Here is a 61114-nt window from a genome sequence, read left to right on the forward strand (position 1 = left end):
CCGTGAAGGTCCTGCTTCGTGTCTGCGGCTCATTGTTTTCTCAAAATATTAATGCCAAAAGTGAACGACGCTAACTAGCAACAATTACACCCGGCCTTTTTTTTGGTTACATTCCCCATGAACAAATCGAATAATTATTTGAAGTTCTCGGGTCCAAAGCCGAGAGACAATGGTGGCGCAAACAGAAAGAGATAATTGCGCAAATCGCCTGCTCTCGGGATCACGAGCTGAGCTCCAGCCAAGACATAAAACATAAAAAAGTGGCATTAATAATCGTTCCCGTGTATGCAGCTTCGTACTGCAATTCCGAATTACGTACGTGGGCAGCCGAAACTAACAGTCACACATACACACCCACACACACACAGGGCAACGCAGCGCCGAGCGACGATTAATTGCGGAAAAAGAAAGGCCCAAGAACGTGAACGGCGCAAAACGGCGTCTCGAGGGCCCACCAGTGCCAATATATGCTGTGCCAAGCCCTGGCCCAAGTGTTTGCTTTCAAAACATGACGCAGGGCCCAAGCAGAGCGAGCGACCCGCTGGAAGACAAAAGGTGAACAACGCCGAGAAGGAGCGAAGGAAAGAGAGTCTTCAAGAAAACAAAAAAACGGTCCTCACAAACGGCGATCGAGACGCGATCGCGGATGCGGTGCGTTGGGCCCCGCATCTGGACAAGAGACAAACAACAAAGCCACCAAGGAGCGCGCAGCATAGAAACCATGGTCGGTGGACAGGCAGGGCAGGGGTTCGAAAGGTAGGCACCCGGTGGCACCAACACCGGCGCAGAATGGACCCAGGCACGGCACACACACACCGCACCAGGTAAGCGCGATCTTGTGCTGTGCCCACCTTTTGCGGGGCCCAACAACAAGGTGCTCAAGATGGCGACCGGCCGGCGGGATTGGGTTCTTGGGCGCGCTCCGCTCGGACTTGGGACCCCCGGAGTCCCCCCCACCCCCGGGTTTATGGCCCCGGTGTTGTGGGGCTTTTAAATTTTTACATAAATGAATATTTATCATGCTCGCTCGCCCGCGTGCGCCACGTTGCCAAGTGGTTGCCTGTTGACCGTTGTCCAGCATCTCCAGAAGGCGGGAGGGAGATTGTTGCTGGAGAGGCCTCAAGCGCCGCAAATGACGCGCCAAGGTGTTCTTGGCCCACGCCGGGGGCGCTCGATCGTTAAAAGAAAGTCTGGACGGAGCGACTCATTGTAGAACCTTCTGCGCTGGACGTAATCCGCATCCGCGAAATGGATATGATGATGTGCCAAAACAAGACGTGGGATGCCGTAAGATGACGGAAACGATCGCTCGCTCGTCGGTGCTTTTCACCTACCGCGCCCGCTACTCGCAGCGGCGTCCGGTAGGGCGAAGCTCATTATCGCCTATTCCGGAGTGTGCTTTTCCGCTTTTCCTCGCCCGCTGCCGGCGGGAAGAACTTAAGCCGCGTGTGCGCGCTAAAAAAACACACACACCCAGAGATCGGGAGATGATCGCTTTCCGACAAATTGCTACCGCCAACAGCAACAACAAACAATTGTTTCGTTTCGGCTTCGTCGGCGGCTTCTGTAGTTTCCGCAATTGACAGAGGACCGCTCGGCGGGGTGACCGACGGATAGCGAGCGATGGGAGGCACTAATTGAGACGACGATTACTTCCGGTGGTTAATTTGATTTACATTTACGCAACCGGTCCGTGCCGGCGGAAGGATCGGATCGGACGGTGCTGATGCACCTGCAGCCATCCATCGACAGGTCTGCGGTCAAAGTCATATTTAATTACCCTACAAACGAGCTCGAGAACCTTAAGTGATCGGGTGCTACAAAGAGGCTCGTGTCACGAAGGTCGACTTTATGGTTTATATCCGGTTCCGGACTTTTGGGTCCAGTCAAGGACCGAAGACTTAGATAGTTTCTCAATTTCATATGAAGTAATTGACCTATTTGAAGAAGCTCTTGGTCAGAAATCATAGTCTTCATCAACAGCTGATGAATCCCTTACACGGGTCCGATGGTCTACCCCTTGTATGGTCCTGTGGAAAAATGGCTCCTGTTTTGGCTCGCTCCACCGATTAAGGACTGCGACAAGATTTTATGCCGACAGTTTGGACACTACACCAAATGCGTACACTCGCCTTCGCCTAATTCGACCGCTCCGGCAGCAAGATGAATGTTGTGGTGTGCGAAAAAAAATCCCCAGCAAGTTGCGAAAGACGCTAAAAGTCTGCAGTGGCATTCAGTGGCTTGGGGAATTGGCTTGGTACGCGAAAATCAATTACAGCGCCGTGATTTCGCGTTCGGGGCACGTGGAACCCTTTTAGCCCCGCGCAAACTGAGCGATGGGCACCGCCGTTTTCTTGCGTCCATCAAAATTCTTGCTTCTTTTGACAAATTGCCACATGCACCGCAAATGCATCTTCCCCTGGGAGACTTCTCAGGGACCCCGGGACGGTTCGTTCGCTGCGTCGTTTCGCTCGGCGTCTCGTCTTGGGCTTTCTTCGGGGCAAAAATTGAAAGTCAAATTATGTTTCCAATGCGAGGAGACCACCGCCACCGCCTTTCCCAGCTGCGTTCCCCGTGCTGGCGCTGATTGCCGCATGCGATATGCAGCACACCGGGGCGAAGGGGGCTTCGGAGTTGCATGCGGCATGCAATGGAGCCCGACTCGAGGCTGCTGATGATGACGGCGCGAGGCGAGGCTCCGTGGTGAGTTGCAGACTTTTGGACTGTGCAAAACTTTCGGAGCAGATAACGGGGCTTTATCTGTGTTTTGCTTCTGCTTTATGAAGTTTGCGCACGAAACTTCACCGGTCCGCCACCGGCCCCACCGGCCACCGTTCGTTTGGCGCGCCGTCCTGCCGTATGTAGGTGCTCGGGCTCAGGCTTTGGCCGGTGGGGCCAAATTGGCAACCCGTTCCGCCGAAGAGCAAAGCACAATTGTTGATGATTATTTTAGTGGTTCCTTAATTAAGATGTAATTACGTTGATAAGGCAGGAAGAAAACAAGTTTCCGATGTCCTTTGCCGATGGTTGCGCCAAATATTTGCGCGCCCAAAACCTGCCAAATGTTGACGTTCCCAAAAACGGGGGGCCGGGCTTGTCCGGAAAGTTTCGGGGCCTCGGCCCAAGCAGGCTTGCGGCAAGTATCGTTTGTTTACCATTACTTCGGGCCCTCGTTTCAGATACAGGTTTAAGCCCCGGCGAATCAAAGTTTGATTTTAAACCGAACCGAAAAACTGTGAATTGGGTCTCGGTTCGGAGCGAACTTTACAATAACTACTCTCCGTCCGTCTTTCTCTTAATTTCTTTTGGCATCGATCGGCGTGTGCGGGTTATTCTTAAGTTTCGGATGTTCGTGGTCCGCCCGCAAAAAGTTCACCGTGCGACTTTCGATATTTGTTCTGGGAATGCGAGGAAGTCCACAACTTTTCACCACTTCGCAGTGGGCGAAATCGGACGAAAACGATCACCACGTGCCAATTATTGATAAGGATCGTTTTTTGCTGCTTTTTCTACGAGCTCCACACGTATCTCTTTCCCGGGCGGTGGCCGAAGTTTTGGGGCCGCCTTTTCGGAGCAACAGTTTCCGGCGGACCGATTCTCGCCAAAAGTTGCACTACGGCGGCGCGCCATGTTACGTGTTACAAGCGTATCTCGGCCGAGAGTCACCAAGGTGAAGTTTTGACCGGGTTCTGCATGTTGGGGTCGGCAAAGCAAATCGAACGTATCAAATGCAATGGTCAGGAGAACTTTCCAAGTCACAGTTCTACACCACTTCGCACACTTGTGCTCCTGGGCTAAGCGCCGCCAGGAAGTGGACCAGGAGTTCCGTCCAGCAGTATGCCTCCGGATGCCGGTTGATCTGTATTCAAGAGTCGTATCGTTTAGAAGTAAAGTGTGCATATAATGGGTATCACTTGCTTGCTAGTAACTACTCCGGAAAGTGCCGTTTTTAAGCGATAAACTAGCAAGAAAACGATTTTGAAACTGCACAAAATTAGCCGATTTCGATTTTGACGTTGGTTTTCGTTCCACATTCATTCTTTTTTGGTAATAAAAAAGGAGCTATGTACGATGCCTATTGCATTGTGTCTCTAAGTGGCCAGTAAGTATGTGGTTAGATAAATTAAATAGAAATAAAAGAAAAGAACGATTGTAGTTGATAACGGCGATAGAATGGACACGTTTTGTTGAGGAAACTATTTAGGAAAATTCTATTATAGAGTAATGAAAACTTGAGCCACCGCATATGATCACCGTGAATAAGAAAACAGAAACGAGAACGGGTGCCCAAAATATGGTTGACACACATTTGGCCCGCCTTTCCATCGGTCCGCCACTGGAACGCCCTAACCGGGTACAGGAGAACAAAAAAGAAAAATGAAAAACAATCATTCACAAAACACCACAAAACATTACGTCCACACGGCGGCGACAATTTTCCGGCCGAGAAGTGAGCCAAGTAACTGTACCGCCTAAGTCCCAAGTCACTCGCCCGTCGTTGTCGCGCAAGATACTTTTCATTTCACGACACCCAACAATGGTGGGCACCATTTTTCTTTTCGCCCGGCCCCCCATCAACCCACCGAGCTAGGAGCGCCAAAATCACACCCCGAGACACCCGTGACACGCCGACAATGGCCATTATTAAATGCATTTTAATTCTCATAACCTAACACGGAACGGCGGCCGCAGTACATAAGAGTTGCGCTAAATGGATAAATAATTAAGCTCCGCCACACGCTGACATTGGTTTGTTTCGTCTGTTTTCTCCCCTTTTGGGCGTTTCAATTGTTTTAAATTGAGCCGCACTTCTATTGCTCGCCTAGCGATCCCCGGAAGCGGCGGCGAGTTCCGGAACAAGCCTCCGTGGCTTTCGCTCGCTGCCCGTCACGCAAATCGCGGCGGGCGGCACAAGATTTAGGTAATCAAACCACAAATTATGTTCTAATCTTTCTTTAATAACTCTATCCGCCTGGTCCGGCGTGGCGTACGCGCGCTTTAATGGTCAGCATAAATCCGGCGGCAGTGAAAACGAGGTTTACGACGAGGCCTCACGACTGGCAGCTAGAACGGAAGTTATGCTTTGGAGGAACGCGACACCGGTTTCTGTGCGAGGTTTTGTTATTAAGAAATCATACTACTGTGGCCACAAAAAGGGGCTCGTTATCGTCGATTATCATGGTTTGGTGTACCCAAGAATTCTTTCAAAAAGGCCAAACTTTCAACAGAGAATACTTTTTGGGTGTTTCGTGATCATTTGGTGATCATTTCACCACAAACTCGATCCAGATCGTTTATTCTAATTACTGAACTAGAACTACGCAACTACCAACAGTGATTATAACAGTTCTACTCAGTGTTGATGATATACCTTGTCCAAAAACCAAATGTAAAAACGTACAAAATATTTAATAACACGAAATAAAATTGAAAAAAATCAGGCTTACAGTGAAGGACAGGGGAACCCATCTTTCCGGTCCTTGTCCGTTGAAACCCCACGAAGGGCTCGACACCCCACCACAGCAGCAGCAATAAACGTAACCAATTATTACGAACGAATGTAGATCGCCTATCACTTGCTGCGCCGTTCATTTACAATTGTCTCACAACGCCCGGCCGTTCCCCCCGAAGAACCAGCGCGGAAGGGCTTGTAACGATCCGTTCCGGAAGATGATTCTGAGGACGAGCGCGCTTGACGCACCCTCTCGCACGCCGTGCTCGAGTTCTGGGGTTCGACCAAGCCCATGTGCGCTTTGCGTGACTTCCGGTGGACGCCATCACGGACGGTTGATGACTCAACCCGACCATGCACGTGCACCGACTCGATCCACATTCCGTCGCAGGCGCTTCCTTCAGGTTTCGACGGACGACCCCCTGGGCCGGGGCCACTCGATCGTTAAGTCGTCCGTTAAAGGGCCGTGGGGACTTGCTGGGCTTGCTGCTGTCGTTCAAATGAAATGATTTCGGTTACACTTTACGCACCAGCGCCGGCCGTTGGTGCACTTGTCCGGCAGGGCCCATCGGACCCCTATTTGACCCGACAGGCCATTTTTTGGCGTGGGGGTTCTGCCGCGATGTGGGCCGCCCCAGCATAGCGCGGGCATATCATAATTTAAAGGCCCCGCACGAAACCCGCACGGTAAGATGATTTCGTGGTCCAAGCGCGCTTGTGGCGCGTCCGTTGCTCAATTCGGTTAACGATTCCGATTTCGTCTTCTTTTGCCCGGCATTGTTTTTCGTTCGTCTTCTGTGACGAAAATGGTTTGATTTGAGTGGCGACTTTCTTTTTCCGCCCGGACTGGACCTCGGGGGGGAATCATCTTCGTTAAATGCCATTTTTGTCGCGCAACGGGTGCCTGTGGGGTTCTGTGCTGGGTTGGGTATAATTAATTCACCTCGAAAAACGCTCGTACGGTTTATATGGTCAGTATCAACGAACGGAACCGCCGTTCAGCGCCGTCCGTTAGCCATCTCGGAGAGCGGCCACCAAACGCCTACGCTCGCGGCCACGAAACGAGAGCAGCGTTGGAGGCCATCTGGAGGAGGTGGGCCCAGAAAACCCACGTACCCGGAGTTCATTATTTTATTCAAAATCACTTCACGAAAATCCCTCGAATGACATGTTTTGCTGCAATTTAGTACAATCAAATGATGCAGAGCGACCAGGAATCGATGCTTATTAGTGGAGTTAGGCCGTTTAGGTTGATTACCGTGCGTTTGTATTTTTTATAACCACGATTGGCTCGATGATGATTGAGGTGGCATAAGCCGGGGGCCCTTGAGGGCTGCCCAAGGGTCCAATAGGATTACGCCAGGGAACTTTATTTACCACTCCTGGGCTTGGGCAGACCCTGACGGTAACCTGGGTGCAGTTGTAACCGATTGGAGGCAATAACTAAGCGTGACCGTGAGCGGTGATGAAAGCAAAAAGCCTTTATGGACCCCCCTTCACTTCCAACATCGCACCACCGTCGTCGCCGTGGGATTGCTGGATGGACGCATTAGAACTCCGGCGACCAATGACATATCAGGAGCAGGCCCCAGCAGTTGAATGAAATAAAGCGTCCACAAATTGCTGGCTTGTCGCTAATCGTGCCAAAAATCGATCGCTTTCGGTTTACAGTCGAGCACACAAATCCGGCCGACAGCCGTCACCGCAAATGGTGCCGTTTGTTCCGCCGAGTACATTGTTTTGACTGCTGCTGCTGCTGCTGCTGCCGCTGGTCCTTGCCTAATCCTGGCGCAAAAGTAAACAACCATACGGGCAATAACCGAAACCGGTCAACTTCCGTTCCGTCCGGTTCCGCCCCAAACTCACCACCCCGAAAACAGCTTGTCGCCGGATCGGCTAAGCCCGGCCCGGCTCGCCGCCGCCCGCCGAACATTTCAACGCATTCGAGAGTGACACTTTTCGGTCTCGGATCCCGTGCATTGCACGTGCACCCCCTGGACGGATCGATTATGGGGCGGCGGAGGCCATTATGCACCGCTCGCTCTGATTGGCGCCGATTATTGGCCGGCTCCCGCCCGCCATTGGCCCGGTATGTCGATCGGAGCGAATTTTCCGAAACACGGTAATTAAATTAGCCCCGAGATGATATCATGTCAACCGCTCTCTTTACACGCGTCGATGGGCCTGATGCGGGGTGGCAAGGGGGGCTCCTCAACCTCCCGATCGTTCCGTCGGGCTGTGGGTGTAATTTTAACAGCCTGCCTACCCCCCGTGTTAGTTCTGCCCGGGGATGCTCTTGAAGTGCAATCATGGAGTTTGCCAATCACGGTCGCAATCGGTGACACACAGCCGTGGCCATCAACGGCGTCGCTTTTTGTCGGTAATTCTTTTTTGGAACGGTTTGGAACAATTTATGGCATTATTATTGTCACACCAGAGGCTGGTTTTGGTAGTGTCAATGATAGAAGTTTTTTTTTATTTTACATCAAAAGGGCTAATACATTCATCCGGTATTGGATGACTAATACTGGATCAGGTTTATATTAAAAAGGATACATTTGGTTGATTTATTACTCTTTTCAGCTTTTTTCAATATCCAACAATTCAACAAAGTCCTGTTAGTGTTAAGATTATTTTTCAACAAAATATAACTCCTTTTTTCCGTTCTCTGATCAAACTGTAATGATTTTAATATACACCTCGCATGTTGGTTCTTCTGTACTTTAAGAATTGTGCAGCAGTTGTTTCTGGTACTCCATAAACTCTTCGCCATATCGGCTACCAAAAACATGCCACTAGGTGTTGGGGATCCGTTCCGAGTTGACGTGGTGACAACCAGCGTACCGACTTCGAGGGCTCAGCGTGATCGTCATTGGAACCTTCGTGCAATCAAAAACGATTGGACATTTATCATCGTTCAAGCGGGAGCCCCAGTTTCCGGGTGTAATCGCCCGTTAACGCTAATCGATTGTTAATTTAATATAATTTTGAACCTTCAATCACCACCCTCGCGAAGGCACTTGTTTCGGCGCAATGTTTCACGTGTCAGTCTCGGCGATCACGGCCTCATCTTCGCTGTCCATCTCCTTTTGGCGGGCCAAGGTCCGGGAGCCATTTCACAGAGACACCCATGAAATGAGCAGATCACCCAATCCGTCGAGCTTGGGCGTTCTACAGATCGGCTCCCCCAAGAAAGGGTCCCCTTGCCACAGTTAAGTGGTCTGTAAAATGGTGCCTAGCGATCGAAGTCCCGGTTAAACGTAACGCGCTGCTCTTTTCCAGAAGTGTCGTCACGCGTTAAGTCAGCCTACCCCCCGAACCGTTTGGGTGGCGTCGCTCATCGGCCATCGACCTAGTCGCGATTCTAGAATGCGCGCCTTTGGCGCATTCAGGGCCCGGGTCTTCGCCTTTTGGTGGTCGCCCACCGGACCGTTACGGACGGGAAATTTAGGAATTAGAACCATCGCACAGTTTGCCTAGGCTTCGGTCACGGCTGACCAACCGAACTGGTGGCTGGCGGCTCCCCGCCGGCGGAAAAAAGAACAACAACAGAATCCAGATCGATTCGTGCCACGAACTCGGCCGCGGCGGAGGCGAAGGAGCCGGTGGACGATAAACGGGCGAATCGAAATTTCAATTGGAGAATCGTGATTCTAATTTGAATTTTGGGTAAATTTATTCTGGCAACCGCGGACCGTCATCCGGTTCGTGGGGGCCGCGGGGACCGAGGACTGGCGGTGACGAGAGGGTGACGTGACAAGGGACGCACGAACGGGCGACGTGGACGGTGGACAACGTAAAATACGGTAGCATATACGTGCGTTAAATTAATACGTAATTACACCGGCCAGCTAGTCGGGACACACGGGAGTCGCTCCAAGTGCTCTGTGCATAGGCCGTCCAACGTTCGAAAGCTCTGCGCCAAGCGATCGATCGATCGGTCGGGCCGGACTAATCTGGCATCGAGTGTCGGTGGTCCCCGCCGACTGGAGCTTTTAACCCACGGACTAATTGCCACCGGGTCCGCTGAAGCAGGCTTCAAAGCAAATTATGAACTCAAAAAGCCTCCCCAATGGTAATGAGCCCGTCATTACGTCATGTTATGAATTTAAAATTTGCATTATTAGCTGTGTTTTTTTTAAATGTAACGCTAATTTCAAACCTCATGACAATTTGCGAAAAGGTTGCACATTTCTGATACTTCTTTCTGCGAGGTCTGGCGGCTGGACCAGATAATGCGACATGCAGTTTTACGTCCAAATTAGTCCTCGGTTTTTTGGCCCCTATCCAAGGCGCCACCATGCATACAGAATGGACTCCTAGCAGAATACTGACCGATCTACAAAACTCTTTCAAGTAGGTCTAAGAATTTCAAATGTTTAATGAATAATAATTTTTGGTCACTACACTTAAGCCTCTGCCATTCAGATAGCGCTATGCTTAAGACGCTTCCTAAACGGGATTAGGACCACTTAAGTAACCCCATACAATATCAGACTATTAACAATAATAATAATAGCAGTGGAAGTCACTCCAATATTTGCAGCACTTACCTTAAAGACCACATTGAAAACTCGAATGTATTTAGTGATCAAAAAAAAATCGATGTACTGTGAGTCTTGAAACCATAAACCTCACGTAACATTGTATAACCTGAAATAGCATTGAATAATAAATGTTAAAAAACACATGCACTAGACAGCCAAATGAGCGCCAGAAAGTACATCAAATAGATGTTCCCTTTGGCAACCGTAACTACTCACGCTGCAGCAATTTAGTTGGGCCTTGAATACACTCCAAAAACCCCCAAAACTTTGCGATTGTTTCTTGCGATGGTAACACATTGCCACAATGCTTCCAGAGGCGAAACAACAAACGAAACAAGAAAACAAATCAAAACCATATGTGTGTGAGCAAAACAAAAATCGAACGAGAGAGGTAGACAAAAAAAAATCGTCTTAGAGAAAAGGCCACGCTAAACGTCCATTAGCCACTTGCCTCTGTACAGCATCCTCTACTAGATCGATATGGCCTCTTACGTGCTGCGCGACCTAGCAGCCATCGACAGACAGGCCTTCGGGCGGATTGGAGCCGAAGCAGCAAATCAAACCTCAATTACGATGTTTATGAAGTGCAACTTTGTGCTGACGGGCCGAATTAGTATTGAACCTTGCGCTTTACGACGGCTCAACTGGCGGATGTTTATATTGTGGCAGCAGCCCACTAGCGCTGCATGCCGTAATGGTGTTTTTATGGAGGCTTTACTCACAAGTTATGTGATCTTTGTGGTGTGGAATGTAATATACTGGCCCGGGAAAGTGCACCATAAACACACAACGGAGCTACCATTCCCAGCGGATATAGCCTGAGATCGGTCAAATGCTACAGTTCCGTTACTGCTAATAATAATTAAATCAAATGAAAAGAAACATTACATGTACGCACACGGAACACCTAATTTCGAAGCCGAACAGTGTAGTTACCGCCGTTGCGTACCGTGATTAAAACCGATGACTCCTGGCCCGATGGAGGCGAGTGGTTGCCCCCTCGTTCGAAAGGGTTCTAATGCTGTTACTGTTTGGCCGACGAAGTGGAAAACGGTTAGCTGGAAAGTGAAAAGCCATAAAAACAGCCACAACCACAACGCACGAGCTCCCCGAAGACAATCATCGTCCGTTGGACTGATGAAATCTCAACCTCGTCCACAATCGGAGCGCTCTCTATGACTTGCGGGCCCCTCACGGGTTTGGGGAAGTTTCATTAGTGGTAGAACAGAAAGCGCCAGCCAGGGTCGCCAGGACGGTCAGAACGCAGGGGTCTGCTAAGCAAATAAGGTAGGCCACATCAGGAAGAGTCGAGGCAATTCTTCGGACACATCAATCAACCAGTTGCTCCGCAAGTCGACGCCGAAAAACTCCGTACTAATGAGGATGCGAGCACCGTCGGAGCTGCACCCGGCCTGGACTGGAATCGCCCATAATTGGAGATAATTTGTGCGTAATCCAGTTCAGTTGGTGTTGGCTGAGGGTTGGTTTTGGGGCTCCTAGAAGCCCCAACAACGCGGCCCCCTCGGGGTGTCTTTGCAGGACCAGCGGAGGAGTACAGCAATTATACAGCCTCAACCGGCCCCAGAGGTCATGCCGGCCGGCTCCAACTCCGGCCAGACCGGCCGGTCTTCCCGACCAGTCGTTCGTTCGTCTTCGACGTGATTATTTTGGATTGAAAGATCTCCAGCCTCAGGCACTGGCAAGCTCCCGGGTCCCCCCCCACTCGTCGTCACGTCGGTCAAAGGTGCAATTGAAGTTTTCAATCCGATGACTTCCGGTGCCCGTAGCCGTAGCTCGGCCGGGGTCTGCGCCACCGCATAGTTAGTGAAAGGTTCTTTTCATCGACAACTTTTCCACCTTTCGTCGGGCTGTTGTCGATGCCGGCCAGCCTGGCCGGGGCTAATCCACCCGCAGCCCGGACGCCACCCGAGTCCTCGCGCCCGCCCAACAGCAACGTGAAACGTGCGCAGCCCAAATGGCTGCAAACAAATTCATTTCGTACGTGATTTTTTTCCGTGCACAACTTTGCATACAGAGCAGTCTCCGGGTCCCGGTCGGCGACGTCGTCCGGTTTTCGGGTCCCCTTGAATCGCTTCAACTTGAACCCCCGGCGGGTGGTGGCCGTGACTTCTGCTGCTGCAGCCGACGTTATCCTGGACATTCTGCGAATCAACACCCGCGGAGTGGCCTCCGGGAGCCTGGTCAGCACTGGTCGACTTGAGCAGGCTAGCGGGGGCCAATCGGGAATGCGGCGGCTACGGGAATGCTTCATTAGCATTCAACAGCACTTCAAATCCGCAGCCAAACAGCCATAAAATAACAACGAAAGTTGACTGCGGACGATAGAACGACCCGTGCGCGACGCGACGCGCCCCAGGATGCCCGCGGCGCGGGAAGACTGTGCTGTTTGCTATCGGGTGGGGTGGGGGCGGTGAGCAGGCCAACCAGCAGAAGATGGCGGTGGACACGAACAACACTCCGGAAAATTACTTATGTTGTCGCTGGTGGAAAAGTTTTGCCACCGAGCGCGCGCGCATCCCTCGCTCTTTTTAATTCCGATTCCACCCGAAGCGACCGTTTCACGGTGCCGGACGTTTGATGGCACTGTAATGGAATTAAGCTAGAACGTTAAACACGTAAAACGGCAGCGGAAGGGAGCGGGAAAGTGTGCGGGGCACCCGTGGGCTCAAATGACCAGAAACCCGGGCCGTACATCATAACTTCGCATAAAAGCCGCTCGCGGCTCGCGACGATTTATTTCTGCAACGCTGTGCCGGACGCGCCGTCCTCCGGGCCACGCGTCCAGCCAGATGACGAAAGGTGTCCATCTCGAGAGCCCAGCGCTGGGGACGAATTATGCTCGGACGGGGGTTTAATCGGTGGAGGCGACGGGAGGACCCACGGGATGGGTGACCGCAGCACAAAGCCAGCGGTTTCGTAAAATAATTAAATCGACCCCGCGAAGGAGGTGCCTTAATTTCCCGCGTCCATTGTTAGTATTTTGCGCCGGGCGCCGAAAATGTGGCCCCCAGTGTAGATGTGTGTGTGGACACGAGATGCAGAGTGGTGTGGTTATTGTTTTGCATTCTCCATTGCGCCATGAGCCTGCGCGTCGGGTGTTTGCCAATTATCGGGAAGCTGCCTTTCTTTTGATAAGTTTTGTGTTGTTGGATTCTCTTCGTTAATTAATTTTTTTATATAACAGTACCGTAAAAGTAACTGTACAAAATTCATAATCAATCGAATTTACACATCTAAGATTTGATTCATGATGAAAATATCCATTTTAAAAATGAAAAATAAACCATCATTTAAAATGTATGTCGAACAAAATTTGTAATTTTTAATAATTTTTTAAAACATAATCACATTACTGAACTCTTTACGACAAAGCTAAAAAATGGAAAAAAATGATTTTGGATGGATTTTTGATCGATCGGTGTTCATGCTTTAGAATTGCATACCTCTAGGCGCCCCTGTCGTGTGGTGAGTATGTGGTGAAAACCAATTTTGAAATCCATAACCGTTTAAAACACGCTTTTTCGGTTGCTCTCAGCAGCGAAACAGTGATCACGAATAGTTGGTTCATTTGTTCGAAGACAGTTTATAAAAAAATCTCGTTGTAAAGATGTTAAATACATCTACATCTGGAATTTGTAAACACCATGGCACGGTATCAAGAAGACGCTCTGCTCGCTAATGAAATAGCCAGCAACAGCGATGACGCACCGATGACGACGGCAAGCATTAGCAAGCATTGGCCATCCTAACTTTTAAAAGCACTTCTAATAAATCTTATTACTACTGCGAGATCACCAGCGTGATAAAAGGTGCTTTAGGTGCAGCTCCGCCACGCTTAGCAAAGAAACTTACGCTCCATAATACATAATAATAACTTTTGCTTCATAACTTTTATTTAAGACGAATGACCAGGAGCCGTCGTGCCACGAAATGGTTGCGCCACCGGATGCTTTTTACGACGTCAATCTTTGACATTCGCTAATGACACTTTACATACAGCAGTCGGGGCGCACCTGATGCAGTTTTGTTGCGCAAGACGAACCGCACACACACATACACAGAGGACAAGATGGCACCCATTACGGGCGTGGGAGATGCAACTCCTGAAGCTCCGTGTTACGATCAAAATTTCCACGTACCACGATTTAAGTGAAACGACTCGCCCCGTATCGTCCTTGCGGGCGGACGACGCTCGGGGCCTACGCTTTATGATCGTGTGGCACTTTGCAGCAAGATGGCCCAGCACGACCCGTTAAGATGGGCGCCGGGCTGGGCTGTGGACTGATGTCGAAAGGTTTGCTTCAAATTTTGTCGTCAAGGCAAGGATGTTAGCACCATCCTCATGGGGAGCCTGGCTCGCTGGCCGGCCACTTATGTTGTTGGAGGCCTTTGTGTATGTTGCGCTTCGCGCCCATCAAGAAGCGCCAGCCGCCCGTCGGGCAGGAGAGTGTGTCTCACTTTCCGGTGGACCTTCGCGTGCCCGTGCCATTATCGCGTTCATTGGTCCTGACGCTTGACGGGTTTTTCTTTTATGTTGCAGCTTAATTTTCATCGCACGGACCGGGGCCGCGAAATATGTTTTATTTATGATGCCGAGGATAAGCGTTAAGGCATTAAAAAGTCGTAAATCTTTCAAGCAGTGCTGCTCCTTTCGAGAAATTTAAATTTTAAATCGCAAACAGTGCCAACGCCCCAGTGGCCACGCTTCGTGGGTGCAGCATCAACCGCGGGCGACCAAAGACAATCGGGTGACCCACGGGCCATTCGACCGTAGCATTGTTATGCTGGCAAGCGCGAAAAGGGTTTATCTTTGTGTCGATGGCTGACGCGTACTTGGCGCGTTTTAATGTCCGGTCGAAGCAGAACCACCACCGCGACGGGACGATGATGTCACATCAAAGAACTTTCCGGCGCATCAGTAATCGAATGGTAATTTAATCAGGGGATGTGGGGGAAAAACTTCAAAAAATAGTTAATGAATGTGTCGTACTTTGTGCCAGCATGAGGAAAATGCTTGGATAATAAATAACCCAACTGGTTGAATGTTTTATGAAGTCGGTCAACTTTGCCTAGGATGATCACTGGTCACTGTCACTTTCCACACAACCCAAAGCTGTTTCTGTGTTTTAATTACGTTCCATTTCTCTTGGGTAAACTAAGGATGAACAGAAAAACTGATAGATCTGTCAAAGCAAGAGCAAAACGTACGAACCTTTCGTGACCTTTACCGAAAGACACGGCCAATCTCGTCGGATATGCGGATAACCATCGTCCCGCAGACCGCAGCAATGATTCCCGCATTGATGCTGGGGCAGCTTTTAATGTGGCACAATTACGCATTAGAAGTTTGTGCTTCGGACATGACCGACCACCCCTACCACCATTCCACCCCAGGATGTTGAGTTGACGTTTTTCCGCTGCGGCGGCGATTTGGACTTTTTTAATGGTCAAACGGTGTCACGAACCTTGGCGTGCGTGTGCTGCTGTGTGTGTGCTGATCCATCGCATGCCGATTGCGGTGCATCGTCAAAAATGCCATGCCATGTCCAACAGTAATAAAACAATCGTTACCCGGATCGGAATCGAAACACCGAATGAGAGCAGGCCACAAAAACCGAATCCCAAATCCAACGTGAAGATGATGTGGGTCCCAACTTTGCCAAATCGCCATCGCGTTTATACGAGCGAATCGTGACTTTGGCCACCGATTCCAGCTAATCGTCACTCGGTGTCCCGAAATTCTCGTGTCCTGCTCCAGTGTGTGTGTGTGTGTGAAAATATGAGCAGAAAATTGTCACCATCACCACCATCAACAGTGAGCGCCGAATTTATCGTTCCAAGCGAGAGATGGAGACAAGACGGAAAAACTTGCACGATTTTCTCGGAGCCCTGGCCCAGGGATCGATAGACAATGAACCAACCAGCGCCTCCGAAAAAGTCATTATTATTCGCCTAGCACACGCTCGGAAATGGCTCGTAAAACATACGTTACGGAGCTGTTTATTTCTCGCAAGTAATATGCATCTTCCGTAGATCCTCCTCCAGCCGAACGCCTTTTGGAGGACCGTCCGTTCGTGGCACGTTCGGGCGGCAGGTGAACCGTTTTACGAGCCATCCGCGCGTCGCCGACCCGACTGGCCAGCCAACAGCGACCTCCCAAAGCCCGGGACAAATCGTCGTAAAGTATGTTTTTCAATGGCACTATCAAAATTTCATAACCGAAATGGCCATCGTGCATCGGAAAGCGACAATAGAGCGGTCGGGCGATGGATTCCCGGCTGGCCTTGGTCCGTGTTGTCGCCTCCGAACCACTTCGAGGACACTTTCGAGAGGATCGTATCGAGTTCATTTGACCCGGCTCGGGCCCCTATTCGTCACCGTGACCGGTGGCGTAATGGCTTCGGATCAACGAAAATCAAGCCATGGATCGGTCCTGACGGGTGGAACCATGCTGCGTGGACTGACAAAGGGTGTTTCAGTGTTGATTCCAATTTTAGGATGGGACTGCGCTGCTAACACTAAAACCCCCAATCGACAGTTGATGTTTTCTGTTCAACAGGAAAGTCTCAAATTACCTGTGTAATTTTGTGTTATTGTTGGCCCTATTACGAGAAATTGTGAGAGCATCCTAGAAACTTGCCTTCAAACGATGAAGCTCTTCACCCACCAGACCATGTAGCATTCGACGATCCCGTTTCGTGAATCGCTTCATTTTCCGTCGCCTTCGCACGGATCTCCCGTGCGTCATAAACCATTCATACCTCGGGATTCAACCCCGAGCAGGCGGGGGCCCGGACGATAAATGGAGAAATTTGCTCGACCTTTGCCTTGCAACACACCCGCCATCCGACCCACACCCACACCACCCGCCGGAGCCGGAGCGAACTGGGTCACATGATATGCACATAAAAGTTGGTCCTGAATCGGGATTCAGTCGCCCGGCCCGGCGCAGGATGCAATTCGTGGCCAACGATGCTCCGACGCCGGTCTGTATGTTTATAGAAATCCGCCTGATTATGTGGCCCGGTGTCTGGTGTGCGGTTGGGCGTTTGCTGTCTCCCGTCGACACAGAACCGCATTAAAAGTGCGATTTAATGCGCGTTTCTGGTTTCTGCAACCAATGCGCCCATTCGGTGCGTCATAATCCGAAATGTCCGTTGCGAAACCGTTGTTTAGCGAATGGTGAAACTCAAGGGTTAAAAGTCTCCACTGCCCCGAGCGATGGCGTACGGGGCAGCATAAACTGGGCGCAGCGTTGCTAGGCGCGCTTGTAACGGACAAAACGTGCCCGTCCCGAACCGTCCCCGAAAACATCTTTTGCAATTTTCCCAAAAACCCTTTTTTCTCAGGCCATCGGAAATCCGGTCGGTCGGTCTCCTCGGGACACGACAAGACAAGACATTTACGAAAATCACAATCGCAAACAGGAATGGAACAGAAATAGCACACTTTTTGGGTCTGCCTGTTTGGCCCTTTTGGACAGCGTCTTTTTCATAGCCTCAAGGACGAACGAGGGATGGTCGTCTTTGGGCCACAGACTTTCGCCTCCAAATGGCGAAAACGGAAAAAAGCTGCCAATCGATTTCGATTTGAAAATTCTTCGCCAGGATGCGGTCCCTGGGCTACCGGAGACCACCGGTCAGAGTCGTAGGGTTAGTTTTATTCGCTTGTCGTTCCTTCAGCTGCTCACATTAAACCAGTCTTGGGATGCCTTTACCTGAACGGATTAGCAAGGAGCAGGTCCAGATTAGTTGTTTGCTGGTATTTAAAATAGAGCACGAGAATGAGATTGAAAGTGTGATGTGTGCTGAAACCAGACGATCTAGTGAACACTGGACATCTTCTTATGATCGGCCAATTCACTCCTGCCGAGGAATCCACTAGTGATCTAATCTGTTCCAAACTCCGTGCTCGGCTCCACGGCTTTAGCTCTTTGCGTGATCCACTTGCCGGTTTGCCGAGTAAGGGCCCGCTCATAAAATATTAACATCATACATCAAGCATAACGACCCCAGGTTGCAATCCCAATTGCCCGTACAGCGCCCGTCTCAACAAAGCCTGCCCCAAATGATTGAGCCACCGTTTAGTTCATCTTCATAATTGTTCCATGTTGCAGTTTCGCCCAAGGACGGAGAAAACATAAATGCAAACCCATCTTACCAGCGCCAGTCGCCAGCCTCCGGCCAGTGGCAGTGGTCCTTTCGGTGCCGGTAATTGGCCCTCGTTCTCCCTACCCGGTCCCGGCTTTTTTGGGGTTGAAAGGCGTGGACTCGGAAAACGGACGCTGCACTCTGTAATATTATTAGTATCATTTCAGCGATCAACCGAGGCGGAGCTCGGTGGCGGAGTGCCGCTGGAAAAAGTTAATTACTTAAAAAGCTTTCACGTTTGTTTTATGTGTCTCGGGTTTCGGAGCGTTTCTGCTGCACCGTGGCGCGTTTTTGCAATGCTGCTGCTGCTGCTACTGCTACTAACGGCATTCCGACTGCCCCTGTCCAATGCCCAAATGACCAATTCCGGGCTTTCCGAGAGTCCGCACCATACACCACGTTGTGTTGGAAAAAGTTGTCTGTCTCACTCGCCTGCTTGCCAGTGGCCTGTTCGAAAGGATTCGTAAGCATCGCCAGGAAAGTAGCATTGGCGATGAAATATGTTCAAGGGGACAACCAGATGATGCAAAAAAAGGAAACCAAGAAAATGGCCACGACGGATAGGATCGCAGCGCGCGCGATAATTGCATCCGCGCGTTGCTGCTGCTGCTGCTGTTGGCCTGCACTTTTGCACTAATTTGGTAAACATTTTAACTTAATTTACGCCTGTCCTGCATTTGCCTGCTGCTGCTGCGGCGGCTGTCTGCTACTCTGTTACGCAAGCCGTTGATTGCTCGGGTCCTCCGAACACTCGGATAGGCGGTCGGGTTTTTGTTTTCGCTGTAATCATTAACGCGCGACGAGATGCACAGGGCACGATGTTTTAGGTGCCAGTGCTCAGTTCGCCAATGAAACATTGTGTCTAACGTTTTTTGAACCGAAACCGGGTGTCCGCATGTTAACAGGGGCATCGTTAGGATCGCTTACAATAAATCCTCCAACCAAGTCTTTGATTAAAATCGGTTGAAACTGTTGTTTTCTAAGTAGTAGTGGCATTGAGGGAACTGCTATGGAAAAAGCTTTCCAATACGTCCTTCGTATCCTTAATCGAAGTCTTGAACAATAATTGAAACAGTAAGGAAGCTCTTAATAGATCTTTTCATGATCGTTCCGTGAAGGAATAATGCTTATTGCTTGGAATGATGATGATATTAATCTCAATACCTCATCGGCAAAAGCCTCGGAAGTTATTAAACTTTAATTATTTATAACCAGTTCCAACTTCCATCTGAAATACCAAAGCCTGGGCGTTGTGTGATAATTTGGTTTAATCAAGTTTCTCAAGAAGATCCCCGTCGTTGGCATGCTCTTATATCTCCTTATGATGCTCAATCACTTAAGGATTATGTATTGCCCCTTTTCTACTATTGCGAACTTTGCACTGGAGATTCTCCAAAGTTTGTCCAAAGAACGAAGATTTCACCAATAGCAATAGTTCTACTCAATATGTATTTTTTGAGTCATAAAACAGAACGGTGATAGATCATCTAAATGGTAATGGCGACTAGTGCTCTACAGAAACGGCCCCGAACAGGATTCCTCTTCTCTCAAAATCAAATCGAACACTTTACTATGACCACTTAATCCACCGGCGCCAGGTTGACATAGTGGCCACAGTGAAGAGCATATTATTTCGAAAACCACTTACCACGCTTAGAGTGCCGATTTATTATGCTAACCTCGCCATTATGCGCACTGGAAAAAGGAGAGGTTCAAATTAAAAGCCAAAAGTGAATCCTCGCACGTCCCGGTGAAGATGCTCCACACTCCACGGCGCCGCGAGGGGCATTGTCCGGCCGAAAATGTATTCAAATGCATCCAGCCCGCCATCGAAACGACAACGAAATAGCATTTAATCACCGCACCGAACCGAACCGGCAGTTATGAAATGTTTAATTTCGGTATTAAGATTAGTTTAATTACAATCTCTTCACGCTTGGGCCGCTCGGGGCGGGAACCGGGACACTGTATTGTTTCCGGTCGGCTGGCGGCCAAAAGGATGCGACCGAGTGCCGGTGGACGTAAACACGGCGAGTTCGGCGAGGCCCCCGGGAGTGCGCGCGAGCTGAAGGACCGTTTAAATTTATGATTTTAATTAAACCCTCCCGAAGCGACCCAGAGCCCGCCTAATGCCTCACTGCCAATGGGTTGCGCGGACAGCAACCGAGCCGAGCCGAGTGGTCAGTCCAGGCACTGACTGTCCTGGTACAACTTTTTCCACTTCGCCCCGTCGCCTTCCCCCCCGACACCTTTCACTGGCCCGGGGCGGCTTTTATTTGTGTTTGCGAAAGCGGAAAACAAACTGGCGGGCGGCGTGCGAATAAATCCATCGAATGCAATCGAACGGGATCCGGGATCGTCCAGCACCAGCGCTGATCCTTACCGAGCCAGAAGCGGACCTAGCCCCCCACTCGATGGGGTTGGTGAAATTATATATTATAATTTTCGCACCCAGCTCCACACTGTCGGAGGTGCATTGTCCGCAGTGTGGCGTTTGGCGTGTCCATATTGATATTGGCCCGGCGCCCGGCACGGCGACGACTAGAGCGCGCCATCTTTCACATCTGATTAACCTTGCGCAAACAATGCGCACAGCAGGTGGGAGGCGGGTGGCCTCATTGGACCGCTCTTCGGCCACCCTACCCCCCGTGGATATCTTCCCCGTCGTCGAAGGGGCCCCAGCTCCCGAAAATTCGCATTCGCATTATGAACACGCCATAAAACCTTCAATAAAGCTGACAATACCCCCCCGACACCTTTCACTGGCCCGGGGCGGCTTTTATTTGTGTTTGCGAAAGCGGAAAACAAACTGGCGGGCGGCGTGCGAATAAATCCATCGAATGCAATCGAACGGGATCCGGGATCGTCCGGTGCCGGCGGCGTATCCTTCCCGGGCCAGAGGCGGACCTAGCCCCCCACCCGGTGGGGTTGGTGAAATTATATATTATAATTTTCGCACCCAGCTCCACACTGTCGGAGTTGCATTGTCCGCAGTGTGGCGTTTGGCGTGTCCATATTGATATTGGCCCGGCGCCCGGCCCGGCGACGACTAGAACGCGCCATCTTTCACATCTGATTAACCTTGCGCAAACAATGCGCACAGCAGGTGAGAGGGGTGGTCTCATTGGGCCGCTCTTCGTCGAAGGGGCCCCCACGCCCGAAAATTCGCATTCGCATTATGAACACGCCATAAAACCTTCAATAAAGCTGACAATATTTGATAGTCTTCTTTCGCTCGGTTTCGGCTCGGGAGGGAGCTGCAGCATCCTATTGTTCCACCACGGTTGCGGTGTGGTTGCGGTTCCGAGGTGCCGGAAGTTCCGGTTCTGGTGACAGTTAGATGTGGCGGCGGCAGCGGCGGCGATGGCGTTGTTGATTTGGCGTTGACTATGCGGAAAAGGAACCCGGTTTCCCCGGGTCCCCGGTGCGGGCTTTCGGTGAGGTGCGAGATCATCAGCATAATGTCGTCGGGAGTTTGGCATATCGAATTCAGCACACCCGCGACCAAGCTGAGCGTCAAATAGTTAGCAACGGTGCCAAATAGCAACGGTGTACTAGTCCCGAACGAAGTAAGGCTCAATAAAAAAGAATTAATCTGCTCCTATTTTAAGGATAACTGTCGAAGATCCTGTTGGTCTCATCTTGGTCGTTTCTTCTTAAACATGTATTGTTAGGTCATTTGATAGATTTTCGAAAATAAAACAAATTAAAAATTGAAAATTAGTGTCTTCAAGATTAAACTCTTGAATATCAAATTCCGTTTCCAACGCAACATAAAATTTTTCACAAAAATATATTTGAGAAAACTATTGCACTGAACTCGAGAAGCAGCCAGCGTGTTCAGGGGTGTTCCGGGAGACGACCGAAAGCTAGAGCCGTTTACTTGACCTCTTGCCGCACCGAAAAGGTGTCAAACGGGTGGCCCGGGTCCTGGGTGTGTGTGTGTGAGCTGCACGTAATAATTTTGCTATTGAATGCAATTTCCTATGATTGCGGTATACAGATTTCTCGGCCATCCATCCCACCGAAACGCTGCAGGAACGAGCAGCAGCAGCCCCGACGATGATCACGATGACGGTGATGACGGTTGGCGATGATTTTTCGGCTCCGCAATGGCCCCATGTCACTTTGTGGCGTTTAATGGCAGCGTAGTCCTAGCGATGACACTTTGGCGGCCGGGAATCAGATAGTGCATAAAAGCGAATGGTGCGCCGCCAGAGTGCATCAAGTGCATTCATGTGGTGGTAGCGGAGGTGGCGGATGTGACCCACAAAACGGACCCGGGCTTGGCGGGATGTGCCAGCTGCAGAAAGTGAATGAAAAACAAAATGCTCCCAGGAAGTGTTGCCGAACGAGCAGAAAAAACGCGGATATGAGAACCCGGCAGCCCGAGTATCAGCACCAACCGGTTGGGTATAATGAAAAATTATTGTTATGCAACTCGGAGTTTTCGCACCCTTTTATAGTGCCGAACTAGACCCGAAATTCGGTGCGTTATGTTGCAGCAGCAGCAGCAGTAGACAAACGCTAGGTCGTTAGATGATGCTGCTCCTGCTTCACTTGGGAAAAAATCGGATCACACACAGGGAGTCCCTATGACAAGCATGTCATCAAATAATGTGGCCTAACTTTCGCGCAGTCCCACTCGGCGGCGGTGCAGGAGAAAGCGCAGCATAAAAACACACTTTCAACGACACCGAACTCTCCGAAAGCATGTCCCAGTGCAGCGTGGCATTCCGACCGACCGCCCGACCGACCGACCGGCGGCTGCCAGCGTCCGGGCGCAATATAACGGAATCAAAAATAAACTTTTGATTTGACATTATTCGCAGCCATGCTCGGTTGTGCTTTGATGCGATGGGCAAAACTTTGCTACGACATCGCGCCACGTGGACGGTATTGCAATTTAAGGGAAAAGTTTCGTTTCTCCATCACGCATCGCCACAAACGGGAGAGTGTGTTTATGTTTAGCATTTCAACCTCGCTAAAACCTCGAATCGCGTCTAATATGAATGTCTCTTATTGTTCTATCCATGATTTGCATGTTTTAAATGGCGTGCGCGTAAGATAAAACAATTCACAAAACTATAAGTTAAATACCTTTTTGCGGAACACAATTTGTAGACCGGTTAGTTCTGTTTAACATTTATTTTTAAAGAGTAGCACAAATGTTTATATTGATGTTCTTTTTATTTGATTTGTCCCGAGAGTTGTGTCCCAAACTAAATCTTTTGGCCCCAATTTAGTGACTCAAGAATATTAATTGCCGCAACAAGGAGAATGTTTACGGATATCGTGCTTGCAACTACCGAGTTCTACTGTCAACTAATGCGAGTATTAGAAAGATTTAACCATATTTTCTTTTCTTTCACTGGCAAACAGCTTGATTTGGGGGTTAGCTATTAAAATATCGTGCGTAAACATAACTCAATCAAATGTATTCGCTTAATTTTTCTGTCTTTAATCAACTCGTCACGCTTAATCAACCCATCACCCAGTTGGGACTTGTTAGGCCGAAGCTGTGCCACGTGGCTATGTATCTTATTGGACTCCTAGCCCCAGCTCTCTCTTTCTCTCGCACACACATACACTTTCAGCAATCAAGGAAAAGCAAACAAATACCACAATCGCAATCGGGCTCTATTTACGGGCTCTGATTAGGATGTCAATACACTGGACACGCGCTCACGCCGAAGGATCGATGCGCAGGGAAATGCATTAATTTCCATTTCCAAACCTCCTCCAGCGGAAGTGCACTTCCGCCGGAGTGGACACACCGGCCTGCGAGCAGTAAATGGTAGAATGAGACCCTCAGAGCGAGAGAGAGAGTGGAAAATGGGAAAATGTGTAGGTAGGAAAAAAAGCCCATCCCATCCACGGGTTAAAATATGGTACCTCTTTCGGCTAAAGTGTATTTACACACACGCCCAGGGCACGCCCGCCCGTTGCCATCACTAACGTACATCGGCCGCGTGGAGGCAAATGATAGAAAAACATTGCAACATAACACGGCCCGGTCCGGCGCCATCATCATCGGCGTGCACCAAATCACCCGTTTAATTGGTACAAATTTAATCCGCACAAATTGAAAAATCTATCGGCTGTGATTGAAAATCGGTGAAAGGCACCGACAAAAAATGCGCCTCCATTTTTATCCCCCGCCGCACGCACCTTGACCCACCCGTGCATTTAGCGTACGTGTGGCTCCAACCTTTCGCACGCACGCACAGCATAATGCTGTCCGAGGCTCGGAACGGGTGCACAATTTATTCCGTCCGTTTTGATTCAATTTTATCACCTCGCGCGGACCACCTTTCGCTACGCATAATTTGAACAATTAAAACATCGAATTAAGAATCCGTTCCGTTTAATGATCGACCAACCTTCGTCGAGCGGGCGGAAGAAACGACTTCGATTCGGATGTTTCCGTTTCTTTTTCGCTCTCGCTCGGCTGGGACGCTGGGTTTTAATTAAATCAGCAACACTGAAGCATATTGTACATGGATGGGCGGCAGCCGCGTATTATCAGTAACTTGGCATCCACCGCCGACCGGATGCATGTAAGCGCGCCATTAATAATGTGCTTTAATGTGACACTTTTAACACCGCCCAGAAACAACATACATCGCGCGCCATTAGCTAGTGGCCCGCGAGTGCTGGTCACCGGATACAGGACGATGTTTGCATTGGTTGGCCGGCGAAGGTGATTTGCTGATCTCGTTAAGTGACACCGACAGTGACACCGACCTTTGCAGCTCGCTGACGTCACGGCAATCGTATTTAGCCCTTCACCACAGGAAATCGTACCGTTTGATTGTGGGCCATCCTTCGGTTAAACGATCCGAAGACAAGCCACAGCCACTAGCCCCCGGGGCACTTGTGCAACGTTTTCGGACACACAATCGGTCCCGAAATCATATTATATTTTCAATTATTTCCCGCGGCTTTTGTGCTGTCTAATGAAGTTAATTGTTTCGAGATTAGCCGGCCCTGGGCTGGAGTTTGATTGTCGGCCAAACGTCTAATTGAATTCCGTGTCTAAGGAGGTCTGGGCGTATTCTTCGCCCGCGGGGACGCAGCGCAGCGTGTGTGCGCCATCCGCCAAGCCGAGAGCCGAACGGAGAACGGTCCCGACCCGACCGGAACTCCGGCGGGCCGGATGATGCTCCATGCTGGGTGCGCCGTCCTTAAAATCCGGGCCCCCCGGGCTTCGGTGGTTCGGGCGGGCTGCGAATTGTTTGATTAGAGCCGAGCTTTCGCCAGTTGATAATGTTTGCGGTGTTCGCAGCGGTGTGTGTGTGTGTGTGTGCGTGGCATCGCTGCAAAACCGCAACAATAATGATGCGGTTTCGAGAGGTGGTCCCGATTCCGTACCGGTGGCCGTGTTTCCTTCGAGAACCCGGAAAAGTTGTCCGCCCCCGCGGTTTGGCTGCGGGTTCGGGTTCTATTGAATCTTCACGGTGGTTGGCCGGAGATGAAAACTAAACGGCGCATTATTGGTAATCTTTAATTAAACCCGCCGCCGCCGGGCCTTGGTCTAGGGTGCCGATTGTGTGGACACAGGACACGAGGACCTCGATTCCTGGCCGCTATCAATGGGACTAGATCGATAAGATAGCATTGCGCGATTGGTGGTTTTGTTGTCGCAAGACTTCATAGATTCTGTGGATATGCTTTTCTCTATGTTGAAATGATTGTTTCATTCCCATAAATGGTCCGGAAATTATCAGCATAGTCTTCGTTTTGTTAAATACAATTTATCCACACTTTTATTGGCTCTTTGTAAAGTATATTTCAATTTTTGTTTTTCATTTACGTACATTTCGCTTTATTTTTCACCATCTTTTTAACGGTTCCCTTTAACCATAGATTTTACTATTATTGCCATGTCTAGAGTCTCTTCTTTGGAGCCTTTTGAAAGGTTAACGACATTTGATACCTCACTACTTTACTCCATACGTTTAAGTCAAGTAGCAATCGAAGAATACCTCCATGTATATAAGGTTGTTCTTCGCCATCGTCTTTGTTTTAACACCTTTTATTCAATCTTCGGAGCTCCATTACATTCACTGAAAGAGACTGAACATCACGACTATTGATGCGCTCTACTTATGCGCAGGACTCTGCCTCGTTGGCTCGCCAGCCGAAGAGCAGGAGCGAAATTTGCTACCTTTTAGCTTCATTATTATTTTATGTGACTGTCACCGTAATGGTCCGCATTACGGGAGCGCGCACGGTGTATATGTTACATTCCATTCTCCTCCGTAGCGCCGGTTGCCGTGGCACATCGCTTCGGGCACATCGCACCGGGCTCCGCGGAAGGTCCTTTTAAACCTGACACTCTCGTCCCCCCGACGGTAGCGACGACGCTGGGCGGCGCCAGATCTTCAATTTCACTTCGAGCACAGTTTTGTCAGGCGTTATCCGCTAACAGCATAATAAACATATAAACAATATAATATCACTTATGCTACCCCGTGGGGGCACGTGACGTTACGTTCCGCGATTCGCTAACTTTTCACGCGCCGGCCCGCGACCACGACCGTACGGCGGTTGGCTCGGAAGACCGCGCTCTATTTCGGTGTGTTTCGGTATGTTCTTGTCACTTTAGCTATTTCGTGTCCCGTGGCGCTTCGGGGGGAGGGTGGAGGTTCCGCACACGTGGCGAAGGATGGGAAAAGTTTTTCGGGGCCCAGTCGCCCAGCCAGCAGCACCGGGTGGACATATGAGTAAGTTCGGGTTCTAGTTTTGTTTTCTAGTGGAATACTTGTGCTCCGGTGCACGGCACAGAAACACCTTTACCGACTGACGGTGCCATTGTTCCGCATTTGGTTTGCACTTCCGCCAAAGGTGTGAACATAGGACACTCTAGAGAGATCGTAAATCAATTGCCAAATTTAGTATCAATTGTTTTGTGGAACTCTAGCACCTCTTCTACATCTAAATAAATGAATTACAAAACAAATTTATCATAATACTCATAGGAATAAGCATACAACTGAAGAAAACGGCCTTGCTGAATAGAAACTAAGCCCACCAAAACAGTGACGGTGTGCAAAACATGAAATTAGCATCCTGCCTCACGGCGCATGGCTTATAAATACACACTCCAAAACATTGTCACTTCTGCTGATGGCTGCTCGGAATGTTGCCACGCAAGATCTAGTTCCTTTCCCCGAGGCGCGAGTGTGTTTCTAGCTGTTCCAGTTCACGTCAACGTTGGCCACTGCCACCGACGAGCGCGCGTGTGAAAGTGCATCCTGCTCCGAAGGAGCATGCTGGGGAGCGAATTGTTGTACTGTTTGGTGTTCTTTTGCCACCGCTTTCCACCGCTGGTGCCGTGGCCGTGTAGCCGGGTGCCAGGACCACGTGTCCTGTGCACCGAAAATGTGTAATTTTGTTTTCGTTCTTGCTGAGCTCAAATCAGCCGCCGGGCTTACGTACCGCGTACCGACGCCCGAAGTCTGTAAGTGAATCCCTCGCCGGAAGGCGGACCACCACCAAGTGTGTAGTCTATCTGCATCTTGGTTGTTTTCACAGTGCTGCATCTGATACCAACCAACCAACCAACCCGCTTCGGGCCACCTTCCCTAGTGCTCTCTGGCGAGGCCAACGACGACGACGACGACTACGACTTCCTTCGTGTGCAGTGTGGAAATACCGGACGAGCCCGGAACGCGCCGGGGCGAAATCCTTAAAATGAAAATCTTTCTGTACGAACCGAAACCCACGGGATGACGCTGGAGCAATGCAGCACAGCGCCGTCGGTCGGGCGCTGTTAATGAAGAAATGCTTATTAGTGTACACCGCGGCTTTCGCCAGTTAACCGGATCTGCCGGTGGGCCGGATAGAAGCAAATTAACACGCCACGCCAGCCCGAGAGACATAGAGTGTGTCAGCGAGAGAGAGAGAGAGGGAGGGAGAGAGGGATAGAGCGCGGGAGCCGCAGGGTTTCCGGCGAAATGTTAAACACGCCAAAGACGCGCCAGTAATGCGAGCTAAACTTTTCAGACATCCAACTATTCGCATCCAGCACCGGCGAATCCTGTGCACCGGGGTTTTAAGGGAATAATTTTCTAACTAACAAGAGGTCGTAACTTTGTTGCGTCTTGCGGTTGTTACATGGCTGAGGTTTTAAAGGGGCTTACTTTTGGCACTGTTTTTGCCACTCGCTAGTGCGCTGATTATTCAACAGTTGAGATAATCATCTATTGCTGTGTTATAATTTGTTTCGTTTAGTGTTATTATCCTTAAGAATATCGCTCATCTTCATTTGTTTATGAATTCATTTGATTATGAATTATTTTTTACGGATTTTTATTTCTAATAACTTTATTTCTTTCAATTTTTTATCTCATATAAATGTGTGTGTGTTTTGGTACGATCTGTTGAAGATTTAAACCTATAGGCTGTACATAATTCAATAATTCAAACAAGTTTACTAACATTAGTTTCTTTCGAAAGCCCCAAGTCTAACTTTAATAAAGAAAGAATAAAGATATAAATTAAGAAAAACAGTGACTAGATTTACGTTAACATTAGATAAGTATTCATACAGGGGAAAGGTCCAGAGAAAGCAGCTAGCGAAGCATCCATTTCCTATTTCTTTGCCAAATTTGTGATCCACCGAACCCGATTCACCATTCAATGCGCTGCTCGCAGCGCAAATGTCCTCTCCTAAATCATTTAGCGAAACGGTACAATCTTAATTTCTTTATGAATGGCACAGTCCACCGAAATAAACATGACACTACATGGCCGGCCGGACTGATATAAGAGGTACAGAAAAAGTGAAAATATTAATGCGTTTCCGCGTTCCGCGGCGCGACCGAATCCGCGCAAACAAACAGTAACAATGGCCATAAATAACTATGTTGTCGCTGTCGCGGCGGATAAGTGCATACCCTCGGTGCAGCTGCATCGGCATCGGTTGCGGTGCGTTGCACGCACGAAACTGCACAGTCTGCCGCCTGCCTCGCCTAACTCACTGATTATTAATGTGAGCAATTTTATGCCTCGCCGGCCGGCCCATTCTAAGCCCCTAGGCATTCCGCCATCGCCACCGGAGCCGGAATGACTTATTCATGGTGCGCGTTGTTATTGTTCACGGCAACGAATCAATTTTTCGTCCAAAACTATAAATATTATTTTGTCCCCGAAGCGCCAGAGTGAGAGCATTATTTGAATCGCGTTTTATTCGGGTGTACTTTTGGGTGGCGCGTGTCCCGGTTTTGGGTGGAATGAATGAAAGGACGACCCGGGATTAATGTCCTGGCACATGCCCGGCGGTAATCCTATCATCCCGCGTCCGGACGGACGAGAATCGCAACAAAAAGGCAACACACACTCACACGAAATCGAATTCGAATAAGCAGGTAAGTCAAATGGTTTCAATAAGGATCGATTTATTTTTTTTTCTTCTTTACGCCCGGCCCGGCTTCGGTTCAGCGCGCATTTCGCGCAGTTTCGCGATCCGATTCAAAGTGGGTGACACGGAAACGCGGTCCTTAATGAAAGAAAATAAATACACACGTGCAAAATATTAAACTAACGAACGCGCTCGGACGCTAGAAAGGGGTCGGGCAGAGCGGTGTCATTAAATGGAAACCAATAGAACGCACGGCTCAACAATCCGCTATCCACAATCCGTGGGGATCGAGCGCAGCACATATTGGGTAAGTACGAAAGTAATTACGGGTTTAATTTCGTCGATTTGCACGGTTAAACTCTTTTTTGTCGCATTGCAATGGTGTAAATGAAATAAATCCAAACGAGTAGAATGTTAATGTTATAAAAACATGTCATAATAAAATAAAGATAAAATACGTTGTGTGTACTATAAATATTAGTAATACCTTCGGGTCAACCCAATGTGGGGCATGCCGACATCATCAGCTCATTCGCTCGCTCACGCCTCCTGACTCGCAATGCAAAAAAACTATGCAAAGGGGGTTCGCTTCCACGAGAATGTGCGGTAAAAGGACACGAAATGAAATTAATTTATTTCAACTCTCTATTACCACTCGGACGCTTCCGGGAAATCAATGCTGGGTGGTGAAAGCCCGCACTGATGCCACAGTATGGCGTGTGTGAATTTTGCGTGCCTGGGGCTGGAAGTTAATGTTCCGGGTGCGTTGCAATTAAAGCACTCCGAGTATCCACGGGATACGAGGGAACATGTGAACGCTTCTAGGCCTTCCCAGCGAGAACTGGAACGCCAACCCACTGAAATAGATCTCAACTGTCGCACTCAATGGACGCTGTCTTATTAATATAGTTTGTAGCACTTTCCGGTCGATGTCCTACTGGAGATGGTTGCACGTGGCCACTGGTGGATAAACTTTCAATTGCGCCGGATTAGGTTAATCATCGCCCCCTGGACCGAGAGCCATTCACCGGGAATCGGTCATTGCGCGCTACGGTCTGTTTTATTTACAGCACAATCTCGCCGCTTCGAGGAACGCGAGGATTTGAATTGGAAAATGCTATAATTAGTTCATCGAAACACCGCGGGTTAATGATACTCTGAAGAGGCTTCAAATCGGACGGGGCGAAACGTGGAGAGCAGACAATCAAAAATCATTAGACGCAAAGAAAATCGATAATTAAAATGGCAGGAACGAAGCGAACAGCCCTTGCAAGATCGATGGCGTATTTTGGATCCTTTCGAGCGTCTGACTTAGGGTACTTGATGTCAAGTGGTGGAGTCTGCAGACGAACGCTCGCATAATTGGTCATTTTGAGAAGGAACATGAATTTGGAATTTAATAATGTGATAATAATAATTTTCAGAGACGGCCAACAATCGTATTGATCTAGTTCGCCTTCAAACCGAAGCTGGAAAGATCCGCGATGATGAAGCCACTTTCAAACCGTTAGCAAATTGGAATAGCAAATTGACACAGGTTTAAGGGTTAAATTAAAAACACTTTTGCTAGTGGTTTCATTCACTCTAACTCCAATGACTGGCTGGACGATGCTACATTTGCAAGCTCGTCGTGACAGGAATCGCAAAACTGCGGCCCCGATTGTCCGGTTATCAGCCAAACGACACAACTCGCTCTAATCTCGTTCCTACGACCTCGTTCGTTTACAAAACCCGCGCAGGACACAACGCAACGCGTGGGATAAAAATTTGATCGTCCTTTCAATTGGACCAATCAGTGACAAAACGGAATCGGAATCGTTGCCAGAGCTGCCCGGCGAGCTAGGAAAAAACACGAGCAATCGGACCATTTTCCCACGACCACTAAACCCACAGGAGCGCGTGTTATTTATTCAGGACTCGCCGGGAAAAATAAGACTTTTCACGAGCGAAACAAATGAATGGTCGAACATGTCAATGATAGCACATTTCAGCCATGAAAAAAGTCAACCGAAACCGAAAACCACAGAAACAAGTCAACCCGCAAACTTCCGGAAGCGTACGGTTTTTACGGTGCATAGTGTCCGTCACTAAATTGCTACGGAAACTGCATCGGTTCATGGTTGTTCTCTGGAGAGCGAGAACCGTTTGACCACAGGGTTGTGAATATTTAGTTTTGCCCTATCAATTTCAATAATATTTGTTCAGTGTGTAAAATTAAATCCTTTTTATTCGTTTTATTAAATGATGAATGAGAAGGGATGAGCAGGAAATAATCCTACAGCCGAAATAATTCCGGTTGGTGTTGCCAAAATCTGTTTAGTGCATGCTGATTCCTTTTCTAAAACTCATTCGGCACAAAAGGGTAGCTGGGGCTTGCGATAAATCGAATGAAAATTGAACCCACAAATATTTGACCATCTCATGGAGGAGCGACACGCACCAGTATCACGTTGCCCGATCGGACACATGTCCCTTTAAGGTCCTGGGTCGTCCTCGCTGAACAGCTCCATTAGTAGCGAAACGGCAAAGAAAGCGAAATAAAAGGGTCGCTCCCCACAGACCCGCTACTGTAACAGAGTCACACTGCAAACATCTAGCTGCAGTAAAGAGGATTTTTTGCCCGGATGTGGGTGGTATGACAGGTTGCCATCCATTGTGTCCCACCGAACATGCCATCCTTTTTTGTCGAGAAGGGATGCACTTTTGTGTGCCGTGCGGTGCTGCAGCCTGGGTGGACGCGACGATAAGACCGGCGCTTGCCAACGAAAAATAAATACTCTCTCGATAAAGTGACCCAAAACCGGCAGCCGGAGGGCGAATTCCAGCACGACGGAGACGGACGGACCGCGTGGTGTTAGATAGGGTGTTCGAAAATTTGACAAAAATCCGCTGAACATCCGCGGGGGATAAAGGATAGAATAAAATGCTCTTTTTTGTGTGGTCAATTGTTTACTTATATCCTTTTTTCCCTCTTCCCAACAGACCGGCGAAATCCAACGAAACGCAAACCCAAAATACAAACCAACCTAACGCACGAAAAGTGAAAAACTGGGACACACTGTCCCGCATTTGTAACCGACCGAGGCTGATCTGTCCGTAAGCCAAATATTGAATTCGGCCTTTTCGGTGATGCTCTTTTTAAAAATACAGACATTCCGCCAATTTAGTCTGGCCACCAATCCAATCCATCACTTCGGACACCTTCAACCAGTTGAAGTTCGTGGCACGGGAAAAGGCCCACACATAAAAAAGCTGCAAAACGCACCAACATTATTTGGATGCGTACTTCCGAAATCTGGCGTTCGCGTCGGTCTGGGAATAATAAAGTGAAATCAATTGTAAACCTTCCACGCGCGCCACGGGGCTCTGTCTGCGGTTTCCCGTCCGCCATTCGGTGCTCCAGACCGTGCAAACCAACAGCATCGGAAGGCTGCGGCGGCATGGCGTGGTCAGCGTATCACACGTGACAGTGATTTAATAGTGTAAAATTGTAAATTGCTTTAAATCCGATTACAGCTTTGTGTGCGCACGGGCGATTGTGTGGCGAAACCGTCATTCGGCGATCCTTCGGAGTGCAAAGTGCGAGATCCGAGAGGCGAATAAAGTGGATTGCCGTACGAGCATACGATTTATTTATATCGACGATTCAACAGCCAGCGAAATCAAACAGAACCAACACAAATTTCGTGATATGCAATTCGAATTGAAATAAATTATCAAGGTGAGCAATTCAATATTTATAAATACTAAGTGCATCAGGCCAATAGCAAAACTGGGCCATTTTTCAGCATCTCAAAAGAGCTTATTATTTATTATTATTAGAATGGTCTGAGCCGTATTAAGCACTGGCATAGAGCTTTGCAGTCTAATTGATTTGCGCTGTCCGGGGTCGAACTGGCGGCTTTAGCATGGAAACCGATTAATCGGAGCACCGCAAACGGATTATTTAATCTATCGTTTGATACGGAGTGGCTTGAACAACTGTCTAGACACACAATAATGTTTTACCTGGACGCATTCAAAGCACAAAGATTGTCTCTCCTTTAAATTTTCTATTTTTCACTTTTAATTCTTTGTGAGTAACATGAGTTTCCGATTGATTAACCATGAGTAACCCGATTTAATGCTGTCCATCGCTGGGAAAATGGAAAAACTTTCAGAACACATTTTAATTCCTTGTTCGCGCGAAAACAATGTCGAATTTTTAAAAATTCGACCACCGATTTCTCTCGAAAACGATATTCGGTGGATCTGTCGAGCAGTTGTCGATGAAACGGGCGTTCTATATTCTCGCGCGTTCCAGAAAGCTCCGCACCGTATTTCCCAAACGATGTTGCAGCATCCATGCCCCAAGTTAAAAAGATCCTTGAAGAGCGTCCTCAAATAATTCTTTACGTATCCTTTCTTCATTCGAAAAACGATCCCGTTGCACAATTTCCCGTGGTTTGGTCGACGAACGGCTGTCAGTTTGCCGCAAAATCGAGCACAGCGCGCGCTCGTGACCTGACGTTTCTATGGGTTCTGGTGCTATCTCGCTCGCGCGCAACCTCGAAACATTCGCAGCGGCTTCAGCAGTCCGGCATCAGCGCATGTTTTCGTTCTCGATTGTTCCACACTATTCCACACACTTCACAAAGGCAATACGGTTCCCCGAGCCTCGCAACTCTTTATTTTCCCAGCAGTGAACAAGCAAACAACAGGAGGCGTGACACGGTGAAGAAAAGCGTGACCAGCAGAAATTCCGTGCTCGATCGAAGTTGTTTCTGGCAACGCGAAAATTCTAACCTCGGGCAGCGAAGTAGCGGAAAGAGGCGTGAACGTGCAGAACGGTGTTGCGTATTTCACGGAAGTGTATCGGTGTCCCGACGGTAGCAGCGGAGTCAAGTTTTTTCGGTAGTCAAGGCGCCACCGCCAGTGCAGCAAAATGGCCTCCAAAGATCAGGCTCCAAACAAGCAGCAGGCGCTGAAAGAAAAGGACCTCGGCAATGCGGCGTACAAACGGAAAGACTTTGAGGCCGCCCTGCGGCACTACCGCACCGCTCTGACGCACGACCCGACGGACATTACATTCCACAACAACATCGCGGCCGTATACTTCGAGCAGAAGGAGTTCCGCAAATGCATCGAAGAGTGCGAGAAGGCAGTTGACGTAGGTCGCGAGAACCGGGCCGACTACAAGCTGATCGCGAAGGCGTTCACGCGCACGGGCAACGCGTACCGCCGGCTGGAGGACCACAAATCGGCGAAGACGTTCTTCGAGAAGTCGCTGTCCGAGCACCGGACGCCGGAGGTGAAATCGCTGCTCAGCGACACGGAGAAGAAGATCAAGGAAATGGAGCGCCTGGAGTACATCGATCCGGCCAAGGCGGAGGAGGAGAAGGAGCAGGGCAACGAGTTCTTCAAGAAGGGTGACTACAGTGCGGCCGTGAAGCACTACTCCGAGGCCATCAAACGCAATCCGGACGATGCGAAACTGTACAGCAACCGGGCCGCCTGCTACACCAAGCTGGCCGCCTTCGATCTCGGGCTGAAGGACTGCGAAACGTGCTGCCGGCTGGACGAGGCCTTCATCAAGGGCTGGATCCGCAAGGGCAAGATCCTGCAGGTGATGCAGAAGTCGTCGGAAGCCCTCACCGCCTACCAGAAAGCGCTCGAGATCGACCCGAACAACGCAGAAGCGCTCGAGGGCTACCGGGCGTGCACGATGGCGGTGCACGCCGACCCGAAGGAGGTGTGGAAGAAGGCCATGAACGACCCGGAAGTGCAGCAGATTCTGAAGGACCCGGCGATGCGCGTCATCCTCGAGCAGATGCAGAGCGATCCGAAGGCGGTGCAAGAGTAAGTAACCGCGGTTCTCCGACCAACAGCCTCCGACTGACTTCGCTTTTCGCGTTTCTTCCACAGACATTTAAAGAATCCGCAAGTAGCTTCCAAAATACAGAAACTCCTGGAATCGGGTATCATTCAGATCTACTGAACACACCGCGACGCTTAGCGTACACCGCATCCGGCATCCGGGGCGAGAGCCGCGGAACAACAATAAACGAGAAGGGCCAGCACACCGCGCCTCTCGCCCGGCCGGAGCACTAGCTTTACGAATCGAGTGGAAAAGGTGGCAATGGCGCTGCTAATACTAGGATCGGTGAATTGAATGATCGCAGTTTAAGTTTTTGCTTTGAGTTTCATTTTCCTTCAATTTTATCCGCGAGCCGCGTGTGTGTTTTATATAGTCTCTCCTCGTTACGCCGGTCCAGTGGGGGTTCCAACCAACCAAATGACTTGGGAGCGCGCGCGCTGGCGCTGCCGCTGCCGCTGAGCCATCCAAACACCGACCATCACGTCGTGGACAAAAATCTCCGTTAGCGCCAGTGGCCCCGACCGACACGCGCACCGTGTGACCACCGTTGCACAGCTCACACCGCCTAAGAACAATTTCTGTTAGAAATCCGACTAAGCTAGAGAAACGTAAGAAAAGTAGACACTAGTTCTGAAACAATGCAAATAATTAATAATCGAAAGGCCAGGGCAGAGCAGCATCAACTAAAAATGGGCAGAAACGCGAAAAATAAACCATTTCTACCACATTAAATAACGCAACTTCCGCTCTTGTGCTTATTCTCGTGAGTTTCGGGCTCCCTAGGAAGGGGGGTGGGTCACGGACGTTCGAGCCGGCCACTGAAAGTGCATTTCGTTGCACTTTTCTTAAATTAGATCACACGGAGGCAAAAAATAAAACCAAATGACAACCTCCTCTTCGTCACGCAAGCATCGTAGCATATTGCGCGGCAGTCCCTTTGGGAATGTGATCCACCGGGAGAACGTTTTCTGAACTCGGGGAACCATAAGAAGCCCCCGGGGAGCACCGTAGCCCTTAGCAAACCGATTGGCCTACACTTTCCACCCAATCGATAGCGCTGATCAATAGCGCTAATCATGGCGGCCCCGTTCAACCACATCCTGGCGTACGATCCTGGCGCGTTAAATAAAAGAGCAATTAAGTAGCAATAAAATTAAACGAAAATCAGTAAACCAAGTCTGTAATTCACGTGTGTTTCCGAAAGAAGAATGTGTTGTTTCGAGTGTTTCCCAAGAGAATCCGAAAATTGTAAGTATTTGAAAACACTTACAATTTAATGATAATTTCTCTCACAACCATCGCTTCTACTGTACGTTCTTTTCTTATCATGTCCACACCACATCATGTCAACTCTTTTCCACCGCAGCGATCGCAGGAGTCGATCGGTTGGGCAGGAGAGTTTTCTCTTCTCTCAGCCGACCGCAGCGAACGCGTAAAAAGAACACCCAACTAAACTCTTTCCGCGATGATGGGGATACCAGCTTCAGCTACCTTCGCTGTGCTTCTGCGGCCCTATTACAATCTGTCGGTGACGTGACCGCTGCCGCGGAATGCAATTTTTGTGCCACAAAACATGAAATGCGCCGCACAGGCGAAGGATTGCATCTTTTTGACGGATTTCGTTACACAATTCAACAGTTCCCAACTGAATAGGATTTTCCAATGTTTCTACTTACTTAAGGCAATTAAACTTACCGTCCAATACAAAGCCAAACGAAAATAAATCCAATACACGACCGTGTCTCCCCTAATAAATATTAAATATTACTTTTCTTTATTCACGACCTTTGCAACATAATTAGTTCATAAACTTGTTATTTTATCTTCATATAGTATGTTTGTATAAGGTATGTATATATAGACGTATCTTATCGGTTTTTATTTAAAACATCTCTACATTTTTCTCTACGGTAGTGTGTAGGTGCCCATTTTGCTTGAACATGTTGACTCTTTCACGTCGAATTTATTTTATTTTACTTGTTTTAATTTGTTACTGAATTAAAAATCTTTTAACCATTAGCCAGGCTTGTTAGTAAATATTTCACAACAGTTTGTATATCTGCGTCTCGCGTAGGTTCAGTGCTTTTCCTTTTCACAACTTTGTGTCCCAATCCATCAACCATCCACCATCATTCCGACCTGCAGTTTCTGCACGAATTCGTCGACTCTCTACCGGATGATAGCACATAGTAGTGTCGAGCAGCCGGAACCACTAGTACTTAGTGATCTAACGCGAACGAGAGACTGGGAGTATGACAAAAAGCTGTATCTAAACGTTTCTCCTTAAGCGAAAAAATGGTGCCATTACAAATTTCAAAGCACAGTTCGCGTCTTGGCGTAATACGTTTCTTATTATAGGACGGAGCTAAACGAACCTTTTTGCCGCCGCGACAAAACATGCTAGCGCGCGAAGGATAGAAAGCCTTTTTCCTCTGAACAGTGTTTAAGGGGCCAAAACAGGTGTGAATCGAACAGCCGCAATGGGATGGGATAAAACGGATTGGATCGTGTTTGTAACGCGAGTCGGCTTTCTTGAAATACAACAACCATCACATTCGGATTAAGCGGGAAATTAAGGCACAAAAGAGATGTTAGCCACGCCTTGCCACTAGGATCTTGTGGTTTCCAACAGCAATAATCACATTCTTGTCACATCACTCGCTCCGTAAGGCGTTGAATTTATGCTGATCTTGCTCGAAGAAAATCAGCCGCGCGATCGGGGTGCGAGCTGTGCCATTTTTAAAGCAAATTATCTATCTATTGTAAGCTGATAAGGCGCAATGCCGTGGTGTAGCTAGGCTAATCTCACAATCACTCGTGTTCTACGTTTACCTTTCCATTTGTTTGATGTTCTGTTTGTTGGGTATCACTTAGTTTAGCATTCACTTTGCTTGGTTTGTCCGTGCATCCTACGCTTGCGTTCCGTGCGCAATACTTTGCCATTTCCTAAGCACAATTAGCAACTCCTCTCCCAGAAAGCGACAGAAAGGAAATGCGTTGTACTGTAAGCTATATTTTCAACGTTGATGCATTCGGATAAAACTTGCCTACGCAATAACGAGTAAGAATCGCGTCGTTGTCTCTTCTGCCAGATTCGGCAGTTAAAGTATTGGTAAAACACTGGCCCTGGCACGCAAATACTTGAAAACGTTGCGCTTTTCGTCTCCGGTATTCTCAGTTCTCCCGCTGCGTCTTTGCACGGATTGCCGTTTCTACCGTGTCTGTCGGAAGTTCTATCACTACACGCGCTGCACACGACGAGTCAAAGGTACTCTGCAGTTGGTGTTCTTGGTGTTAGCTTTCCATGCAGTGTTTATTAGATCTCCGTTTCAATCTACAAATCTAGCGCATTAGTTTACTTCACGTTTTGTTCTTTTAGATATAAGGCCACATAAGCGTCTTCTTTATATAAGCCCACATTTTTCCATCATCGTGCCACGAAGCTACCTCGTTGGTTGGTGTTTTCACTTCCGGCAAAGAGAACTGTTGGACCGATATTATCGAGTGGAATAAAATGGCGAAGAATCTTCTAATGTGTTCGCTTTTAATTGAGCAGAGTTTACTGAAGTATACCTTTGCTAGGTCCGGTTTCGACGCGATGCGCAATCTCGCCGGCAATCTGTTTAAATGGATTTGTTCTAAGATTCAACGACTGGTGTCCGCAGTCACTACTAGGTTTCCGGTTGACCATCAACATCTTCTGTTTCCGTTTAAAATCGTTGCAAACGGTCTTGTTTAAGTAGGAAATATTCTTTCTTGTTTGTTGTTTAAGAATGTTGGGAATTTAAAATCTCTATTAAAAGCATCTCCCATTGTCCTCAAACCAATACTGAACCCGCATTAAGCTAGTGAGAGAGAGCAAGAGAGAAAAAAGTTTGTTAGAGAGATGATAAAACGTTTTCACCATTTTGGTTTCCATTGGAGCAACGTCCTCCTAGTTATAATACTCTTGTTCGTTCGACATTACATTAGCAAGATTAGAGGGTTTAAAATCCGATCCGACAAACTGGCGCTGCTCTCTCCGATTCCGTCCCTATTTTTCCCTACTGTACAATCAACGGTAGTCGGCATGTGGTTGTGGTTATTGTGCACCCTTTTATCAAAGAAACCGAGAGCGATGCACAATTCTTTCGAAGCGAAACAAAACAATAAACGTCATTAAAAGGTCTCATCTCCGTCTATTTTTTTTCTACAACTTTCCATAAACTTTACCACCAATAATTTGTTCGATTTGATCGTTTTATGCTAAAAATATTGTTCATCTTGGTTGTCACTACTATCGCTAACGTTCGCCATTTTTAAATCTACGTCTGCCACCAAAGGGAACTTTGATTACGCTAACACACGACACCTGGTCTGCCGAGAGGCTGCTTTGATCATCTCGCGTTCTGTCTTTGTTCTGTTTGTCATTTGCTTGGAAACTGTGTGCCGATGGACTGTGCCTCCTGGAAGAGAGATTGCGCCCGAAGGACGCTAAGCTTCGCCGGGGCCGCACCCTACAAACACTGCACACCGCGTTTCTTTGCGACCGTTGCAAAGTTCCGTGTGATAAGCGTTCTAGCTGCCGGCCGGGAAGGGAAGCTAGCGATTGAAAGCAGCAGTAGACCCCCAAGTGGCTCCATCCGTTTGAATATCCCATTTTGAATGACACTCAAAACCGGTACTCTAGGGTTCCGCTGGGCATTCGGATACGATTGGGTAAGCTTCTGGCTTGGCTATGTAAAAGTTTCTACGCGTTTCTTTCACGGCCCTCGGGAAACCTTGCTAACGTTTTAGCTCAAAAGCGTCGCCTCTTAAATGAAACCTCTGGTGAGTGGCTCTGTCTCTCTGGTGCTAAAGCTTTGAGTAACGCCGGGACTGCCGCACTTGAACCGGATCGATGAACGAAGCCTTGCGTATCTGCCGCGCTCTAGGGCGGTTTGAATGGTATACAGATGAGAATAATTTAGCGTGTTCCTGCCGGCCGGGTTACGCGGAGTGCTGCTAGTTACTAAATAAAACATGTAATTCTTGTTTGCGCGTACCGGCACTGTAGTATATTAAAATGTATATACATCTCTTAAAGGAGGTGGCCCTGTCCCGAATGCTATTGGATGCCTTGTGTAACAGTGGGTGTTTATACCACCCTTTATCTCAAAGCACGCGCGCGCCTCATTATCACTGTCTCATCATCGAGAGGGAAAGAGAGAAAAGAAATAAGCTTCACCCGGAAGGGTGCCAGGGACACACATAAACAGCTTTTAATCGAAACGGATAATTTTCTAGCTATACAAATTCTTCTACGAAGCTACTCATAAGAAGGGATTATTCGAGTGGCCCGCAGTCGTACCGGCAGCCTAAAAAAGAGAGAAAACGACAAAGAAAAAACAGTGAAACAGGAATCATGCACGGCTCCCGGTGCAGGTGCGTACCATAAATGGGTTTCCAAAGTTGCCGAAATGGTGAACCGGAACGTTGCTCAACACTTGCGGCCCACCACCACCGTTCACCATCATTGCCCCGTTGGTGCCGACCATGGCGTAGCCGTTGCCATTCTGATGGTAAGCGGCAGGATGGTGGTACGCGGCCACTGGTGTGACGCCGGGAGATGCACTGACGTTACCGTTGAACAGATGGGACGCACTGCCGGGCTGCACGAATCCACCCTGGTACGGGGACGTTGCGTAGAATCCGCCATTGGTCCCATTGGTCGGCTGATGCCGTGGGTCTACGATGACCGGGGAACCGTTGGTGGGCGCTGCAATTGGCCACGCATTGGCTGCCTGGGACTGTTGGAACGGGTTGGCCGTTTTGAACGGGTTCGCCGGTGCTGCAAACAGACAACCCAGTTAGCAACGCAACCCGGCTAAAAATGGTCCCTAAATCAAGAGCTTACCGTGCGTGTGAGGATCGCTTGCGTTGGTGCCGGCCGAAGCTTTCAACGCGTTTAGGGTGCCATGGTTGTTGTTGTTGTTGTTGTTCGATTCGGCCTCCAGCTTAATCTCCCGGAACTGCTCGTCCAGATCCTTCAGGGCGGCGTATCGATCGATGGACGGTGTTGTTGTGTTGTGTATGTTGTTGCCGTTGCTAGCCCCGTTGACGTGTGAACCGTTCACCGGAAGACCTGAAACGTAACACCCAGATAGGGGTTCTATTTTTAGCACATCGCGTTTCAATTGATGGCAACCCAAAACGAAGAAAACGGAACCACACGGAACCACACTACAAAGCGACACGGGGGGTGGACCCCAGGCGGATTAGAGGAAGGAACGCAAATGGCACAAATCGGAGAGAGCCCATGCGGATTAAACACACGGTTTTGGGGATTCGGATATCGATCAGTGTCTCCTCTGGGATCGCGTGAACGCAACCGAAGAGTGAAGAAATCGAACCAAATTTGGCCACCACCGTGCTGCTACTCCGCAACTAATGGCATCGAACGAGCGGGGCCAATATTTGCGACCTTATTAGCGGTCCGGTGTCGAATGTGTTCTACTCTAACAAGCAGCTTTCGGGGGGGCGAGGAGCCGAACTACAAACACACGTTGCAAATGGCGGATGGCGTGGGCTACGAAATCAAAGAGGGGAAAACGAAAAAAAACTTGCGCTTCTATACTATTCGGTGGGACCGCATTAAGGCCCGCCGGCAAACACGCGGTCCCGGAGCATGCGAAAGCAAAGCCACACCACCTCATCATATCCGGCGCACACACAGCGTTCGAGAGTATGATGCAAATGGCGTTCGGGAAGCAGATAAGAACAAAATGAAAACCATCGTGACCACCATCACGGCGCACGGGGATGATGAAAGTGACGTGTGTGTGTGCCGACCGGACGTCAGTGTGCCAAAAACTTACTCCATCGATTCGGATCTGAGCAATAATTAATTTGGCCAGTTGCACGCTGCGGACTCATCATCATGTTACTGTTGCGATACTGTTGCTGCTGCTGCGGCGGCTGGGGTTGCTGAAAGCTAGCATCACCACCAGCCCGGCCGGCCCCGGGTGGCCAATAGTTGCTTCCGAACTGTTGCCAAAAATTCCACTGAACATTGTCGAGCGGCGTGCTATCGTTGTTATTATTGTTTTGGTGGAGGAAGCTGCCATTTGCCGCACTGCCCAGTGTTCGATTGCACTCTGGCTGCTGTTGGGCCACGACGACGCTGGCGTAGTTTTGAAGGTGGCTGTAGCCGGTGCCGTTGCCACCACCGTATCCGCTGGCCGCGAAACGCGTTTCACCGGGGAACCCGTAGCCGGCAACCTTTGCCGACTTTGGCGCGCCATTTTCATCCGGTGACGACATGCACGTATAGCCACCGTGGTGGTGGTGATGGTGCTTGGATGGCAACGGGCCGCTCGTCGGAGTGCCCACAGTAGATCCGGCCGAATTGGCGGAACCCCCACCACCGTTGGCCATCGTGTGCGTGAGCGAGTAGAAGTTGGCGAACGGATCGGAACCGTTTAGGCTTTGCACGCTGGCCGTACTGCTGCTGACACTGTTGGTCGGGGTGCTGTTGCTGTCGATACTGTTGGAACTGAAGTACGACTTCATGTTTTCTGCGTCATTTCGATCCATCCGAATAAAGCCGAAGCCCCCGCCACGCCGGGCCAGGCCAGGCAGCCGCCGGGAAGGGAGTAAATAAGAAACACATTTTGATAACGAGAAGACACGACGACAGTCCCACAGGGTCGTTAATCCCACTCAATTCCAAACACCCAACCCGAACCCAAAGTCATTAGCTACCCTCCTCGATGCTCTAAACGCTAGTGACCACTGCACGGCCGATCTATTACCTGCCGAGTTGAAAATCGGATTGTGGTCAAAATCGGCAAAGTTTTCCATCTCGCCGTTCGCCGGCACGCCATTATGGTAGACACCGTTTTCGACTGACCCGACGACGACGGGGCCGCCGCCGCCACCGTTCCTCAAGCTGCTGGCACTTCCGTAGTGACTTCCGCCGTTGCTGGCGCCGACGGTGCTGATGATGGTGGCACTCCCAAAGTCGGCCACGAAGTCACCGTCGGGGGTGAACTTGTTGGCGTTGATGTCTCCACTGCTACCGGCGAAGGCCGCCGCCGCTGCCGCCGAGTGGTTCAGCAAACCGTTCTTCTGGTTGCGCCCGTAAGTCGTCGGTCCCGCCAGCTCGCCGCCGCCGGCAGGTTTCTTCATCTTGATGCCATTCTTGCGCTGCAGGTTCGGGTGCTTCTGCGGTGTCGGCGGCAGGATTTTGGGCGGATCTGCCGTCACCGTGGCCGGCGGGCCGAAGAAATCGCTGTCGTCCGGTGTGAACTGCTGCTGAAACTGGCTCGTCGTTCCGAGGGACGACGAGGACGCGCTCACGGTCGCGTTCAGCCCATTGCACGAGCCGGAGGTGTGGCGATGCAATCGTAACGTGGCCGGCGGTGTCAGCGTTGGCGTTTTGAGAGGAACTAAACTTTCATTGGCATTCTTCGCCGCCGTCAGGGACGTCAGCGAGCTGGACGTGTTGGTGGGCAGCGATTTGAGCGGACTAGCGGGTTCCAGGTAGTATCTGCGGGAGAGAGCGAATCGAAAAGGAATCAACATACGCCGTCCGGGGCAACACCTGGGTTGAGGCGGTCTTACCGTTTCCGTTCGTATTTGTCTATCATAAAGTCGCGATGCTCCTGCTTGATTGCACGCTTCGGATCCCACAGCCCGAGCCAGGTTCGGCCGCAGTTGTCGTTTCCGTTCTGTTTCAGAAACTCAATCTCTTCTTGCGTGAATGTGGCCATCGAAATCGACTTCACCCGATGCGGCGGCGTCAGTCCTCTTCTGCAATGGGAAAAGCAATAAAAACCGTTCAGAATACTCTGCATGACGTTTAAATTCAAAGGGCAGTATCTGTCGCTATAAAGTGAGTCAAATAGACCAAGATGGAACCAACAAAAGGGCATCTTGTTGCGTATGTCTGCGTATCGATGTGTCGTTACTTGTCATTTAATACCCCACGTCTCAACAGGTCCCCGGAGTCGTGAAACTTAGGTTCGCTGGCGGTTGAGCCAGCGCCATAAGGGCGGATTTAGTGGGGACTTATCTCCTCCAACACGCTTTGTGGCCTCGAAGAGTTTAGAATGCAAATAAAATGAGACGTTGGGACGCCAGACATTACATCTGCGGCAGCTTCCACAGTCGGATTGAATATTCATTGGCTCGTCATTCTTCGTGGTCGATTTGCGGCGGGGAAGCCAACGCAAATTTATTCACATATAACGAGATTAGACTTCAATTATGACACTAAAACCGGAACCGTTCTCCGGTGCATATTGCGATCCACTCGTTACGATGCTCATGCTGATTGATGCGGGAATGTCAAGCCGTCAGCCGACAAACACGTTAATATCGATTGATGGCAACTTAATTTTCGATAACTTTCCCCCCGGGTGTTCCTGTGGCGAAATTGATTACCGAATGTGTTACATAACCGCGGAACGGCACGGAAATAGTAGGGCAGTAGTTGCAAGGAAGTATATTCCGTTTGATAGTAGCAAAATAGTCCCTCAGAGCTCAGCTCAATCAACAGCAGCCCGTCGATTGGCTGCGGGGGAACGACGACGGAAAGCAAATCAATAGGAGCCTTAATCACACACTCCTCACGTAACGGGCGGCCGCCCCGGACGCCCTTGACTGATTTGTTAGTAAATAGTTGCCCTGCTGTGCCCGGTGCGCGCGCGCTCCGGACGGTGGGTATTGCGCATTAATCTCATCTTAAAAATAGTGATCACCGTCGTCGTGTCTGGAAAAATAGCAAGAGGGGTACTCCGGGACGGGTGCGCCATTTGTGTGGGACGCAATAGAGATTGGGCTGACGCGGTGCTGGTGACGCTGCACGAGCCCCGTTCGTGGGCCGGAATCTTTTCCAAGGAACAACACATTGGAAGCACACCCTTTGCGCTTTGTTTCCCCCGGAAAGAGAACCTTCAAACAGCAACAAGCAACAAGCCAGTGCACCGCGCGCCCGCGACGGATGTTTTCGTTATAGTAGGAACGCGTCGTCGATAAGCAGAGTTTAGGGTAGGTTTTGCGACAGTATAGACCCCGCCACTCCGCAGACGGCTGGCTTTCTAATCTTCCGCCGATCAGTCCAATTCTTATCACGGCGAAGAAGTCACGTACCGGTGCTTATCAATTACGCGTCGGTCGCGTGGAGTGGAGAAGACACAAAAGAAGGTGTCACCAACGAGTGGCCACTTGACGAATCGCAACGGGTGACGGGTGGCAGATACTTTCTGTCAATTACGCGCCCTCGGTTGTGGGGTGTCTTTCTCTCTATAGACGCTTTCGGTTTCATTTTATCGACGGCCCCAACGGCAACTAAAAGGTCATAATGCGGCCGCGGCCTCCGATCTGCGGCCGTGCATCGACAGCACTGAAGGTATAGTGTTGTGATGCACGAACATCGTGACTCATTGGGTTTGATATTTGCAAGACGGGGCATTTTTCTGGTCCACACTGGGTTTATCGCCGGATGCCACTCGAAATGCCAAACGCCCTCCTCGTCGTCACGAGGCGATGTTTTAGGGAAAGCTCACAACGCGGCTTGAGCGCGGAATCTCGACCAAACGGCGGCGGCCAATTAGAATGGAATGTTTGAAAAAACAATGGCCGCCCGCGGGGGTTTATGAATGAATGAATGATGAGAAACAGGCCCTTGGGTTCGTGGAGGCAAGGCTTTAAGTGTCCATCCAGAGGGCGCGAGCGATGGCGTGATGAGAGCACGTTAGTATTTACACTGCAACATCCTCCCCTTCAAATGGCGTCGCGTGCCGATGGGTGGTGTTTCACTGTTACCCCGCGCAGGTTTGTAACCGATTCGGCTATTTGTGCGTTAGCGCACATCTGTCTGGAATTCCGATCGCATCAATAATTACGCAGCGTGTGGCCGCGCCCCGGATCAACACACAGTCCCTCGCTTACATAAAATCGGAGACCTCCGAAGGCTTCATCGTCCACTTCCGGTATCCTCGGCAATCAAATGTGAAAGTAGTGACCCAAGGGTGGCCGGCCCCAAAAGGTTGTATCTACATTTATCGCACATCATAACGTACGCGCATTTACAGGCCATGTAATCAGTGGTGGAATTCGTTCGATTTCTCCACCAACTAGCGGCGGCGGACGGGCTTCGAGAGATGCGCCATCAGCAAGGGGCCGCGATGCGGTAATCGCACGTCACAACACGTCGTTCGCTCACATAATCATAATCAATTCCTGGTGACTCGCGCCTTACTTGTTTTTGGCCACCACTAAAAGGTGTGTGTGCTCTTTCCAAAAACACACACGAGCCGGTGCCGGTTCCGGTGCCAAATCGGCCAGCAAGCACTCTCTTAGAGGTCCCGGCGGGGCCGAATGCATCATAGGCCCGTGGGAGGGACTATTTTTATAACACCTGCTCGGCCGCGCTTACAACAGCGCCATGACGCGTATAAGGGCATTAACGTCACGCTCGGCTGTACAAGGCGCGCAAGACACGCGTGTGATTCATGTTTACGCGAGCGCGCGCGCTTCAGTTCACTTATACAGTGCGGCGGTTTCTTGAGGAACGCCCAACCTCTCTTTGTGGACTGCGTCATTGGCTTTGGTGGTGCTGCTGACGGTTAGTATTTATTGCCAGCCGGTTTTATAGGTAACGACTGTCAATGTGACCCCGTGGTGCAGAATTGAAGACACTACGGAATACCTCCACAACAACCCTGGCGGCTCGATTTCTATCCACACCTTAGACCCTCTCCAAATGTTAAAAGAAACTAACAAACAATAGAAAACAAGACCTCAACTAAGTGCTCGCTCCGTCAGAGTCCATCGTGTGTGTCGTGTTTATCTCAAGGCAGAGCCAGCAGACGTGAAGATGTTATCGTTTTCATCGGAACATTGGAACCGGAATTTCGCGCCTTCAACGAAAGACAACATCGGGTCCCCCCCGAGGCCGGGGGGGTCTTTGTGGTCAAACCCACACACGCAGCAACTCGTGTGCTTTATGTCTGCTGCACAATACACACACAAAGTGCACTCTTTCTGTTTGCGTTGCCCTTCCGGTCGAGGTCTCTCCCGTGTCGCGACACCGCGTTGGTGTGTCCAGAGTTTATGTTACAGACACAAAGCACACAGAGCACAGGTTCCGGGGGGGCCAACATATGCAATCCGCTTTTTCCCGCAACTCTCGAGGAAGCCATTGGAAGCCTTTCGAATGAAAGCAAAATTCTGCATTCACGGCGCGCGGACGGTTGGAATTCAAATGTGGTCCGCCGCCAAACACTAAGCCGGATTTATGCTGCTTGCAAATGACTCATCTTGTCGGGGCTCCGCGGATCGGATCGCGTGTCGCGCGGGGTGGTGGTGTCGGGTGACTGCAGCCAAACCGGTACGCGGCCGGAAAGTGGAAAAACTTTTACTTTTGCTTTATCCATTTCTTGGCTTGGCTTTCGAAGCACGCGAAAAGAAATATTTATGGGGCAGGGCACGCGACACACAAAGGTCCGGGGTCCGGGGCGGCGACACAGATAGCCGACCGTACCATCCCTGCTTTCACAGGGTGCGACGCGCAGTATTGTATTACGAGCTGCGGGATGGAAGCTCAGTTTTCACGCCATTTTTTGGCACTTTGCGCGGCACTTGGCACAATGGAGTGCGCGACGCCGGCAGCCTTTGAAATGCAGCTCATCATCAAGTCGCCCGTAGCATAAAAGGATTAAGAAGAAAAATAATTAGGCTCCGCAAAAGTACCGCTTGACCACAGTGCGGAGTTCTTCTTTTCCGGGGACGAACTTTCGCACCATCGAAAAAGGGAATTAGTTCAACCATCTTCAAGTGCTTCATTATGGACTCAATGGGGCATCAAAAACTCGTTTTGAATTAAATTTCTGGAAGATTGTTCGGAACTTGAAAGAGTCTGTCTTTTGTGGTGTGTTGGAAGCAAGCAACCGAAGCCTTGCCGTTGTTGAACTTCAAATTGTCCCAATCTGGAGCCCCCAGAAAAGGCACTTAGTGAGGGCTTCACTGTCCAAGTAACTCTTCCATCTGCTAACTTAATGTTCGAGGGAACAATGGCCTTAGGAGTGGCATGGCCCAACGCATCAGAAATGGATTACCTCCATTATGGAGACAATCGTTCCTGAAATGGAAGAAGACTTTAGAATGGAGCAAGACAACATAATGCACACATCTTACGGTAAGTGCCTCCACCAGACTCGTGCCCCCGGTGACATTTCGTTCCGTTTTTTAATGCCACACGGCCAAGGACCGCACAAACGACAATGTTCTAGAGTGAGCGCCTTACGTTTTCTTTTTAAATATAGCCACACACACCTGCCGCGACTCCGAAGCTTAGAAGAATCGAACACGATAATTACCACCGGCACGGAACGGCACGGGGACCACGCGAACGGACCGCCATCGTCCATTTTGTCGTAACCTTGGAACCCCCCTTTGGGGAGGGAACCGTGTTACTTAAGCACAATTTAATGCTTTCGTCCCGCAGACCACGAAGTTGACACGAACCGCAACAGCAGCAGCAGAGGTCTCCCAGAGAGTTGACTGACTTACGTTCGTTACGTCGTTGGGGCCAACCGCCATCTGCGGATCTGTCGCGGCGTTACCGGAAGCCAGCGAGCCACGACTAAAACGGGGGACCGGGTGGGAAAGGTTATTCAGTAGTTAGGAAATTTCCTTCCCGTCGTGTGCGCGTCGCGCCATTGTGCACCGTCGTCACACACGGTGATTTCGGAGGCCAAAATGTGATTGCGTCGGCGGCGCCGGCGACGAAACAGGACGAGGTTGAGACGAACCGGATGCGCGTCGTGGTGCCTTATTACTACCAAGCGTGACGCGCGCGTGGCGCTACCAAGACACAAAACGGGGTTTTTAAGTCACTCCGGCACGAATGGAGTAATCGTCTTGGCCCGCACACGGAATAATTGGTTTGCATTACGAGCCGGCCGGTGGGGGTTTCAAGTTCAAACCCCTGTCGGGGGCCGAGGGCATGGAGTGGATTAAAACCTAAAAGAAAGACATGAGGCCCACATTTGCCAGAGTCATCGATAAAAATGCTGCACACTTCCCTGTATTTGAACCCAACACTTCAAACATTATTGATTTCCGTACAGAGGAGATGCCACAGATGACCTCTAAATCGGGAATTGAGCATCTGGCACCACCGCAGCGATAAATAGGAATCATACTGCAGACACGGAACCGAGCAACGCAACATCAGTCCGGAAGCATAAGCAACCACCAGACACGATAAGAGCACGCCCCGACGCCTCGACTGATGCTGATAAAAACCTCTCATTCATGCTTTCATTCATGTTGCTGCATCGTGAAGTGAACGTCAGCGCCACCTCCCTCCAACTGGAGGCGGTGCGCCAACAACGGGCGCGGAAGATTAAAAGTACTGTCCAAACAACCGAATAACAAATGGGTTCGTTGTTGAAACGATCAACCACCTCAACCGGCGCGCCGATTTACGTCCGACATCACACCGACGACGGCACGTACGTGTCTACAGGTGCTTCTCGGTGTTTTAATGGTCTCCGAAGACACCGCCGCCGGATCCGAACCGAAGCCCGCCGCACGTTATGATGGTAATCGCGTTCGGCGATCTGTAACAGCATTACAGCGCAGCCACCCATCCGCCGGCGGGACCTGCTTGCTTGCCGCTCGACTTTCCAATTGATGCGCAGCACGCAAGGTGCGGCCGAGTCTCTCTCTCCCTCTATCTCTACTCCACAGAGCCCGCCCGGAGCTGGTTAACAGGTTTGTTGGAATCAGTTTCGACAGTAATTGCGACAAGCCAAGCCCTTCACACAGGTGGTCGTTTGGTCCTCTTTTCAGGAGTGGGAACAAGTGTCATTGTGACGAAGTGACACACGCAAATTGGTGTGCCCTTTAACTTTGCCTTTAAAGTTGCAAATTCGCTATTCGAAGTTTGCAGTGTAGTTGCCAGTGAGTTACTTGAAGGCTTCCTCTGGATTCAATATTTTGGAAGCTCCTTTTTCACCAGTTTGCTTTAAGAACAAATATGGCCAATGAAGGCCATAAGTTTAGTACTCAACACTCATTCGTAGAAAAGCCTAAATAAGTATTAATTACAAACAATTTACAAACGATAACAGAGTGCGCTTTAGTATAAGGCCTAGCCATCTTATTGAGCATTATAACCAATATCTGAAGTATTTGGTTTCACAAAGCTCTGTGCAAAATGGAACAAAAACGCATTCGAATGCAAGTTTCTTGGCAACATTTTGAGCTTTTTGAAAGGATAAAGTGGATTTTGTGCATTCAATCATCATATCGTGTCTAGAAATCGCCCAAAAAGGTGTTAGCATCGGGTTTTTTTAGATGCGAATGGAATTTCTTTATCGGATTATTTGATTAATCCCTGTTCGTCCATTATTGATCATAACATGTCTATCCGTCAGTGTCGTAGTGTCCTTGACCTCGCGTCCTTTTAATGTCTGGTTACCGGTTTTTTGTTCTCGCTTCGCCAGTAGTTATTCAGGTTAGCTAGGGTTTTTTTAAGTCAGCTTATTTTTACCTCTTTTTGTGTCAACTAGGCTCCGCTGCCCATTGTTACACTAATAATAAATAAATAAATAAATAAAATGATTTGCAAATTGATAAAACAATAAATTTTGATTATTGTTGTAACATTTGAGACCAACTGAAAGAGAAAATTTGTGAAAAAAGACCCGGTTTGAAGAAGAAAAATATCCTCTTTCATCAGGGCCACCGTATTCGCCAGATTTGGCCCATAATAAAGTGAATTTCAAACCATCAATATATGTTTTTCTTATCGAGACAAAGAACTTATTGAACAGCGTAGTAAGTAAGGCGAAGACCTTTTTCGCTTTTTTAGTGAATCGTCAATATTCTAACGCCCCTAATCCACTCTTACGATCCACTCCACTCCACGTTTACGAATGAAAGAACGAAAGGTTCGATTCTTCGATGGCGCGGCACCTCCTAGGGCCCTCGGATCCTACGGACGGGGAAAACGCGATAGAAGTAACGCACACGGTGTTCCTGCGCGGTGCAGCAACTGCGCTGCGCCTGGTACCACGGCCAGTCATCGGCATCGGGGCGGTCGGTTGCAAAACCCAAAACCCGCACCGCGTTTAGAGGTGGAATAAAACGGACGGTTGGTCCCTTTTTCTCTCCTAGCGCTCAAAGCCCAGCTCCCTGGCGTGCCGCCAGTCCCGGGGACTAACGCCGGCACATGGCTTTGATATGTTCGACATCATATGCAGGCAGCGAGCGCGAGAACTGACCTTCCCCTCCAAGACTTGGTGTGCCATGTGCCGCCGCCGCCATCGCCCCCAGCCTTGCCGAAGTTTTGGACTGGACCAAACGGTTCAAACGGTCGTGTCTTTTTTTCCGCGCACCCAGACTGTCGACGAGGAGGACACAGGAGAAGACTCGGAGCAGATGATCGCCCGACATTTGGCCGTAGCGAGAGGGCACCACACGTACACGTGTGTGTGTGTGTGTGTGTATGTGCCCTGAAGGCGCAACACGAGCGCGTCCTGCTCGATAGTCTGCGCGCCTGGTCCGCCGAGCCCGGCATCAAACGATGCCGACAGGGCGCCCCTTTGATCAAAACGGCCACCGGTCCCTCGTTCCGCGGCACGGCTTTCCGATTCATTTTAATGTGATAATAATTGTTTAGTTTCGGCGGTGGACGTGTGGAAAGCATAAACCGACAACGACGGCCCAGCATAGAGAAGGGAGGAGCGAGTGCAGGGAAGGCTTTTTGTGGGTCTTCCCGAACCCCGGGACGACACTGCGCCGGGTTGTCTCTCTCGGGGATGTTTTGCTGCTGCATGTGGTGACGACAATGGGGTGCTTATGTTTGCCGCAACACCGGGGCGAGATTTATGTTTTTGCACGCGTGTCCCCCTTTTGCAGTGCTTCGCGCGGTTCGACCGGAGCCGCGGCTTGTCGCGTGCGGGTTCTTGCGAGGTCAAGTGCTGGGATTGCGACAGGTTGTTGTTTGTCCATTGTTTCGCTTCAGTTCCCATTGTTTCGTAGGATTTTAGAATGCTACAAATGAAGATAGCGAAAAACAGTTATTCATGTTTCGAATTATGTTACAATCAATCACAAATAAAGTCAAAAGTTTACCTCAAAAGTGAGACAAGTGAAAACGAGCTATAGGTGGCCGCCGTTTCGCTTTCTAATAAAGGCGCTTTCACGATCCGACCGGCCGCTGGTGGCATCGATTTGGCATGCAAATTAGACCACTCCGAAATCGTTAATCCTTTGCAACTGCTGTCTCTCTCTCTTCTTTTTGCCTGGCGGAGAGCCAGAGAGCGGCGCGTACCACATCCGCCCGGTCTTGTATCGGTTTAATTTAGCAAAAGTTTTTCCAAGCGGAAATTTGCAACGCCTTCAACTGGGGCCGTTAATCCGGCCGGGGGGTGCATAATTGGGGAAACGACGCAGAAACCAAACAAGCACACGAGAGCACAAAAATTAATGAAAAACAACAGCAGAATTGTACAGGCTTCCCCGGCAGTTCCCTCGAGACGGCACCCGGACAAATTTATGTTGGTGACACCAGAGACCCCGGGCAGACGGAAGGGTGGGCTTAATGCAGTGAAATGCGAGAGCACACCATACATTGGCACATCGGCGCGGGAAGGTTAGATGGGGCGGGCGCCAATCTGGGCCGCGCGGGTATCCGGAGGCCCCGGTGGCAGACGGCCTCCTTGCTTATGGAGGGCATCGTCGTCGGGTGCAATGGTTGCGACCTACATTGGAGCCGGCACGGCACGGCAGCGTATCGGATCGAAGCACCGACCGACTACAAACAAGATTAATAAAATCGAGGGAAAATGCCACAATACAGCGAGCCCGTCCGGTCGGTTTCATTTTCTGCTTAAAGAAATTTAATCACTTTCCATCACAACCGAAACCGGACGCGGCCCGGGGGGGGGCTGCCTGGTGCTGGCGCAGCATTCGCTAAGCTCCGTCGCCATTACGGAAACGAATAAATATTGTTTCAACCGCGCAGATGGATTGAAGTTCTAAGAAAAACTTTACGCGGCGATGCTGAGTCACACTTTGTCACGGGAGCATAACATTGGGATGCCCATTCGCGGTCAAGAGTTGTATAAACCAAGAGAAAAAACGGGTTTGTTGTGCGCCGCTATCAGCTGGCCATTTTTTATTGACCGAAGCACTATCAACATATATGCTTTTTTGCATAGCACAACGTGTAGGGCACCTCTTATCATGTCGCCGGTGTTGCTTCTGAGCCCGAAAATAGACTCACACCGACAGCGGAATGACTCAGGGCTGGGCCGGTCCCGGACCGGTTATCAACGTGATTCCCTCCCGAAAATGGCCACCGCTAATCGCCACCTCCCAAGAACTAGTCTCCCGGTACGGTTTTTCCATTAATCCCCGGCGCGCGCGCGCAGAAAGCACTTTCCGGGTTGGAACCATTCCGAACCGGTCCATCGTCGCCCGATGCAAACCATGTCTCCTCCGCGGGTGAAATAGATAGAGCTGAAGCATTACAAAAATTCGCGCATTCCACATTCACGGCCCGAGAGCCGACCGGTTTCATTTCACGTATCATTTACACCGAAAGCAAAATGGACCGCTCGCAGCCGGTCGGGGCCCGTTTTCCGCAATCGGCGCTATTTCGAAAAGTGAAAGAAGAAAGTAAAACCTCCCCACCGGGCGCGCCGGTTCCGGTCCGGTTCCAAGCCGTCGCGTCCGCCGCCGCCGTCTGTGTTTATGCGGATATGCATGCTGCGGCGGTAGGAGTTTTGCATGACCGCCACGGAGCCGGCCCGGACCGGCCGAAGAGATGTGGAAGAGAAATTTCAATCATTTTATGACCCCTCAACGGTGCTCCAGCGATTCACCTTCACCGCGCGGCAACGGAGTTTGAGAGAGTGACCGGTTGGTTTTTTGCCGTCCTCGATGGTTATGATTGGGGAGGCTTTTGACGAAAAACGATTTACACTTTACTTTTAATTAACACGAGAGTTACTAACCGTTGGTTCGAGTAAAGTGACGAAGCGGGAGGCTCCAAAGTGGCCCAGCAGTGCCATCGATCGATCACAAAAAGGTGGAAGCACGATAATGTCGGCTCCGGGTCGGGTTGTGATGCGTGGGTTGCCACCTATTTCCGCCCCAAAATGTCGCACCCGCCACACACACACACACGATGGAGCTTTCGCGAACCCACGAACATCCTGTTTCGGTGGAGCGAGCGTCCCAATCGATACATCATGCCCACGGTGCGCCATTTCCACCCCGAATCAGTTTTCAATCATACAAAGCGTGGGGTGTGTTGGGTTTATTTCGGTTTCTTTGGCTTTTTCTGCATACATTTTGGACCATCCCAGGCAGGGAGCTCGAATCGTTGCACCTTTTTCGTGTCAGCATGCAAACATGGAACGGCGCGTTGCGGCGAGTGGCGGGCTTATTTTTGTTGACCCCGAAATGGGGCACCAAACATGCACACAGCACTTTGGCTGTCATTCGAAATGGAAGAGAAGCTTCGCTTCCGGTCGTCGCCGTCGTCGTAGAGGTGGAGACCCCATCCAATTATTCTGGCACATGCATAAATGCATTCGTCGGGAGAGCGTGTTCGAGAGGAAGAGGCGGTCAATCGAAATCCGGAGCACGGGCAGTCAAAAAACTTGGCAATAGTTTTATCACCATGATGATGATCACCGCGTCGTGCGCGAGATGCCAAAAAACTGTCGGCTAATAAAGTGCCGCTTGTGGCGGTCAACCGGTAATCGGAAACACGATGCTTCGGAAAGACATGACCCGATGTCGAGATGGCCGATGTTACGCCAATCCTTCCTGGTCGATCTGAAACATGGTAGCAGAGTTGCATAATTGAAGGGATAGAATGGCACTCCGGACACTCCGGAACGAGTGAGACATAATTTGACTCTAGGTAGAACAACGATTATGACATGAGGTCTACATGGCTGGCTCTTGGCTTTGAAACGTGAAAAAGAACCTTAACGTGACGAAAACACCAACAAACGGGCGCCTTGTTGGGGTCACCTGATACACCGAAGTGGCCGTTCCGTGACTGTACAAAAAAAGCCCTAAGATGGTTCGCGAATGCAGCGTTCGAGGTGCATTCGAGACCCACACTCTTTAATCGATGACTCATCCTTCGGTGCAAATTCATCGCCATCGTAAAAGGGACCCAAGAATCTTTCGTGGTTGGTCTCTGGATTCGCCTGAGGGAATCTTTTTGGAATTCCCGCCGTCCGCGAACCGACCGGAATTTGGGTTCATCATTCTGCGAACGACGTCGGCACGCGGACAAACCTGTGTATTCGGGGGGTTTGGTCCTCCAGCGAGGCGTTCGATCAAGAGACCATCAATTGGGGTCGGATTCGGGGAGACGTCAATCGAAAGAGAAGCAAAGCCAAACGAGTCCTACAAAATAAGTACCCGGTTGAGCCCATCGCGGCGTCGACATCGCATCGCGGCGCGGCCGGCATGAGTCAACAAGTCCCGGCCCAGTGTGTGTGTGTGTATCTGACGCAGTCTTGGGGGGGCGCTCGAGAGAGATATCGCCGTATCGTCGCCGTGCACTCGACTTGGAATTTCATAAACCGAGAACCGAGAGTCGCAGTCAAACCGGTTTGGGAGCCCCCGTCACAAATCACGGAAGGCTGGCACGGAATGCTGCGCCCCGGAGAAGAAGCAGCACCCCACCGCGACTCGGGAGGCATCTGAGCGCGGAGCTCATATTTCGCTGAGCCCGGACCCGGACACATTCGGTGTGTTGGGAGTTTTGTTTTCGTTTTCGACCGATCAGCAAACGGAAGGCGGCCATCGTCAGCGCCATCGCCATAGGTTAAAATGAGGTTTGTTTTGATTTCACGTGCGATCTCATATGTTGCTGACGAGCGGTCGGGCTGGCCCCGGCCGTTGATGGGTTGAATATTGAGGCACTTGATTGGAGGCACTTTTATTTCCGGAGATTGTGAGTTATGATACGGACCGTGCCACGGCTCGGCTCTCTCGCGTGTGTGTGTAGGTCCTCATAAAACTGGCCGGTGTAACGAAATATTCAATTCAGCACGCCATTCGCCATATCACGTCTGAAAACCGTTCGCTCGTCGTTACGGGCACTCTACCGATGGGGCGGGTCTGAGCCTCTCTGCAAACGGTACTAAACGCTTATTGGTTTTTATTTCGAGCACTCCTAGGAACGTCCTTTAGGTCGGCAGTGATGCATAGCGCTCTAATTAACAGGATACACCCCATCATCGGGGGCCATCTAATGGGTCAACGGTGTGGCGCGGAGTGTTTCAGAGGTACTTCCTTTTCTCTTTTAAGGGCCTTCAAAGACTGAATGGACAGGCCCGACTCGTATTCGACTATATTAAGTACACTCTGCAACACGAAATATATATAACCTTGATAAGGCTTCTAACAGCTCAATAAATCCGCCGTCTCTGCTGTCTGTCAATAGAGTTAAACCAAATTATCAACATGATTTACTTTTAGTCAAATCGCATTCCTCTGTCAAATGCCCAATTGAGTCAAATACATACCAAAAGCCATGAAATTCCTTTCCCAACACGTGGAGTGCAATAAACATCCGACTCAACCGAAGTCTCTTGTCACATAAGTTTGCCGCACAAATCGTTACCCGTGGTGCATAATGCATTCGAGGAGACTCGGCATCCCAGAAAGGGTCGCGCCAGGGTCATGGAATTGCCTCGCGCGCCTGTCGCCGTACCACACTGGTTCTCACGGACGGCCGTCGCAGGCGTCGCTTCCATAATTGTTTGCCGGAGCGAAGGATTTAATGCAATGATCCATCATCGAGAACTCGTTAGGCTTGTGGCGGCGGCGGCGGCGCGCCTCACCTCGTGCATCTGCCAAGACGCGGTGTCGCGCCATACACGGGCACAAGCATCGTGTGTTGCAACGTTCCGTTCATCGCATCTGCTGGCCGGCCCAGAGAGAGAGCAGGTAGCGCGCTGCTAATGGGCTCGGTGTGTCCCTCTGAGGAGTGGTGTGCGGGCGCGTCCCATATGACACCAATTGGGACGCGTGCATTCGTCACTGCTGCACCGAGCGCAGGGCGGGAGGACATGTGCAGTTATGTGCACTCATTCAGAACCAGAAAGGCAGGTTTCATCGGCACCTTCCTGCCATCGGCCGATCGGGAGCGGTACGAGATGGTGTAACCGAATGCAACAAAAAAACGCATCTGGGTCCTGGCGACTCTCGAACGGGTGCATTCCTCCTTCGCCGGGGGCGTGGTGAAATCACAAAATATTCAGCGAAACGGGCCAGTTCAAGAAGAGGCTGTTGGCCAAGGGTGTGTGTCGTCACCTCGCGAGTCGGTAATCACGACGGGCGTTTGTTTCGCGAGCGACGACGACGACGCGCACTGTGTAACGAATTGTCAATTACGCGGGGCGAATGACCTCCGACATCTCGTGCGCGTGTGTGTGTGTGTGTCGCAACACAAAACTCACACGTCGTCGTCACACTCTAAGCGGTCTCTTTCGAGGACGCCGCCCAAGTGAAGAATGCTGTCCATGCTGTCAATATTTAAATAATCCCACCGGATGGTCGAGGCGTTGTGTTTGGTGAGTGAGGCCAGTCTCTCTGAAAGTGTGGATGGCCGCCTCGTTGTAGGGTGTGTGGAATTTGGACAACCAAGGGCGCGTGACCACGAAAGGTGTCAGAGCTCCAGCTCTAGAGACCAACCGTTCCTTCGGCGCTGAACAGTATCGTTCCGGCGAGGTAGATCTTGTAGAATTGAATGACTCTGATGCTGAAGGCCATCGAAGACTCGAAAATGATTGATTGATAAGTAACCTGGAGATCTACAGCTCAAAAAGCAAGTCATTGGCTACTCTGATGACTAAACTTTCGTACTTTAGGAAAACGGGACAAGAACAAAAGTTACCGTCAAGTACGGGCCACGAAGAAACCCATTAGCATGCGCGACACTATTTATCATGACCGTTACGTAGTCACGACACGCCGACCGGGCCCAAAGCCCCATGGTCACAGAGCGACACAATGCGCTTTGTCGCATGTTCTTATCGTTCAGAACACGTCCTGTCTCCCTGTGTGTGTATGCGTGCGTGCGTGCGTGCGCGGTGCCGCCAACAGGCGTTGGGGAAACCCAACCGAAAGATCGCCGGGCCCGGAAATGGTCTATTTATGTGATAGGCTCTCGCATTAAATACGCGTGTGCGATACAAAATCCTAAAGGGTCCACCACACACCACGGTGAACTCGGAAGGTGACAACGGACGGCGGGTCCGGAAGTGAGCGAACACACACTTACAGTATCCCGGAGCAGCTGGTGCAGACGAAGGACCCGATCGTCATGTTGATGTAGGTGGGTCCCTTCTGGCCGCAGTCGAAGCATTCCTTGTTGCCGCCGACGCCGACCAGCTCCCGGAGCGTTTTCAGTATTTTGTCATCAAGTTTCTTCCGCACCAGGGCCATCTCGGTCTGTCGATTTCTCTTTTCGCGCTGTTCGGTTTACTCCACTGCCCGCTCCGCTCCCTGTTCGCCACGCACAGCTTGACCACTTCCGGTGTTGACGAGCCGAAGACGGAACGACGAAAATCCGGCTTCACACACTACTGCTGCTGCCACGGGTCCGGAAGCTGAAACACAACACGCACTTCCGGAGCGTACCGCTAAGAATTTTGCACACTTTTCAGAGCTGCTTAGCAACGGTCGCGCAGGCCACTATTGATTTCATTCTTCCATATTTTGTTTGCTTCTCTATCACGGCGCACACTAGGCACGGCTGAAACGAAAGAACGCACAATTGCTTCACTCTCTAGTGGACAGCAAAGAAGAGGCTCCCAGCGGGCGGCTAGAAAACAACGACGGATCCGTCGATCGAGGGCTTTCTCTTATTTCCTTCGGCACACAAAACAACGCACTACCACACGCACACCACTGGGTTGTAGAGGAGGGAGTGAATGAGAAATTTAACCGACCCGTACCCACACACACACCATCGCGCGTTGGGACCTCTCGCAACGCGCACACACGCGCGCGAACGGAAAACAAACACGCGCTGCGGAAAAGGCTGAATTAGAACAAAAACAGAGTCGGCCGCGCAGCAATCCGCGGATGAAGATATTTCCGTTTTTTCAAGCCATAACATTTTCGTATAGTTCCCGGGAACTACTGCGGAGATGGTTGCCAAGAAATCGTGGACGGTACTAAACGTCACACAAAAGCATAATTCAATTTGTGTTACGTAGTTCGGCCGGGGCTAATGGCGTAGCGGATTTTGCGGGTGTGCAAGGGTTATGCGCCGGGGTCGTTGTGGTGCGGGAGGGGGTTGGGAGCCAGGGCAACCATCACACAACAACACTTTGCCGTATCCGATTTCTCCTCGCAGCAGGCAGGGCGGCCGACCTTCCTCTACCACAACACAACCCCAGAGGTCTTAGTGTGGCCGCCCGTGTGCTTCTTGGACTGCTCTTTACACTTTCACCGTGGACAATTCTCTTAGCAAATTGGTATCAATCGGTTAAATGAGGAAATCACGGACCGCACTAGGAATTTTCCACCGCAAAACGCACACGCACACTCGCAAGGATCCGCAGTGCTGGGTCACACCAGAGTTGCTGGCCAGCTGGTGAATTTCCCAGCACACGCACCAACCTTCGGAACGGCGGAGAAAACTGTGATTCGGTTCTGTTGGGACCGCTCAAGAAAACCGCAACGCGGGGACAGTCAATCGTTCTATTTACCAACCGGAAAACACGTAAAATTCGAAGGGAAATTAGCTATCTTTCACACACACAAATTTTTTTCTTAACGTCCTTAAAAATATTACCTCAAATTAGAGACCGAACAAAACACAACAATTTTTGCTGCTGAATTTTTGACATTTGATTTTTTTTCCTCTGTATTTTCTGACTAGGATTTTTGAGCCTAACTAAGATCCTTAGAACCTGACTTTCAAACCTGACTCTCTCGCTGAATACGAAACGAAGAAAACTAAGAACTAGAAGAAATGCAAACCTGACTTTTGAACCTGACCTTTCTTGACCGAAACCGAATTTTGTCCGTAAATCCCGAACAAAGTGCTAACGGTCTCCGCCAGAGGGCTCTCAGGAACCGAGTGCGAACGGTCTCCGCCAGAGGGCCACAAAAACAAACGATTAGCGAAGACTCTAACCTTTAAAGTCCAATACACACCGCGGACTGAAATTTAGAAAAGCAAATTTCGACACGTAAAGTCAGAACCGCTTCGTCTTACATGGGGTTTCTCATGGGGGCACTTCACAACTCGCAGATTCGGTAGAGAACGACCCCTGGGGTAACGCGTACCGAACAGCAGTGGGCTGGCTCACAGGCGGACGCCTGCGCCAAGAAGACGACCACGAAGTGCTGGGACGCATCGTGGACGAGCTGTTTCCACAACAGCCACCGATGGACTGGCCCGAAACGACGCTCCCAAGGACTGCTGCTGGAACGATCCGCGGGGTAACGGAGGATGAGCTAGTGGCCATTGCCAGCAGCCTTAGCCCCCGAAAGGCCCCTGGACCCGACGACATCCCCAACGCTGCCGCAACCGTTGCCCTACGATCATACCCTGCTGTGTTCTGCAGCCTATTCGGACGGCTCCTCGAAACAGGCTCCTTTCCTGGAAGAGGAGTGGAAGCAGCAGAAACTGGTGCTGATGCCGAAGCCGGGGAAGCCAGCGGGGCTGGCGTCGTCGCATAGGCCGCT

At 50.0% G+C, this 61114-nt stretch overlaps 2 protein-coding genes across 2 annotated transcripts; one reads left to right on the forward strand and one right to left on the reverse strand.

Moving 5' to 3' along the window:
* The first annotated feature begins 34157 nt into the window (after window positions 1-34157).
* Window positions 34158-36127, forward strand: LOC128271423 (stress-induced-phosphoprotein 1). Its single transcript, XM_053008956.1, has 2 exons — window positions 34158-35376; window positions 35443-36127. The coding sequence occupies exons 1-2, from the start codon at window positions 34463-34465 to the stop codon at window positions 35513-35515; spliced, it is 987 nt and encodes a 328-aa protein (XP_052864916.1). The 5' UTR covers window positions 34158-34462; the 3' UTR covers window positions 35516-36127.
* A 1434-nt stretch (window positions 36128-37561) lies between these two features.
* LOC128270872 (arf-GAP domain and FG repeat-containing protein 1) lies at window positions 37562-60263 on the reverse strand. Its single transcript, XM_053008297.1, has 8 exons — window positions 60216-60263; window positions 58695-59168; window positions 43979-44167; window positions 43168-43904; window positions 42232-42930; window positions 41271-41498; window positions 40807-41204; window positions 37562-40731 (listed from the first exon to the last, which is right to left on the reverse strand). Exons 2-8 carry the CDS (start codon window positions 58856-58858, stop codon window positions 40687-40689), a joined length of 2460 nt encoding a protein of 819 aa, XP_052864257.1. The 5' UTR covers window positions 58859-59168; window positions 60216-60263; the 3' UTR covers window positions 37562-40686.
* Between the last annotated feature and the right edge of the window lie 851 nt (window positions 60264-61114).

The sequence above is a fragment of the Anopheles cruzii genome, chromosome 3 (genome assembly GCF_943734635.1).
Source record: "Anopheles cruzii chromosome 3, idAnoCruzAS_RS32_06, whole genome shotgun sequence".
NCBI lineage: Eukaryota > Metazoa > Arthropoda > Insecta > Diptera > Culicidae > Anopheles > Anopheles cruzii.

Coding starts and splice junctions, on each gene's coding strand:
- LOC128271423 (XM_053008956.1), top strand. CDS start 34,463: ATGGCCTCCAAAGATCAGGCTCCAAACAAGCAGCAGGCGCTGAAAGAA. Junction 35,377..35,442: donor GATCCGAAGGCGGTGCAAGA/GTAAGTAACCGC, acceptor TTTCTTCCACAG/ACATTTAAAGAATCCGCAAG.
- LOC128270872 (XM_053008297.1), bottom strand. CDS start 58,858: ATGGCCCTGGTGCGGAAGAAACTTGATGACAAAATACTGAAAACGCTC. Junction 42,931..43,167: donor TCCGATTTTCAACTCGGCAG/GTAATAGATCGG, acceptor GAAATGACGCAG/AAAACATGAAGTCGTACTTC. Junction 40,732..40,806: donor ACTTTGGAAACCCATTTATG/GTACGCACCTGC, acceptor TCTCTTTTTTAG/GCTGCCGGTACGACTGCGGG.